This window comes from Gobius niger (assembly GCF_951799975.1).
Source record: "Gobius niger genome assembly, chromosome: 23".
Taxonomy (NCBI): Eukaryota; Metazoa; Chordata; class Actinopteri; order Gobiiformes; family Gobiidae; genus Gobius; species Gobius niger.
In genome coordinates this window covers 639,447-700,394 of record NC_136874.1, presented here as the reverse complement: position 1 = coordinate 700,394, position 60,948 = coordinate 639,447, and the positions used below count along the sequence as shown (strand labels likewise).

At 44.8% G+C, this 60,948-nt stretch overlaps 1 protein-coding gene and 1 pseudogene across 2 annotated transcripts; both read left to right on the top strand.

The window, feature by feature from the left end:
• Positions 1 to 205: 205 nt before the first annotated feature.
• LOC306981869 (inosine-uridine preferring nucleoside hydrolase-like) lies at positions 206 to 19,293 on the top strand. The gene is made up of 8 exons (XM_079581595.1): positions 206 to 250; positions 2,444 to 2,627; positions 4,684 to 4,863; positions 5,699 to 5,810; positions 17,117 to 17,253; positions 17,338 to 17,415; positions 18,323 to 18,442; positions 18,510 to 19,293. The coding sequence occupies exons 2-8, from the start codon at positions 2,445 to 2,447 to the stop codon at positions 18,660 to 18,662; spliced, it is 963 nt and encodes a 320-aa protein (XP_079437721.1). The 5' UTR covers positions 206 to 250; position 2,444; the 3' UTR covers positions 18,663 to 19,293.
• A 1,916-nt stretch (positions 19,294 to 21,209) lies between these two features.
• Positions 21,210 to 57,477, top strand: LOC306982109 (rho guanine nucleotide exchange factor 7-like; annotated as a pseudogene). Its single transcript, XR_013794314.1, has 21 exons — positions 21,210 to 21,376; positions 24,537 to 24,620; positions 34,053 to 34,131; positions 35,450 to 35,571; positions 36,657 to 36,858; positions 38,541 to 38,632; positions 44,931 to 45,025; positions 47,540 to 47,635; positions 47,703 to 47,825; positions 51,268 to 51,466; positions 51,595 to 51,735; positions 53,116 to 53,202; positions 53,261 to 53,339; positions 53,763 to 53,893; positions 54,746 to 54,992; positions 55,066 to 55,156; positions 55,244 to 55,333; positions 56,232 to 56,381; positions 56,833 to 56,929; positions 57,199 to 57,253; positions 57,355 to 57,477. The product of XR_013794314.1 is annotated as a rho guanine nucleotide exchange factor 7-like (transcript).
• Positions 57,478 to 60,948: the final 3,471 nt, after the last annotated feature.

Genomic DNA, 60,948 nt, shown 5'->3' with positions numbered 1-60,948 from the left:
CTGCAGGCGTGTTAGAAGAACCTTCAGCTGCTCTGACTCGTCCACAGCAGCAGATCATGTTTGGATTTTCGCTGATAAACGGGTCCAAACCCAGACTTTTGACTCTGACACGTCTGACCTGTGTGAGGCTCGGACACGCCTCCTTTGTGACTCCGCCTCTTCCTTCTCTGTCTCTGAAGGCGGGAGGTTTACCCGAGACTCCAGTCCCTGAGAAACCAGGACGGGAGCGGTTCATCTGCAGCAGAGACAGGTACAGAGTCTCCCTTACACGGTGTGGCTTTAAGGGACGTTACACGGTGTGGCTTTAAGGGACGTTACACGGTGTGGCTTTAAGGGATTTACTGACGTTACACGGTGTGGCTTTAAGGGACGTTACACGGTGTGGCTTTAAGGGACGTTACACGGTGTGGCTTTAAGGGATTTACTGACGTTACACGGTGTGGCTTTAAGGGACGTTACACGGTGTGGCTTTAAGGGATTTACTGACGTTACACGGTGTGGCTTTAAGGGACGTTACACGGTGTGGCTTTAAGGGATTTACTGACGTTACACGGTGTGGCTTTAAGGGACGTTACACGGTGTGGCTTTAAGGGACGTTACACGGTGTGGCTTTAAGGGATTTACTGACGTTACACGGTGTGGCTTTAAGGGACGTTACACGGTGTGGCTTTAAGGGATTTACTGACGTTACACGGTGTGGCTTTAAGGGACGTTACACGGTGTGGCTTTAAGGGACGTTACACGGTGTGGCTTTAAGGGATTTACTGACGTTACACGGTGTGGCTTTAAGGGATTTACTGACGTTACACGGTGTGGCTTTAAGGGATTTACGGATGAGAAGTCTTTAAAGTGTTTGATAAACGGTTTGCTGTTGGGGCGACTCTGGCGTCCCGGGGCCAGAGCGGCTCCTGGTCCAGACGATGGAGCCGCTTCCGGAGCCAGAGAACATTGAGTCTCGGACTGAAAGACCTCGGGGCAGACGTGTGTTTGGGGCGAGGCCGACTCTGAAATTACAGAACCTGTTTGTGCTTTGGCTGAGAGAAAGAAGGGGAGGAGGGAGAGGGGGAGAGGGGAGGGAGGGAGGGGAGAGAGAGGGAGGGAGAGGGGAGAGTGAGAGGGGAGGACAGAAGTATGGAGGGAGTGGAGGGAGGGGAGGGAGTGAGAGAGAGAGAGAGAGAGAGAGAAGGGGAGGAGGGGAGAGAGAGAGGGGAGGAGAGAGAGAGGGGAGGAGAGAGAGAGGGGAGAGAGGGAGAGGGGAGGAGAGAGAGAGGGGAGGAGAGAGAGAGGGGAGAGAGGGAGAGGGGAGGACAGAAGTGTGGAGGGAGTGGAGGGAGACACCAGCCCCGTCCGTTTGGGACTGATTAAAGCCTGTCCTCAAACGCCTCAGCGCCGCCTCCTGCTGGTTTGTTTCCATCTTGTTGCTTTGGAAACTCTTTATTTAAATGTGATCATGTGATCATGTGATCATGTGATCATGTGATCATGTGATCAGGACTTACTGTTGTTAAACTGGATAAAGAGTCGTAGAGGAATAAAGGCTCCGTGTGGTGTTACAGGTGGAGTCCCACAGGGGTCAGTGCTGGGTCCGAAAGTGTTTTATAAAGGATTTGTGTGAAGTTTCAGATAAACTTATTAGCAGATGTTAGTATGTTCTAAAGCACAGGCGTGTTGTATGTTCTAAAGCACAGGCGTGTTGTATGTTCTAAAGCACAGGCGTGTTGTATGTTCTAAAGCACAGGCGTGTTGTATGTTCTAAAGCACAGGCGTGTTGTGTTTTCAGCTCACGCAGTTTGTTTCTGTATTTCAACTTTTTGTTTTTTTGTTTTTTATTTTTTTACCTGAACTTTGTTTGATGCAAACACGTCAAAATAAAGACGATCTGTCCAATTAAAGCCGTGACTCAGTAAATCATATTTAAACTCTTCAGTCCCGCCTTCACCGAGTGTGACGCCTCATTTGAAAGCTAAGACCGTTGTGTTTTTGCTGCTGTTTTGTCTCTGCTGATGCTTCTGTCCGAGCCGGAGGCGTGGTTACTCCTCTCGTTGTCGTGTTGACCTGACGTTCCTCTCGTTGCCGTGGTGACCTGACGCTCCTCTCGTTGCCGTGGTGACCTGACGCTCCTCTCGTTGCCGTGGTGACCTGACGCTCCTCTCGTTGCCGTGGTGACCTGACGCTCCTCTCGTTGCCGTGGTGACCTGACGCTCCTCTCGTTGCCGTGTTGACCTGACGCTCCTCTCGTTGCCGTGGTGACCTGACGCTCCTCTCGTTGCCGTGGTGACCTGACGCTCCTCTCGTTGCCGTGGTGACCTGACGCTCCTCTCGTTGCCGTGTTGACCTGACGCTCCTCTCGTTGCCGTGTTGACCTGACGCTCCTCCCCCTCTGGTCTCTTGTGTCTGTTTAAATGTGATCATGTGATCATGTGATCTGGTCTCTGGTCTCCAGGATGGCGCTGAAGAAGCTGTGGCTGGACCTGGACACGGGCGTGGACGACGCGCAGGCGCTGATGCTGGCGCTGGCCGACCCCGGCGTGCACATCCTGGGCATCAGCTGTGTGCACGGGAACACGCCTCTGCAGAACGTGCTCCAGAACACGCTAAGGGTGCTCCGAGTCTGCGGCCGCACAGACGTGAGTGTCGGCAGGGGCTCCTTAGCGTGTTTATATAGCGTGTTTATTCTCCTTATCGTGTTTATTCTCTTTAGCATGTTTATTCTCTTTAGCATGTTTATTCTCTTAAGCGTGTTTATTTTCTTTAGCGTGTTTATTCTCTTTAGCGTGTTTATTCTCTTAAGCATGTTTATTTTCTTTAGCGTGTTTATTCTCTTTAGCGTGTTTATTCTCTTTAGCATGTTTATTCTCTTTAGCGTGTTTATTCTCTTTAGCATGTTTATTCTCTTTAGCGTGTTTATTCTCTTTAGCATGTTTATTCTCTTTAGCGTGTTTATTCTCTTTAGCATGTTTATTCTCTTTAGCATGTTTATTCTCTTTAGCGTGTTTATTCTCTTTAGCATGTTTATTCTCTTTAGCGTGTTTATTCTCTTTAGCATGTTTATTCTCTTTAGCGTGTTTATTCTCTTTAGCATGTTTATTTAGCGTGTTTATTCTCTTTAGCGTGTTTATTCTCTTTAGCATGTTTATTTAGCGTGTTTATTCTCTTTAGCGTGTTTATTCTCTTTAGCATGTTTATTTAGCGTGTTTATTCTCTTTAGCGTGTTTATTCTCTTTAGCGTGTTTATTCTCTTTAGCATGTTTATTCTCTTTAGCGTGTTTATTCTCTTTAGCATGTTTATTCTCTTTAGCGTGTTTATTCTCTTTAGCATGTTTATTCTCTTTAGCATGTTTATTCTCTTTAGCGTGTTTATTCTCTTTAGCATGTTTATTCTCTTTAGCGTGTTTATTCTCTTTAGCATGTTTATTCTCTTTAGCGTGTTTATTCTCTTTAGCATGTTTATTTAGCGTGTTTATTCTCTTTAGCGTGTTTATTCTCTTTAGCATGTTTATTTAGCGTGTTTATTCTCTTTAGCGTGTTTATTCTCTTTAGCATGTTTATTTAGCGTGTTTATTCTCTTTAGCGTGTTTATTCTCTTTAGCATGTTTATTCTCTTTAGCGTGTTTATTCTCTTTAGCATGTTTATTTAGCGTGTTTATTCTCTTTAGCGTGTTTATTCTCTTTAGCATGTTTATTTAGCGTGTTTATTCTCTTTAGCGTGTTTATTCTCTTTAGCATGTTTATTTAGCGTGTTTATTCTCTTTAGCGTGTTTATTCTCTTTAGCATGTTTATTTAGCGTGTTTATTCTCTTTAGCGTGTTTATTCTCTTTAGCATGTTTATTCTCTTTAGCGTGTTTATTCTCTTTAGCGTGTTTATTCTCTTTAGCATGTTTATTCTCTTTAGCGTGTTTATTCTCTTTAGCATGTTTATTTAGCGTGTTTATTCTCTTTAGCGTGTTCATTCTCTTTAGCATGTTTATTATTACACACACAGGACAATAGTCTTCTTGCATATTGAAAGTTCCTTTTCTCTTCATACATGTAAAGCTCTGGTCTGACGGTTCTTCACGTCTGTAGGGACTTTGTTAAAGTTCTAAATCAGGAAAACTCTCACATGTGATTGTTCTCATGGCTGTTCAATATAAAGGGCGTAATACAGTCTGTTTGTTGAGACTCCGCCCCCTAGTGGACACGTTTAGCAGATACAAGGCTCAGTCATATCAGGCTGTGGTTGTTTCCGTCACGTGCATATGAATGACCTTGGACACGCCCATAACGACCCCCCCCTAAGTGAACCGGTCTGGTCTAGGCTGTGGAACGGGGCCTGTAGGGTCCACCTCAGTGTGAGCAGCTCCTCTACACTAACCCCCCCCCTTCATCACCGTGGCAACATGCGCCTGTAGGAAAACAGAGGCCCAGGACACTCAGATGAACTCAGATCAGGAACATCATGTATGGCACCTTTAAGTCCTCAGGCAGTAAAAGCCTCTCCTTTAAGCCTTCCAGAGCGTGTTTTCGGGCGCACATACGTGACATGTGTGAGCGTGTCCTGTTCTCTGCAGTAATTACACGTTTCAGTCACAGCGAAGAGGAAACTCATAAACCTGAGCCTCGGCTGGAGCAGGTTTTAAAGCCACACTCTGAAGGACACGCCCCCCTCATAACTCTGAACTCACCGGCTCCTCCCTCCTCAGATCCCCGTGTACAAGGGCTGCCAGCGCCCCCTGCTGTCCCCGAAGCAGCACGCCAGCGACTACCACGGGAAGGACGGGCTGGGGGACGTCCCGGACCCCGACCCCCCCAGCCTGGACCTGCTGCAGAAGAAGAAGGCGGTGCCGGCCATGATCAAGGCCATTAAGGACAACCCGGGACAGGTGACTGTGCCTGAGCAGACTTTAATGTGCCTTTAATGTGCCTTTAATGTCCTCCAGGTCGGCTTTACCCCAATGTAACACAATGAAAAAGCAACAAAACCCGACACACTGTTTCTATAACTTTTGTAGGTCTTAGCTTTCAACTGAGGAGCTTTTAGATTTGGGTAAAGCTGAACTGGAGAAAAGTAAAAAAAAACGTTTGAAAAAGTGTGAACATTTTTAGAAAAGTATTTAATAAAAAAAAAATGGGGAACATTTTTTGAAAAATCTTGGAATTTTTTTAGCGAAATGTTGACTTTTTTTTTATTTAGAAAAAAAATATTATTGTTTTTCAATTATTTGAAAATGATTTAATACAAAAAAAATGACAAAATGTAATGAAAACTCAGTGAAAAAAGCCACAGAAGAGAAACAAAAACTGTGACAAATGTGTCAAACTCCACAAAGTAACAACAACAAAAAAGGTTAAATGTTGATGCAAAGTTAAGAAGAAGAGCTGCTTCCATCAGTGTTGTAGGTCTTAGCTTTCAAATGCAGTGTTAGTCTGGCCTAACAGCGTTAAACTCCAGTCGAGAAGCTTTTAGATTCGGGTAAAGTTGAACTGGAGAAAGTCAGGAGGTTAAATCAACATAAAAACTACACTTTCAGCTGTTTTTGTCCGTTTTATATTGTGATGCAGATGTTCCTCAGTTTAATGTTTGCAGATGTTTGTGATGCAGATGTTCCTCCTCAGTGTAATGTTTTTGATGTTTGTGATGCAGATGTTCCTCAGTTTGCAGATGTGTAGATTTGTTGAGCTTTAAAGTGTAACGTTGTCATTTTGTGTATTTTCCAGGTGACCCTCGTTGCCACGGCGCCGCTCACGAACCTGGCTGTGGCCGTTCAGCTCGACCCGACCCTCCCCGAGAAACTCAAGGCTCTGTTCCTGATGGGGGGGAACGTCAACTGTGAGTGTGAGGGGGGCGAGGGCGAGGCCGAGGGGGGGTCTGGAGCTACAGCATCATATACAAACTGCTGCTACAATGTCGAGACATGAGGAAATAAATGTGAAAACATGGGGAGAAATATGGTGAGAGAAAGTTTAGAAAATTCAGTAAAAAATTAGAAACATTTGTGGAAGAATCGAAAAACAATTTGAGGGAGAAATTTGAGAATCTGAAGAAAAATGTAGGGGAAAAATGAGAAAAAATAAATAAATATAGAAAAATTAGGGGGAGAAATGAGAAAAACTTGGGAAAGCATGAGGAAAAAAATGTGGAAAATTTGTTTTTTTAGGTAAAAAAAAAAAAAAAAGCCTAAATGTTTTTTCTGCCAGAGAAAGAAATGGAGGAAAATGAAGTGAAAATAGAGCCAAACCTGTGTCATATTTCTGATCATCACTTCATCATTATCATCAAGGAAGTCCCCACAATATGGAGATGGTGTGTGTGTGTGTGTGTGTGTGTGTGTGTGTGTGTGTGTGTGTGTGTGTGTGTGTGTGTGTGTGTGTGTGTGTGTGTGTGTGTGTGTGTGTGTGTGTGTGTGTGTGTGTGTGTGTGTGTGTGTGTGTGTGTGTGTGTGTGTGTGTGTGTGTGTGTGTGTGTGTGTGTGTGTGTGTGTGTGTGTGTGTGTGTGTGTGTGTGTGTGTGTGTGTGTGTGTGTGTGTGTGTGTGTGTGTGTGTGTGTGTGTTCTTGTAAAGCATCACATGTGGGGACGTCCGCCTGTATACACACCAGCCATGTGGGGACCTAAAACCTTATGAGGACCTCATTTGAGGTCCCCAGAGGCACAATGCTTTTAAACGGCTAGAAATGGCCTCAAGATGGGCCCCATGTACTTTTCCTGAGAAGTCCCCAGAATGTCCAAAACCTGAATTAGTGTGAGTGTATGCGACCCTAGTGGACACACTGAGGTACTGCAGTCCCCATATGACACCATGTTCTGGTTCTGTGTATCACAGGTCCCCACAAAACAGCGCCCCCACAAGGTGGCTGTTGGTACTGCATCAGTCCTCATATGACACCATGTTCTGGTAGTGTGTATCATCAAGTCCCCACAAAACACCACCACCATGTGTTTGCTGTTGCACTGCACTTATTACAACTTCAACCTTTGTAACCTTTTACATTATAAATGCATGAAAATATTAGTTGTTTTCTTAATGTAAAATGCAATTAAAAAAAAGCAAATAAGCAGGATATGAGAAATATTTAGGGCTTGACGGTAACTGGTTTTCTTAAGCTACTAGCTACCATTGCTAAAACTAAAATGGATAAATTTTATTGGTAAATGGTCTCAACTTATATTGAGCTTTTCCACCTACATACTGTAGGCACACAGCAAGGAACCATTCACTCTCTCATTCATACAACAGTGTACGCAGACACTTGAGGCATGGAGGGTGAAGTGTCTGGCCCAAGGACACAAGGTCAGTACGCAAATTTGAACCCCCGACCTTCTGATCATGATTGACCCGCTCTACCAACTGTGCCACAGTCACCACCATTATCGTTTAATGATTATTATTTCAACTTAATTCAATATAAGCGTAATGTTAACATGATTTGTTAACACAGACAAGCCAAAAGAAAATCCTAAAAAATAAAATAAATGTTCTCTTCAGCCTTCAGCCCTATCTGCAGAGGGACTTTTATCTGCCCTGAGTCTATCTATAGCCTGTCCTAGGAGCGATCACTGTTATTGTTTGCCTCCACGATTTTCACCAGATGAAGGTAGAAAAGTGCCATAAATGTGATTTTATGTAGGCTTCACATGAACAGGATTTCACCAGTCTAGAGCTGTGGGCTGTGTGGAACATGCTGTAGGTGTCTCCAGAGCAGTAGCCTACCTAAGTGTTGGAAGTGAATATCCAACATCCAACGTGAAACCAACTTCAATGTGCACCACATCATTTGCCTCCCATGAACTTTCATAGCGGCCTCTCTCTTTTTATCTTCACTACAAGAGCGTTTATTAACAGCGCTGGCTGCTTTGAATCAAGTCTAAATCAGTCATTAAATCTATGTCATTAACCATTGCGTGAATATTTGTAAAGCACTTTGAGTTATTTTGCATGAATGGTTCTCATCAAATACAGTTGATTGACTGACAAATAGAATTTTAAATTGGCTTGTCTGAGTGTTGGGGAGGGACTTGTGTCCTGCTTCTGCTCCTCCCTCTCACCTCTTTGTATGCAGGTGCTCCACCCTCCCCCATGGCTACTGGGTGTGGCTTCTCAGCTGTCCCCTAAGATTGGCTGCATCTGGCCTGGTGGCTCAGCTCAGTCCCAGCCTGGTCTCCAGCCACATTTTTGTAGTAAAACTTTGTAATAAAATTGGTATTTAACCGCCCTTCTGGTTGCTTTCCTCATTAAGCCGGTCGGGACAATTTGTGAAAAAGGAGCTATATTAAAGCTGTTAATATTGTTGTTTTGTTTACAATAGTGACGTTTAAAGAACAATTAAGACTGAGAGGTCCATTTAAACGAACTAGAAAACAAACATCTAGTAATGCACCGATAGTATCAGGTATCCAGGACCTAAGAAACAAATGACAAATTAAGCCTTGGAAAAAATGATTAATAATAATGAAAATTATATTCAATAAAAAAAAAGAATAAAATAGCATATGTAAGATTCTCATATAACTAAATCTACGTTTCTCAGGTAAATGGGTAACTACTAACTAGTCTGCTATGATATAGTCTATAAACCATCTATACACAAGAATGTTTGAGAAAAATGCATGGTACTCGTTTTGGTATTCGGTGTTGGCAAGTAGGCTACTCAAGTCAAAGTACTCATAACAGTTTTAGAAAAAAGTAGTATCGGTGCATCCCTATCAACAATAACAACAGACTGGTGGTGATGCTCCATCATGACACAAACTGGGATTAACAGGTCCTCATAATGTCCATCTCTAAACTGTCTCATTATACAAGATGGTGGCTTGACTACATCATGATACACAAACCAGGATTAACGGGTCCTCATAATGTTCATCTCTAAACTGTCTCATTATACAAAATGGTGGCTTGACTACATCGTGATACACAAACCTGGGTTAACAGGTCCTCATAATGTCCATCTCTAAACTGTCTCATTATACAAAATGGTGGCTTGACTACATCATGATACACAAACCAGGATTAACGGGTCCTCATAATGTTCATCTCTAAACTGTCTCATTATACAAAATGGTGGCTTGACTACATCGTGATACACAAACCTGGGTTAACAGGTCCTCATAATGTCCATCTCTAAACTGTCTCATTATACAAAATGGTGGCTTGACTACATCATGATACACAAACCTGGGTTAACAGGTACTCATAATGTCCATCTCTAAACTGTCTCATTATACAAAATGGTGGCTTGACTACATCATGATACACAAACCAGGATTAACGGGTCTTCATAATGTCCATCTCTAAACTGTCTCATTATACAAAATGGTGGCTTGACTACGTCGTGATACACAAACCTGGGTTAACAGGTCCTCATAATGTTCATCTCTAAACTGTCTCATTATACAAAATGGTGGCTTGACTACATCGTGATACACAAACCTGGGTTAACAGGTCCTCATAATGTCCATCTCTAAACTGTCTCATTATACAAAATGGTGGCTTGACTACGTCGTGATACACAAACCAGGGTTAACAGGTCCTCATAATGTTCATCTCTAAACTGTCTCATTATACAAAATGGTGGCTTGACTACATCGTGATACACAAACCTGGGTTAACAGGTCCTCATAATGTCCATCTCTAAACTGTCTCATTATACAAAATGGTGGCTTGACTACGTCGTGATACACAAACCAGGGTTAACAGGTACTCATAATGTCCATCTCTAAACTGTCCCATTATACAAAATGGTGGCTTGACTACATCGTGACACACAGGTATCAGCTATGTGCTAACTACCGACCATTGCGCAATATTTTACAAGAAAGAAAACATTCAATACTACATTGAAAAACTTTTCAGTTTATAAAGTTTTAGACAAATCTTCAATTGAACATTTTTTATTCTGTGTCCAAAAGTTGGAGCATAGCTGATTAGCAGACATCATGCTTTAAAACTCTTAATATTTAATTCTTCTTTTGAAATCAATGCTAAAAATAAATTGGATATTAAGGCTTTAAGTAGCCTGTGGACACAGGCACAATTTTCACTGTAGGCATATGTGAAAATGCCATTCCTCCTTCGTCTAATTTATTTAACCCTTTGTCTTTTGATATTCTTTAAAAAATTAGCATTGGTTTGTTTTGGTTTGCAAAATCCCTGGCCGCCATTTTGTATTGCGGGGGAGGAGCTAGTGGTGCCACTACCCGTGCTCTGCATCTCTCTGCATCTGCGTCCACGACAGATGTCACGTAGCCTACAGTCAACAAACTGGTAAGTCTTTTTTGGAGAGTTAACTATGTTAGACATGACAAATTAGTTTGCAATGTTCATGTTCTAAGATATGTGCTCAAAAACGTTTCAAAAACAGTGCTAAGTACTGTGGCAATGTGCTAGCTTTTCTGTTCATTTCTACCACAATACATAAAGAGACAGACTTATTTTTTGCTCAACTGTCTACTTGAAGGAAGGTATATGAGGCTCTTTTTTTAGATTAGATTGTTGAAAAGTTTAGTGGATATTAGCTTGATTAGCTAGCTGCATGGTGGTTAGCTATCATGCTAGTTGTACATTAGCAAAACCAGACTCACGTGGCCTCACTTTTCTTTAACAAGGAATACATTATACAGTTAAAACGTTGGTGTAAAGTAATTAGACATTTATCTTGAGCTCCACAATACTGGTGGGCATTTTTTTTGCATTGGGTCGTCCATAACTTTTCTGTCTGACCCAGTCTTAGCTTTGAGAATAACCATAACATTGAACATGTTTAGCATTGTGGTAAGAAGCTGCTGTAGCACCATGTGCTGTGGGAAGTGGAGCTGAGACTGCCACATTAAACATAAATAACTCATATAACAATGGGACAATAGACTATGTCTGAGATCTCAGGACGTTAAGCAAAGATTGTTCACAGCTACCATAGTTAACTCAACTTTATTTTTTCAGCAACAATGAATGAGTCGAAGGATAAAGAGGGACATGGGAAATCTGAGGTGAGATGTTTTTTCTTCTTCTTGTGAACCACTGTACTGTATAGAAAAGGCTTTATTTATTCATTCATTTTTTAATGCATGTATAAAAGGAATACCACTACATGGCCATAATGTTTTATCCAACGATTTAACCTTAAGTCTCATGCTGTTCATAGGGCAGATACATGTAAACACAGCGAGTGATTTTTTGTTTTGTTTTGTAGTCACAAGTAAGATATTTTTGTTGTCTGCAGACATTGAGAAATCACCACGATGCCTGTGTGACCCGACAAGAAGAGTGGCTCACAAAGAAAACACACAAGAACTTTGAAATTACATCACTACCTCAAGTTGTAAGTCTGTGCATACAATATTGTTTAAGGCAAGACACTGCAGGGTAATGGGCTATATGCACAGTGACCCCACGTGATTTCCGCCTGGACAGTCAGCCAGACGCTGTCCTTCCTGTCCGAATTAGCAGGTCCCACAGAAATGAAGCAATAGCTTAAGATTTGGTAAAGGACAGCGAGTAAAAGTTCAGATGTGACTGGAGCAGGTTAGAAAATATTACATGAGACGTAACGACTTCACTGGAGGAAACTCCGTGTTCATAACGTGGATGTTTTTGTCGTGAGGCTAACGCGGCTAACACAAAATAAAAAATAAAACTAGCGAGGCGTTTGGAACGAGCCTGCGCAAAAAAGAATCGTCCTGTTAGTTTAAATTATATTTACTTGTTTACATGTTATATTATCATTTTTTAACACTAGCCTTTAGCTCTAAGATAAAAGCTCCGCCCTTACGACAGCTGGCGTTCCCTTTGGGACAGATTCACAGTGAACATGATGTTTGTAACACGTTGCTGTGACTCCATCAGTAACTCGTTGTCCTTAACCAGATCCTGAGCTTCTCTACGTTTGTGTGAGAACCTGCTAATTGTGAACGTAAACGATCAGCGACAAGAAGTCCAGCGTCTGGCTGACTGTCCAGGAAGACGTCACGTGGGGAAACTGTGCATATAGCCTATAAGGAAAAAAATAACGCCCCATAGTTAACCGGATATTTTAATAAAGAGTTTTCTACAGCAATATAAACAAATATCTCTGTCCACATGACAGATTATGCGCAAAACAGATTACTCTATCCCACGAAAGTTATATATTTTCCCAACACTTTTTTTTATATAGCAAATAAAGTTTGACTTTGACTTTTTATTTTGCTGAGGTGTAGCTCAGCCACTCAACTCATGGAGAAACTTTAGCAAGGTCAACCCGTCAAAAAAAGGTCTCTCTGTCTAATGAATAAGTTCTGAGAAAAAAGAAATAAAGAAATCTGCAGCCGCAGTGCATGTGACGTCGCGCAGCTCGGAGAAAGTAGTGGCTTCTGTCCAAATCGCCAACAGAATGAGTGGACTATACCGTCTACTATATAATGCAGGCCTATATAGTGAATGAGGGGTTAGGGACTAGGGTGGACATTCGGACACAAGCCAGGTCTGGTCTCCTGTCCAGACCTGTTCACGTCCAGGTCTAGTTGCGTCCAGGTTGTGTCCTGTTAAATGACTGCATGCCCAAATCCATAATTGAGTCTTGTCTTTTTCAGTCAAACCCCAGAAAGGATGACATGTCCACATCTGAAGGCAGCCAAGATGAGTATGTCCCAGATCACACAAAGAGCAGCACAGACAGTGAAGACGACGATTCATCTGCCCACCAGAAGCAACCACATAGAAAGAATCTGGATCAAATAAATATAGATCCACAAGGTAAGATAAGTTTCACAATGTCATGTACTGTTACTTCCTGTTATCTATTAAGTGTCCTGGTAACCATTTCATTTTTGTTTTTAGAGGGGGTCATGGAAGACACAGAAGCATCAGATGATGAAACTGATCCAATCTCAGCCCCAGATTTGTCATCTTCAAAATCTCCAGGTATTTGAACAAGTAACACTTGACACATGTGGGGGAGAGGGAGAGGAGGCGAAGGACACAAAGGGAGGAGACCAAGGACAAGAAAACAAGCCAATTATTTCCTGTATTTTGCTTAGATTAATCTCATTATGTCCACAGGAACCAGGAAGAGGGGAGAGCCTGCACTCCAAAACTTTCAACCAGGAAGTGAAGATCATATCCCTGTGTTTTCTTCGAAGTCTCCAGGTATTTTAAACAATCAATGAAGGAAAGAGTTTGGCTGTTTGATTCGGGAAGAATGGATTCAGGACAGAAGAGAGAGTGTGACCGGGGAGAGGAGACGGGTGAGAGAGATAAAGGACAGACATAGGGGAGAGAGGAGGAGACTGATGAGAGAAATACAGGACAGACGGAGGGGAGAGAGGAGGAGACTGAGGAGAGAGATGCAGGACAGGTGGAGGGGAGAGAGGAGGAGACTGAGGAGAGAGATGCAGGACAGGCGGAGGGGAGAGAGGAGGAGACTGAGGAGAGAGATGCAGGACAGGCGGAGGGGAGAGAGGAGGAGACTGAGGAGAGAGATGCAGGACAGGCGGAGGGGAGAGAGGCAAACGGATGAGAGGGAGGAGGGGAGTGAGAGGAGTAGAAATGGGAGAGGAAGGGGGAGAGAAGACGAAGGAGAAACGGATACAAGACAGGGATGGAGGAGTAAAGAGAGGGAGACTGGAGCGAGCAACACAAGAGCAACAGAAGTGGAAGGATTGGTACTGGTCAGAAATGTCTGATAGTGTTGCAGAATGAAGTGATGATACATTTTATGGGAGAAACATCCAGGAACTTATGCTAAGTCCCCGGCCCCTCTATTATTCTGTGGGTCTTCAAACACGTGTTGACGTTGGCATTAGTTACTGTGTGAACCATGTATATATTGCTCTCACAATTCATACATTTAATTTAAAAGGGACAGAAATAAAGCTGAAGCTGTAATTACAAAAAAAAAAAAAAAAAAAACATAAAAAAAAACAATTTCATGTTGGTGAGTGAAATCAATGATTTCTTTATGCCCATAGAACCAAGGAAAAGAGAATTTTTAGCTATATACTAGTTTAGTTTACTAATAACTTGTCTTGAACACTCAGGACAGACGGGAGGAAAGGGACTGCAGACACGGACGCCAACAGAAGAAATGTCTACTTCCACTGGTAAAGCTCATTCCAACTACTTGCAATACAATTGGTTATTGTCTGTAAAGTCATAGTAAGTCATGTCTATGTCTTTGTTGTCGTCTTGTTATATTTTACTTTTTTTTTTTTTCTGCATGCCCTTATGGCCTTGTAGATTTAAAGTTTGTATAGCTTATTTTTACCTGAATTCTATGTTTGTTGCACGATTGTACTGAGAAACATTGCTAGTTTGTGAACCTGTTCTCAAACAATGGCAATAAAAAGTGTTCTGATTCTAGTTTTTGCATATCTTCCAGGATCTAAAGGAAAAAAGAGACCGTGGACAGTGCAGGAAGTGAATGCAGTAGAAGAAACCCTCATGGACAACATTCAGTCTGGAAAGGTCCCTGGTAAGGCGCAGTGCATCCAATGTATTGAAGAGTCTGCTGGGGCACTTCAAACAAGGAAATGGGAGGGTGTCAAATTTTACGTCAAAAACCGGATTGAGGCTGGGAGACGACAAAGTTGTAAAAGAAAGTAATAAGTAAGTAAGTAAGTGCTTATGACACATTAGGTACGATGACAGAAACCGTTTTTGTAAGAGTTGGCTAAAGAAAACGTTGTCCTGTTGTATATATATTTTTTGGCTTTTATTGATCCTTAAAGGAACAGGCCACCGTGTTTCCATACTGAGATATGTTCTTACCTTAGCTTTGACGAGTTCTTTAGGACCTGTCTGGTCTTCCCCCGTGGCTTCAGTCACGTAAACACAGCACAGACGGCGTTAGCATTTAGCCTCTCCCTCTCTCCTCTATAGCTCCAAAACTGGTCAAGATAGAAGCTACCAAGCTCTTCCACGTTTTCCCTATTTAAATATGGTTACGTGAAGTGTTACACTAAGTATAATTACACACAATTAAACAATGTGGATTTTCTAAGCGGATAAAAGGGGGGACTATATTGTAAGGCGTAATAATACCAGGAGTAATTTGGCATCCGCACAGTAAAGTGAAGATTACTGTGCATTAAAGTGAAGATATTACTGCGCGGATTTCGAACTACTCCTGGTATTATTACGCCTTACAATATAGTTCCCATTTTTATCCGCTTAGAAAATCCACATTGTTTAATGTTGTGTAATTATACTTTGTAGTGGAACACTTCACGTAACCATATTTAAATAGGGAAAACGTGGAAGAGCTTGGTAGCTTCTATCTTGACCTGTTTTGGAGCTATAGAGGAGAGAGGGAGAGGCTAAATGCTAACGCCGTCTGCGCTGTGTTTTTTCGTGACTGAAGATCAGACAGGTCCTAAAGAACTCGTCACAGCTCAGGTAAGAAACATATCTCAGTATGTACAAACAGTTGCCTATTCCTTTAAAGGAACAGGCAACTGTTTTTTCAGTCTGAGATATGTTCTTGCCTGAGCCTGATTGTGATTTGATGTGTGAAACCATAGACATTAGCATTTAGCCTCTCCTCCTCTCCTCTATGTGGCCAAATGGGGGTGAAGTTAGAAGCGACCAAGCTCCTCCACGTTCCCCCTATATGGTTATGTGAGATCCAAGTATAGTTACACAAAATTAAACATGTCAATTTTCTAAGTGGATGAAAAGGGGAACTATATTGTAAGGCGTAATAACACTTAAGAAGCACTTTGGCGTCTTACTGCGCAGATGTCGAGGTGCAACTACTCATGTAACTGTATTTAAATATGGGAAACGTGGAAGAGCTTGGTGGCTTCTAACTTAACCCCATTTAGCCCCATAGAGGAGTGGAGATGAGGCTAAATGCTAACAACATCTTTGGTCTTTTTGACTGAGTGCACGCACAAAGACCAGACAGGTGCACATTAACTCGTCTAAGCTCAGGTAAGAACATATGTCAGTATGGAAAACCGGTGGCCTGTTCCTTTAAATACAGGAAGTAACAGCTAGAGGTAGAGTTTTCATACTGTTGTGCAATCGTAAAGTTATGCAAGAGTCTAAAGTAGAGACCTGTACAGGAATGGATTTTGTGGATTATGTTTTGGTCTGACCGCCCGTTCCCGCCTAAGGCTTTATGAATCCTGACCGATCCTACAAAATTAGTGTCGAGTCCTGCAAGTCTCGTGAGAATTCCCGCCCGTTGCAGGTCTCTAGTCAAGAATTCTATTAAACTTTCCCTCCAACTTACTCGTGTTGAAGAACATGCATGATAACTGGCAAACCGTTGGGCGACAGACCCATGTTCACTTTTTTGTAAATAAATATTTCATTGTTAATGAACATTTGTTGGGTATAAATTTTTTTGTTTTAAACCTCCTCCTTTTTCCTGTTAACCTATCTACCAACATTCAAAAATAACAAAAAATACAAGAAATACCATTTTCCCCACTATTGCCATCTGGTGGTTGTTTCAGGTACTACATAATAGACAGGTCCCCAAAAGTCACCAATTACCGGACAAAAAATAAAAAAGAAAACTTAGGAGATTTTGGTTCAAAATTTGCATCTGGAGCCCAAGGCTCAAGAAAAAATTTTGAGAGTGGTTTTGGTGGCTCTATTCCCTTAAAAAAAATGGGGTCCCCATATGGAGCAGTTTGCCTTGAGGTCCCCATTTGTACTGATTTACAAGTATGTGTGTGTGTGTGTGTGTGTGTGTGTGTGTGTGTGTGTGTGTGTGTGTGTGTGTGTGTGTGTGTGTGTGTGTGTGTGTGTGTGTGTGTTCTTGTAATTACGACTTTGTGAGGACCAGTTTGAGTTTTTAACCAACAAAGTGGACATTTCGGGTGCTCCTCACTTCTTTGAAGGACTGAGGGTCAAGATGTGGTTTTAGGATTAGGGTCTGTCTGAGTGTCTTCACTGAGATAGAAGTACAAGTGTCTGTGTGTGTGTGTCTCCAGCCCGCGGGAACACGACGGTCTGTCTGTCTGACGGCCTGTCTGTCTGTCTGTCTGTCTGACTGTCTGTCTGTCTGTCTGTGTGTGTGTGTCTGTCTGTCGGTCTGACTGTCTGTCTGTCTGTCTGTGTGTGTGTGTCTCCAGCCCGCGGGAACACGACGGTCTGTCTGTCTGACGGTCTGTCTGACTGTCTGTCTGTCTGTCTGCGTGTGTCTCCAGCCCGCGGGAACACGACGGTCTGCGGGGAGTTTAACTTCGTGGCCGACACGGAGGCGGCGTTCGTGGTCCTGGAGCGTTACACCTGCCCCACGTTCATCGCCGCCTGGGAGTTCAGCTGCAGATCCAGCCTGCCCTGGGTAAGAAGCTGTGTGTGATTCAGCATCTGTGTCAGCGTCTAAGCCCCGCCCCCTGTCCCCCCCCCCCCCCCCGTCCCTCCCCAGTCCTTCTGCGATCAGTGGCTGTCCCAGGACACGGTGAAGGCCCGGTTCATGAAGCAGATCACGGCGTTTTCCCGAGGCGTGAGTCCGCCCTCCTCTTTCACACGCTAACAACACGCTAACGACACGCTAACGACACGCTAACATCACGCTAACATCACGCTAACATCACGCTAACATCACGCTAACATCACGCTAACATCACGCTAACATCACGCTAACATCACGCTAACATCACGCTAACAACACGCTAACAACACGCTAACATCACGCTAACAACACGCTAACATCACGCTAACATCACGCTAACATCACGCTAACATCACGCTAACAACACGCTAACAACACGCTAACAACACGCTAACATCACGCTAACATCACGCTAACATCACGCTAACATCACGCTAACATCACGCTAACATCACGCTAACAACACGCTAACATCACGCTAACGACACGCTAACGACACGCTAACGACACGCTAACGACACGCTAACGACACGCTAACGACACGCTAACGTACACGCTAACGTACACGCTAACGACACGCTAACGACACGCTAACGACACGCTAACGACACGCTAACATCACGCTAACATCACGCTAACATCACGCTAACATCACGCTAACAACACGCTAACAACACGCTAACAACACGCTAACATCACGCTAACATCACGCTAACATCACGCTAACAACACGCTAACAACACGCTAACATCACGCTAACATCACGCTAACGACACGCTAACGACACGCTAACGACACGCTAACGTACACGCTAACGTACACGCTAACGTACACGCTAACGTACACGCTAACGTACACGCTAACGGCACGCTAACGGCACGCTAACGGCACGCTAACGGCACGCTAACGGCACGCTAACGTACACGCTAACGTACAGGCTAACGTACACGCTAACGTACACGCTAACGAACACGCTAACGACACGCTAACAACACGCTAACGTACACGCTGTTCCCAGACGGCGCAGTCCGAGGACTACCTGAGCACCCAGAGCACGGCCGGTCACGGGTTCAACTCCTGCGACTGCTACGCCATGGCGGCCGCGCTGGACGAGTCGCTGATGCTGGAGAACGAGGAGGTGAGGAGGAGGTGAAGTTAATATAACCTCTGAGTGTCTGGCCCGTCTTCTGCTCCTCGTCCTGCAGGTGGCGGTGTCCGTGGAGCTGGAGGGCGCTCACACGCGCGGCATGATGGTGGTCGACTACATGGAGCAGCTGAAGAAGCAGCACAAGGTCTTCCTCATGAAGACCTTTGACCTGGACAAGTTCAAGGGGATGCTCATGAGGTCGCTGCAGTAGAAGACCCACACACACACACACACACACACACACACAACACACACACACAACAAACAAACACACAACAAACCCACAAACAAACACGCAAACACACACACAACATGAAGACCTTTGACCTGGACAAGTTCAAGGGGATGCTCATGAGGTCGCTGCAGTAGAAGACCCGCACACAACAAACAAACACACAACACACACACACAACACACAAACACACAACAAACACACAAACAAACACGCAAACACACACACAACATGAAGACCTTTGACCTGGACAAGTTCAAGGGGATGCTCATGAGGTCGCTGCAGTAGAAGACCCGCAAACACACACACAACACACACACAAAACACACAATAAACAAACACACGCAAACACACACACAACATGAAGACCTTTGACCTGGACAAGTTCAAGGGGATGCTCATGAGGTCGCTGCAGTAGAAGACCCACAAACACAACAAACAAACACACAACAGACACTGTAGAAACACAACAAACACACACAAAAAGTGGTGTCGTTGCTACAGTGATTAAATGGTGCAGTACCACGTCTGTCCAGCAGGCGTCGCTACAGCGTCTCTTGCATGTGAACAAATCCAGTGTGTTTGAAAGATGAATAAAACACTTCCTGCTCCTCTTCATCCTGAGTCTATCATAAGTATATATGTTTGTCCCAAAGCCTCATGCCTCTGTCTGAGCAGCAGGGGGCGCTGTGCAGCTGCAGCGTCAGCGCCACTTAACGGTCTCTGGACTGAGACGGGACGGTCCTGTTTGAGGACCACAGGGACCTCAGTGAAGTGACACAAAGGGAGGGACTTTACACAGGAAGTACTGGGACGCCTTCAAAGTAAAAGAGTCTCCTCCTCCTCATGGTGGGTTTGTCTAAAATCTAGTCCAAATAAACGTGAGCTCAGCCTCGGCAGGACGGAAACAACATGAAAACAAAAGACACATCAGCGGGACTAAACCAGGACTAAACCAGGACTAAACCAGGACTAAACCAGGACAAAACCAGGACTAAACCAGGACTAAACCAGGACTAAACCAGGACTAAAGCAGGACTAAAGCAGGACTAAACCAGGACTAAACCTGGACTAAACCAGGAGCTAAACCAGGACTAAACCAGGAGCTAAACCAGGACTAAACCAGGAGCTAAACCAGGACTAAACCTGGACTAAACCAGGGCTAAACCTGGACTAAACCAGGGCTAAACCAGGACTAAACCAGGACTAAACCAGGACTAAACCAGGACTAAAGCAGGACTAAACCAGGACTAAACCAGGACTAAACCAGGACTAAACCAGGGCTAAACCAGGACTAAACCAGGACTAAACCAGGACTAAACCAGGACTAAAGCAGGACTAAACCAGGACTAAACCAGGACTAAACCAGGACTAAACCAGGACTAAACCAGGACTAAACCAGGACTAAACCAGGACTAAACCAGGACTAAACCAGGACTAAACCAGGACTAAACCAGGACTAAACCAGGAATTAACCAGGACTAAACAAGACTAAACAAGACTAAACCAGTTGTAAACACGGTCTTTCATTGAGTTGTCACTGGGACATAATATGTGTCTATTGGTCTGTTGAAATAAAAAAGAATCTCTGTGGGAGGAACCCCAGACCCCCCTTTTAAATGTGCAAGGCAAGTTTATTTGTAGAGCACAATTCATACACAAGGCAATTCAAAGTGCTTCACAGCTGCATAAATATAAGAAAACAAATACAATCAATAAAAACATCAACATAGAATTAATCAATTACAGTAAGACGCGAGAGTGCAGATAAAATACTTTCAGTTATGTGCATGTTTAAGTCTTGTTTAGATTCGCTCTGTCTTGAGCGAGTCAAGACAGACTTGACTCGCCCAGTCTTCTGGCAGTAGCAGAGGTTCTTCCTCCAGGGCCACGGAGCTCCGGTTGGGCTCATTATGTTTAAGTCACTTCTGCATCTTCAAAAAAAAAAACATGTATTTATCCTTGTGTAGAGAGAGACGTTATATGGGGGCCCTGGAATTTGTTTAGCCCTGGGGCCCATTTGACTTAACTCCGGCCCTGACAGTGGAACACATGACTCTAAATATTTGGTGTGGTAATCGCAGTTGGTCAAAAACACTCTGACACTACAGTCTCCGAAAGCGCCGCCGTCCCTCCACCATCCTTCAGACTCTTACTTTGAAACCCCTGACAGGAAGCCCCCCCTACACTCCGCTGCTTTGCCCTCGGCGCAGCTGTAAAACAGTTGTTCCGCTGCTGTCAACATCCTTTACGCACGGCGCGCACACGGGGCCGCGTCACTCTCTCCTCTCCCGCAGACGCTTCAACTTCTCCTTCCAGCCGATCTCTGACGTTTTCCTCCGTTTCCATCACGTTCTGCTCGCTTTTCCTGCGTCTCCTTCACGTGCACGTCTCCATCGTTACGCGCGAGGGTCCAGCCCGGTGTGGCGGCTCGCGCTCATGTTTTGGGACCGTGACTCTGAACGGGCTCGTGCTTCGGTCGCTGCGCAGTAACGCGTCCCCGTGTTGTCGGATGTGTTTGGGGGGAGATGAACTCCGCGGAGCAGACCGTGACCTGGCTCATTTCCCTGGGCGTCCTGGACTCGCCCAAGAAGCGAGTGTCCGACCCCGAGGCGTTCCTCCAGGCGTCCGTCCGGGATGGAGCGGTGCTGTGCCGGCTGCTGGAGCGGCTGCGCCCCGGGAGCGTGGACAAGGTGAGTCTCCTCCGGTCCGGGTTAAAGGGACAGGCCCGAGTGCGGTCCGTGGCGCTCAGAGATGGCACTCAAATCTGGCTTTAATTTAGTCATGTTATTATAAATGACCCGTTTAACCTCTTAACCCCCGCTTTAACCGAGCACAGTCCAGCTTTACCCAAATCTAAAAGCTTCTTGACTGGAGAGCTTACACCCTCCAGGCCAGAGTAAAGCCTCATTTGAAAGCTAAGACCTGCAAAACTCATCTCAGGTATTTCCTTGCATTGTCGACGAGTTTGTTGCAATTTGTCGTATTTTTGTCGTATTTTTGTCGTATTTTTGTCACATTTTTGTCGTATTTTTGTAGTATTTTTGTAATATTTTTGTAATATTTTTGTTGCATTTTTGTCGCATTTTTGTCGTATTTTTGTAATATTTTTGTCGTATTTTTGTCGTATTTTTGTCGTATTTTTGTCGTATTTTTGTCGTATTTTTGTCGTATTTTTGTCGTATTTTTGCCGTATTTTTGTCGAATTTTTGTCGTATTTTTGACGTATTTTTGACGTATTTTTGACGTATTTTTGTCGTATTTTTGTCGTATTTTTGTCGTATTTTTGTCGTATTTTTGTCGTATTTGTGTCGTATTTTTGTCGTATTTTTGCCGTATTTTTGTCGTATTTTTGTCGTATTTTTGTCGTATTTTTGTCGTATTTGTGTCGTATTTTTGCCGTATTTTTGTCGTATTTTTGATGTATTTTTGACGTATTTTTGACGTATTTTTGACGTATTTTTGACGTATTTTTGTCGTATTTTTTCGTATTTTTTTCGTATTTTTTTCACATTTTTGTCGTATTTTTGTCGTATTTTTGACGTATTTTTGTCGTATTTTTGTCGTATTTTTGTCGTATTTTTGCCGTATTTTTGTCGTATTTTTGACGTATTTTTGCCGTATTTTTGTCGTATTTTTGACGTATTTTTGTCGTATTTTTGTCGTATTTTTGTCGTATTTTTGTCTTATTTTTGTCATGTTTTTGTCGTATTTTTGTAATATTTTTGTCGTATTTTTGTCCTGTTTTGTAGCTGCTGTTTCTAAAGTTTGCCTTTGTCATAACTGTGTTAATGATTTGAATAAACATTTGCATTTCCTTCTGTCTCATTTCTGGATAATATTTAACATTTTCTACTTTTCAAAGTAAAAGCTCGTGATGACGAGATCTGACAGACTGATAGTTTTGTGTCTATTGTCTCTTTATTAAATGACACGTTCAGCATTATCTAAAGCTAATGCATTTTGGCTGAAAAGTAAAGTGTCTGACACCGTTTTAGTTCTTGTATTATGATGCTGTAGTGAAGCTTTAAACAGTGTCGACTAGACTGGGTTGAATGAGGATGTTTTGTGGTCAGACTCAGAGAGGAGAGAGGAGGGGGTCAGTAGAAGGAGAGAGGAGGTCAGTGTAAGGAGAGAGGAGGTCAGTGTAAGGAGAGAGGAGGTCAGTATAAGGAGAGAGGAGGTCAGTGTAAGGAGAGAGGAGGGGGTCAGTATAAGGAGAGAGGAGGTCAGTATAAGGAGAGAGGAGGTCAGTATAAGGAGAGAGGCGGGGGTCAGTATAAGGAGAGAGGAGGTCAGTATAAGGAGAGAGGAGGTCAGTATAAGGAGAGAGGAGGTCAGTATAAGGAGAGAGGAGGTCAGTATAAGGAGAGAGGCGGGGGTCAGTATAAGGAGAGAGGAGGGGGTCAGTATAAGGAGAGAGGAGGGTCAGTATAAGGAGAGAGGAGGGTCAGTATAAGGAGAGAGGAGGGTCAGTATAAGGAGAGAGGAGGGTCAGTATAAGGAGAGAGGCGGGGGTCAGTATAAGGAGAGAGGAGGTCAGTATAAGGAGAGAGGAGGTCAGTATAAGGAGAGAGGAGGTCAGTATAAGGAGAGAGGAGGTCAGTATAAGGAGAGAGGCGGGGGTCAGTATAAGGAGAGAGGAGGGGGTCAGTATAAGGAGAGAGGAGGGTCAGTATAAGGAGAGAGGAGGGTCAGTATAAGGAGAGAGGAGGGTCAGTATAAGGAGAGAGGAGGTCAGTATAAGGAGAGAGGAGGTCAGTATAAGGAGAGAGGAGGGTCAGTATAAGGAGAGAGGCGGGGGTCAGTATAAGGAGAGAGGAGGGGGTCAGTATAAGGAGAGAGGAGGGTCAGTATAAGGAGAGAGGAGGGTCAGTATAAGGAGAGAGGAGGTCAGTATAAGGAGAGAGGAGGTCAGTATAAGGAGAGAGGAGGGGGTCAGTATAAGGAGAGAGGAGGGTCAGTATAAGGAGAGAGGAGGAGGTCAGTATAAGGAGAGAGGAGGGGGTCAGTATAAGGAGAGAGGAGGGTCAGTATAAGGAGAGAGGAGGTCAGTGTAATGTCCTTTCTTGCTTCAGGACTGCTTTCCATCAGAGCGAGACCAGGATCACACACACGTTACATAAAAAGTCTCTTTTACATAAGTTCTTCCCTCAGTGACGGCTTTTTTATTCATATCTGAGCTGCACATTAAAGAAACGTTCTGTGGGGATTCCTTTGTGTAACTTTGCCTCCAGCCTTTGTCCTCCACATCGACGTCTCCTCACAGTTTCTACAATCCATAAACAATAACCGTGCACAGTCCAAACGCTTTATACCAACAATAACTCCAGTGATTTACAGGAAAGTCAATTAATAGTGCAAACAAATGTCTTGAATTTTCCTCCCAGCTGGTGTTAGATCAAAATGTCTCTAAAAATGTCTGAAAAAGCTTCACTTATGCCATAAATTCAGAGAAAATGTTAAATATATGGCGTAAAACACATTTAACTGCACTTTTCTGTTCATATAACACGTTTTTTTTATTTTTAAAGTGATGATATTTACTTTATCCTTTGCTAAATGTTTGTGAATCTTTGGAAATGCTGCTTGAACCTGAAAAACTATGAATTTCGCCCAGAATAAATACAAATCTTTGTTTTGAGGACACGACCTGGAGCGCGCTCTTATTGTGAAAGTGCGGACCGGAAGCGTTAGCATTAGCTCCCGTTAGCTTGACGATAAGTGGCAGGTGTATCCACAATAACCCGGGGTTTTTAACACTTGTTTATTGTTTATCCTCCTCCTCCTCCTCTTCCTCACTCTGAGTCTGACCTCTGAGTCTGACCTCTGACCTCTGACCTCTGTCCGCAGTTTTTCTCGGAGCCGCGCACGGAGGCGGAGGGACAGAGGAACGTGGCCGAGTTCGTGAGGGGCTGCGGGGGCTTCGGTGTGGAGGTGAGTCCGCTGGTTCCTAACATTGACCTCGCGTGTTGTTCAGAGAAAAGCTCCTGTAGAAAAGGATAAAACCTTCTGGACATTTTATACTTCTGTTTTCTGCGAGTTTTCTTGAACACATCGCGTCCTGTTATTGCTGGACAGGGGCGGGTCTGAGTGTTATGGTCAAAGGGCAAATACCACATGAAACACATCGATGTTTCTGATTATTTTTCTGATTTGTAATGACACTCACGCTCTGTTTACTAAAATACCTGTTCAGAACCAACAACATGTGAAGAAATGTGGGAAAAAGACTTTGGAAAAGAAATTGGGAAAATAAGAATAAATCGGGGATAAATAAATGTGGTAAAATATGTATTTAAACAAAAATTAGGGCAAAATTTTGTAAAACAATTTGGGAAAAGTTGGGAAATCATTGGGAATTAAGAAATAGGGCAAAAATGGGGGACTTTTTTTATTTTAATTTTAATTTTTAATTGAAACCACCAAGTCATTCCCATGTCAGAGATCGACCGATATGTTTTTTTTTCTTCGGCCGATATTTTCGACCAGTATTTACAGTATTTCCAGTAGTAGTATTTACAGTATTACCAGTAGTAGTATTTACAGTATTACCAGTAGTAGTATTTACAGTATTACCAGTAGTAGTAGTAGTACCAGTATTTCTGGATGATTTCTCCAAATGTCGGATCTATAATCCTGTAAAAACAAACACTTGGCTGATTTTATTTGATACTTTAGGTGATTCAATCATAGTTTCTGTCCCGGCTTCCATTAGTTTGCGTTAGCTTTAGCATGCTGTTGCTAGCTTTAGCATGCTGTTGCTAGCTTTAGCATGCTGTTGCTAGCTTTAGCATGCTGTTGCTAGCCGCAGCTCGAGCTTCTGTGCTTCATATTCACTGAGGTTCAGTGAAACTGGTGTTTAAAGGGGGGGTATCATTAAAAACATGGCTGAAGTGTTGCCTTGGCACATTCACGTATTTCTGAGTAATCTGTAAAAACTCTGATGGCGGCCATTTTAGGGATAGGTTTGCCTGAGTCCTCCTAGGAACGCCCCCACCTCCTGGAGACGCCTCCGAGCTTTGGTCACCAGCCGAGTAACCAACCACTGCTCCTCAGCAGAACCCCCTCCCCACTGATGCCACAGACAGCGTGTGGAGGGGGCGTGTCTAAAGGCTCAGAGGTTCTTAAAGAGACAGAGGCCTATTTCAAGACATTCACTACAGCCATTTTGAGAGAGACATTTTATACAAGGCAGTTATTCTAATTTACTGCATTTACAGACCAACAGAAGGTTTGTCATCATTGTAGTGTGATATAGACTGGTGCTATGGGACTGAAAAAAGCAGAACACCCCCTCTTTAAAGCAGAACACCCCCTCTTTAAAGCAGAACACCCCCTCTTTAAAGCAGAACACCCCCTCTTTAAAGCAGAACACCCCCTCTTTAAAGCAGAACACCCCCTCTTTAAAGCAGAACACCCCCTCTTTAAAGCAGAACACGCCCTCTTTAAAGCAGAACACCCCCTCTTTAAAGCAGAACACCCCCTCTTTAAAGCAGAACACGCCCTCTTTAAAGCAGAACACCCCCTCTTTAAAGCAGAACACGCCCTCTTTAAAGCAGAACACGCCCTCTTTAAAGCAGAACACCCCCTCTATAAAGCAGAACACCCCCTCTTTAAAGCAGAACACCCCCTCTTTAAAGCAGAACACGCCCTCTTTAAAGCAGAACACGCCCTCTTTAAAGCAGAACACCCCCTCTATAAAGCAGAACACGCCCTCTTTAAAGCAGAACACCCCCTCTTTAAAGCAGAACACGCCCTCTTTAAAGCAGAACACGCCCTCTTTAAAGCAGAACACGCCCTCTTTAAAGCAGAACACCCCCTCTTTAAAGCAGAACACCCCCTCTTTAAAGCAGAACACGCCCTCTTTAAAGCAGAACACGCCCTCTTTAAAGCAGAACACCTCCTCTTTAAAGCAGAACACCCCCTCTTTAGAGCAGAACACCCCCTCTTTAGAGCAGAACACCCCCTCTTTAGAGCAGAACACCCCCTCTTTAACAGACTTGTATCTAACCAGTTTTCATGGTGATGTTTCTCCTGAGCCCGAGCGACTGAAGCAGAAACAGGACGTCTCCATCACTGTCGCTCCTGGATATCGGCTTTTATCCGATACTGTCAAATCCCCAATTATCGGCCTGATATATCGGTTTATTTCTTGGATGCCGGTTGTAACTTGTTTCAGGAGGTTTGTTCTGATCTGTAGATTAGCTTCTGCTGCGTCTGAAGCTGGTTTTACTTTGATTATTAGATTTTCTCTTTCCTCCGTCTCGCTCGTCTGTTCAGCACAGCCCTGGAGAAGATCAGAGGCCGTTTACTCTGGTCTTCAGTCTCAACACAAATATATAATATATATAATATATAATATAATATATATAATATATATAAGAAACATAAACAAGACTGACAGACTTAACTGGTTTGGTTTATGTTTCACTTCAGTCGCTTCGTTAAACATTCATGCTCCATAAACGAGGCCAAACCACAGTCATATTCTCCTCCCCCCTCCCTCCCCCCCTCCCCTCCCTCCCCCCTCCCTCCCTCTCCTCCCTCCCTCCCTCCCCCTCCCCCCTCCCTCATTGATTGGGTGAATGATTTCCTGCCCGCAGACAGACCGTCCTCTGTTGTGTAAAGTCCATAACGACGCCACACTTTTTCCACACAGTAAATCAATAAAGTCTGAGCTCGACGCATTATTTCACATCACAGCGGCTTTAACCCAACCGGCCCGAACGCTGGATTCATCCGCCATTAATACTGCACAAGTTATTTATAAACACGAGTCAGACGCCGGCGTTTTTCAGGACGGAAATCCAATATGGCGGCTGACATTGAACAAAATTTTTTGAAAAGAACAGAAAAAAAGTCGAAAAATTATACATATTTTTAATTGATACGTTTTAAAAAGTTTCACAATTTTTGGAACATAAAAAAAGAAAAAAAAGAAAAGAAAAATTGTAAAAGTTTAAAAAAAACATTGGAACAGTTTGGAAAAGTTTTGAACAGTTTTCAAATATTTTCCAAAATGTTCAAAATCTGTAAAAAGTTTTGGAAAAAAAAAGTGAAAAATGAAAAAAAACAAAACAAAACAAAGAAAAGCAGTGAAAAAGTTTTGAAAAGTAAAAAAAAAAAGTTGGCAATTTTTTTTAAACATTTCAGATATTTAAAAAAAAAATTAATCCGTTTGGAAAAGTTTTGAACATTTTTGTTTTTGTAAATGTTGGATTTTATGGAACATTTTTTGTACATGTTGTAAAATGTCGTCCATGTCTGTGTCTCCCTGGTCTTTCCCTGGTCTTCTTCATCCACACACACTGACATGTTTGGTATCCACGTGTAGCAGGAAAGGCCGTGGTCGTTTCCTGTGGGAGACGGCGGCGGTTAAAGCCCCCCCCCCCGCGGTTAAAGCCCCCCCTGTGAGATGGTTTTGTTCCAGCTCTTCTCACGTGTTCACAAACTGACCTGGATCGAACCCAGATCTTCCAGACTCTCATTTCCAAATGCAGCGTTTGGACGTGGACCAAAGCGCCGTGATGGTGGCCGTGTGGGCGGAGCTTCAGGGGGATGAGGTAATGCTCGCTGTAAAAAGGCTTTTCCAATCAGCCCGATGAGGAGACGCGAGCGAGGACTGAACCTCAGAGCGAGGAGGAGCGAGGCGTTCAGGAGGAGCGAGGAGGAGCGAGGCGTTCAGGAGGCCTGGGGTTTCACAGCGTCCTCCTCGTGAGAGCAGGTAGGACGTTTGCGCCTCGTTACTTTAGAGATAGATCTCGTTCGTGACCACCATGAAAAGCTCAGAATCCTGTTCTGGTAACTATGGTAACGAGGCTCGACTGAGGCTGGACGTATCCACATGAAACAAAAACTGTCACCAAGTCATTTTATTCTGTAATTTCCCCTCATTATTTACACATTTTTTCATATTTTTTCTTCATTTATTTCCAACTATTATAAAAAATTTTTTGCAAATTTTGTCAGAATTTCCCCCCACATTTTTTTCTTGAATTTAAATATTTTTTCCACTTTTTCCCCTCATTTTTTTTCAGATTTTTCCCCAATTTTTTCTTAATTCTTCTGATATTTTCCTCCACATTTTTCCCTGTTATTCCCCTGATTTCCCTCATTTTTCCCACATTCTTTTCCTCAAGTTTTTCTAATTTTTCCACTTTTCATCCACATTTTTTTCATATTTTAGATTAGTTTTTTCTATATTCATTTCTCTTTTTTTTTCCCTCCAAAATTTCTTAATTTTGTCCTTATTTTCCTCCACATTCTTTCCCCCATTATTCCCAACATTTTCCTCATTTTCCCACAGTTTTTTCTACATTATTTTTCTTCTACATTTTTCCCTCGTTGTCCTGAAACTCTTCACATTTTCCCCACTTTATTTTCACATTTTCCCCCCAGTTTTTCTGCCTTTCTTTCCAAAACGTTCCTAAATGGTCGATGTTTAAAATCTCTGTAACCGTTGGATCTTTCCACATGAAACAAAAACTGTCCTAAAGTCCCGCGTCTGCTCTGAGGTCACATGATCAGGGGGGGACGTTCCTCTCCTGTGTGTTCTGAGTGAGTGATGTTTAGCCCCGCCTCCTGAGCTCCTGTGTGTTCTGAGTGAGTGATGTTTAGCCCCGCCTCCTGAGCTCCTGTGTGTTCTGGTTGGGTGGTGTTTAGCTCCGCCTCCTGAGCTCCTGTGTGTTCTGAGTGAGTGGTGTTTAGCCCCGCCTCCTGATCTCCTGTGTGTTCTGGGTGAGTGGTGTTTAGCCCCGCCTCCTGAGCTCCTGTGTGTTCTGGGTGAGTGTTTAGCCCCGCCTCCTGAGCTCCTGTGTGTTCTGGTTGTGGTGTTTAGCCCCGCCTCCTGATCTCCTGTGTGTTCTGAGTGAGTGTTTAGCTCCGCCTCCTGAGCTCCTGCTTGTTTCTCCTCCTTGGCTTCCCTCCAGCTCTGGCTCCGACCTTCAGCGCTTCAGCTCTCGCTCCGTCTGCCGCAGAGCATCGTTCTGCATTTCAGATCAGCCTCTCCTGATTTAATCGTCAGCACACGAGGCCTGAAAACTCCAGGAGCTTTACGGTTTGGGTAAAGCTGAGCTGGAGAAGCAGCTCTTTAACATCTCCACACAGAGAGGAGGACGGAGGAGCTGCGGCTGCGTGGGTGAAGAAACATCTAAAAATACAACAGAGAAGCTGAGAGATCTTTAAATATGTAGAAGTAAGAGAAGCAGAACAGAAGCCATGAAATCCTTCAGCTCATCCTGGAGCAAACATACACTAAATACAAAGTACTTCAGAGTACTTCAGCGATGCTTCAGCGATACTTCAGCGATACTTCAGCGATACTTCAGTGATACTTCAGCGATACTTCAGCGATACTTCAGCGATACTTCAGCGATACTTCAGCGATACTTCAGCGATACTTCAGAGATACTTCAGTGATACTTCAGCGATACTTCAGCGATACTTCAGCGATACTTCAGCGATACTTCAGTGATACTTCAGCGATACTTCAGGGATACTTCAGAGATACTTCAGAGATACTTCAGTGATACTTCAGCGATACTTCAGCGATACTTCAGCGATACTTCAGCGATACTTCAGCGATACTTCAGCGATACTTCAGCGATACTTCAGCGATACTTCAGTGATACTTCAGCGATACTTCAGCGATACTTCAGCGATACTTCAGCGATACTTCAGCGATACTTCAGCGATGCTTCAGCGATACTTCAGCGATGCTTCAGTGATACTTCGGTGATACTTCGGCGATACTTCGGCGATACTTCAGTGATACTTCAGCGATACTTCAGCGATACTTCAGCGATGCTTCAGCGATGCTTCAGCGATACTTCAGTGATGCTTCAGCGATACTTCGGCGATACTTCAGTGATACTTCAGAGATACTTCAGCGATACTTCGGCGATACTTCGGCGATACTTCGGCGATACTTCGGCGATACTTCAGTGATACTTCAGCGATACTTCAGCGATACTTCAGCGATGCTTCAGCGATGCTTCAGCGATACTTCAGCGATGCTTCGGCGATACTTCGGCGATACTTCAGTGATACTTCAGAGATACTTCGGCGATACTTCGGCGATACTTCGGCGATACTTCGGCGATACTTCGGCGATACTTCAGCGATACTTCAGCGATACTTCAGCGATACTTCAGCGATACTTCAGCGATACTTCAGTGATACTTCAGTGATACTTCAGTGATACTTCAGCGATGCTTCAGCGATACTTCAGTGATACTTCAGTGATACTTCAGTGATACTTCAGTGATACTTCAGTGATACTTCAGCGATACTTCAGCGATGCTTCAGCGATGCTTCAGCGATACTTCAGCGATGCTTCGGCGATACTTCGGCGATACTTCAGTGATACTTCAGAGATACTTCGGCGATACTTCGGCGATACTTCGGCGATACTTCGGCGATACTTCGGCGATACTTCAGCGATACTTCAGCGATACTTCAGCGATACTTCAGCGATACTTCAGTGATACTTCAGTGATACTTCAGTGATACTTCAGAGATACTTCAGCGATACTTCAGCGATACTTCAGCGATACTTCAGCGATACTTCAGCGATACTTCAGCGATACTTCAGAGATACTTCAGCGATACTTCAGCGATACTTCAGCGATACTTCAGCGATACTTCAGCGATACTTCAGCGATACTTCAGCGATACTTCAGCGATACTTCAGCGATACTTCAGAGATACTTCAGAGATACTTCAGCGATACTTCAGCGATACTTCAGCGATACTTCAGCGATACTTCAGCGATACTTCAGCGATACTTCAGCGATACTTCAGCGATACTTCAGCGATACTTCAGCGATACTTCAGCGATACTTCAGCGATACTTCAGCGATACTTCAGAGATACTTCAGCGATACTTCAGCGATACTTCGGCGATACTTCGGCGATACTTCGGCGATACTTCGGCGATACTTCGGCGATACTTCGGCGATACTTCGGCGATACTTCGGCGATACTTCGGCGATACTTCGGCGATACTTCGGCGATACTTCGGCGATACTTCGGCGATACTTCAGCGATACTTCAGCGATACTTCAGCGATACTTCAGCGATACTTCAGCGATACTTCAGCGATGCTTCAGCGATGCTTCAGCGATACTTCAGCGATACTTCAGCGATACTTCAGCCATACTTCGGCGATACTTCGGCGATGCTTCGGCGATACTTCGGCGATACTTCAGCGATACTTCAGCGATACTTCAGCGATACTTCAGCGATACTTCAGCGATACTTCAGCGATACTTCAGCCATACTTCAGCCATACTTCGGCGATACTTCGGCGATACTTCGGCGATACTTCGGCGATACTTCGGTCGATACTTCGGCGATACTTCGGCGATACTTCGGCGATACTTCGGCGATACTTCGGCGATACTTCGGCGATACTTCAGCGATACTTCAGCGATACTTCAGCGATTCTTCAGCGATACTTCAGCGATACTTCAGCGATACTTCAGCGATACTTCAGTGATGCTTCAGCGATGCTTCAGCGATACTTCAGCGATACTTCAGCGATACTTCAGCGATACTTCAGCCATACTTCAGCGATACTTCAGTGATGCTTCAGCGATGCTTCAGCGATACTTCAGTGATACTTCAGCGATACTTCAGCGATACTTCAGTGATACTTCAGTGATACTTCAGCGATACTTCAGTGATACTTCAGCGATGCTTCAGCGATGCTTCAGTGATACTGACGCCTGTACTCAAATATCTGTCATTTATAAACCAGGACGATGATGTGTGGAAGATCTGCATATTTACAACATCAGGTTCATCTGCAAGAAATGGGGGAAAAATGTGGAAGAAATTGATGGAAAATATGAGGGAAAAAAATGTGAAAATATAATTTCTTTGAGCTGAAATAACCAAGTCCTTGAATCCTGTCCCTGAACCAACAGCAAAACTTAGTCCCTAAAGATATATCATAATTCGGTTCCTGCTCTAGTATCTAGTACTAGTATCTAGTACTTGTACTTAGTCCGGCCTGATTTATCCAGGTTTGAACTCGGGCTGAACGATGTGGACGTTTCAGATCTCGATCCGATGTGACTCTGGGTGAAAACGAAGCATTTTTCAGAAAAATAAAATGATACAAAAGAGGCCGTTTTATTTATTGTTTTTATCTTATATCGATGACGATCTTTCAGCCCGAGTGTGAAAAACAGGGAGGAATCAGACATTTGACACATTCTTTCACTTAGAACTAGTTTATTGTAAAACTCCACAGATCTAAATTCCCACGTTTAAACCAGTGTCTGCGCTCACTGGTGAGTGAATGAGAGCATGAATGGGTGAGTGGATCCTTCCTCTAAAGCGCTTTGAGAGCCTAATGTAGGTGCAAAAGCGCTTTATAAGTTGAGACCATTTACATTTAAACCTGGCTCTGCTCATTACTGAAACCTCCTGTTCCTGTGGGTGGTCCTCAGCTGAAGGTTCCTCCAGGTTTTATTAGTCATGATGTGAAGCTGATACTGTGATACCAGGATGAGTCTCGTGCTTCTGTCTCAGCAGCTGCAGACACAGAGATTAGAGACGGGCTCAGACGGGGCCTAATCCCTCTTAAATCAGTCTGCCCCAGGGTCTGCCCCAGGGTCTGCCCCAGGGTCTGCCCCAGGGTCTGCCCCAGGGTCTGCCCCAGGGTCTGCCCCAGGGTCTGCCCCAGGGTCTGCCCCAGTGTCTGCCCCAGGGTCTGCCCCAGTGTCTGCCCCAGGGTCTGCCCCAGGGTCTGTCCCAGTGTCTGCCCAGGGTCTGTCCCAGGGTCTGCCCCAGGGTCTGCCCCAGGGTCTGCCCCAGTGTCTGCCCCAGGGTCTGTCCCAGGGTCTGTCCCAGTGTCTGCCCAGGGTCTGCCCCAGGGTCTGCCCCAGGGTCTGCCCCAGGGTCTGCCCCGACTGCGCTCCAGACTGATATAATCAACTATTAAACAAACTCACAGCTACAATAATGCACTTTACATATTTAACCCACAGAACCAGCTCCTCTAACCCTGACCACGCCCACAGCTCCTCTAACCCTGACCACGCCCACAGCTCCTCTAACCCTGACCACGCCCACAGCTCCTCTAACCCTGACCCTGACCACGCCCACAGCTCCGCCTCTTTCCTCTCCCTGAAGGTCAGATGTTAAAGTTTAGTCCTTTGTCTCACATGTATTGTTTATTTCTGCTGCTCCTCCCACAAAGGAAACGCCCATATTTGGCTCACAGCGTCATCTCGGTCACAGCCTTTCCTGCTACACGTGGATACCGAACATCTTTGTGAAGGAATGAGCGAAGTTGGCGTCACTTCCTGGATAGATCTGAGCCTGGTCTGTTTTCTGACAGTCTTTGTTTTGTTGCAGCCGTTCGAGCCCAGTGACCTCCTGCAGAACTTCCCCAGAGTCCTCAGCTGTTTGGTGGCGCTGAACAAGGCCACAGAAGGTACCACACTGACCACACTGACCACACTGACCACACTGACCACACTGACCACACGTACCACATGAAAGCGCCCACTCTCTGGAGCGCCGCCTCAGAACAGACTGTCCTGGACACGAGGCCGGCGCTGCTGCCAAACACGAGCCGCTCGGGAACACGAAGATCTGGTTTGGTCCTGGTTCAAGGAGGAGAAAACACGACCAGCAGAAAGAAACACAAATCCTCATATTTAACTGTTCACTCATTTAGACCTGGTTTACTTTGATGCTTCTCACTGGTTCTGAGGTAAATGTAGCTTGAAATAATAAAACTGCCAATGGGAAAAGTGCAATAATCACAAACCCACTGGAAACGATTCTGAAATAAATATATGTAAACACGTCAAAACAAGGGAAATAATCCAGCTCAAGTTTGAAATATTAGGCTCGATCTGAGACGTTTGACTCATGGAGATCAGTTCATCTTTGGAACGTTTGGATAAAGGATCTGGGAACCTCTCTGGAGGATCCGGTAAAGATGTGAGATGGTTTAATGAGAATGTTGTACATGACGTTAGACTCCACACTTTACTCGATGGATTTTGTAAAGTAACTAAAAACTACTACGATTAATATTTTTTCAGGCAGAAATTCATTGCAGCAATTGATTGTGAAAAAAGGCCTTTCAAATCAGAGCCGTGGGAAGATGTTTTAGTGAGGGGGCGCTGAGGGACAAAATGTACCCCCAAAATAATCTGTGCATAAATCCTATTTATTAACCTCTTAACTCCCGCCTGAACCGAGAGCATTTTCTCCAGTTCAGCTTTACCCAAATCCTGCAGGCCAGTGTAACGCCTCATTTGAAAGACCTACAAAACTAAACTGATCTTTTTCCTCACGTCAGATTTTTTTTTCATCACTTTTTTTGTCGGGCAGTCGTCTCATTTTTGTCAAATTATTCCCATTTTTTTTTGTCAAATTCTTATCACTTTTTCGTCAATTTTTTGTCCATTTGTGTCATTTTTTCTAAACTTTTGTCACATTTTCATCCTTGTTTTCGTCTCAGTTTTGTTGCTATTTTCACATCTTTTTTTCCAGAAGCTTTTGGATTGGGGTAAAGCTGGAGAACATGTGCTCGGTTCAGGTGGGAGTTAAGGGGTTGATATTGCCTGCACCCTGGGTTTCCACAGCCTTGTTTCAAATGCTGTTCAGTCCTTCTTTTCTTCCTTGATTCTTTCCTTCCTCTCAGATCAAGTACAGATGTCCTTATTTTCATGTCTCTTCATCATGTTTTGGTTTGTAACGCTGAGACTGTTTTCGTTTAACGCTGAGACTGTTTTCAGATCCGGACCCGCCTGACGAAGTGTGTGTCCCTCGATCGTCCGCTCTGAGGATCAAGTCTTTCGATTCGATCAACACTCAGACGAGGTCGTCCAAACTCCTGCAGCCGCTTTACCGCAGCCTGGTGAGTCCACACGCTAACACCAGGAGGCTAGCACCTCTGCTACAGGAGGCTAACCACGCTAACACCAGGGGGCTAACACCTCTGCCACAGGAGGCTAACCACGCTAACACCAGGAGGCTAGCACCTCTGCTACAGGAGGCTAATGCTACAGGAGGGGAATGCTACAGGAGGCTAATACTATGGGAGGCTAATGCTACAGGAGGATAATGCTACAGGAGGTTAATGCTATGGGAAGCTAATGCTACGTGAGGCTAATGCTACAGGAAGCTAATGCTACAGGAGGGGAATGCTACAGGAGGCTAATGCTAAAGGAGGCTAATGCTACAGGAGGGGAATGCTACAGGAGGCTAATGCTAAAGGAGGCTAATGCTACAGGAAGCTAATGCTACAGGAAGCTAATGCTATGGGAGGATAATGCTACGTGAGGCTAATGCCACCGGAGGCTAATGCTACAGGAGGCTAATCCTACGTGAGGCTAATGCTACAGGAGGCTAATGCTACGTGAGGCTAATGCCACCGGAGGCTAATGCTACGTGAGGCTAATGCTACAGGAGGCTAATGCCACAGGAGGCTAATGCTACAGGAGGGGAATGCCACTGGAGGCTAATGCTACGTGAGGCTAATGCTACGTGAGGCTAATGCTACAGGAGGCTAATGCCACAGGAGGCTAATGCTACAGGAGGGGAATGCTACGTGAGGCTAATGCTACGTGAGGCTAATGCTACGTGAGGCTAACCGCTCTGCCACGGGAGGCTAGTGCTACGTGAGGCTAATGCTTCGTGAGGCTAATGCTTCGTGAGGCTAATGCCACAGGAGGCTAATGCTACGTGAGGCTAACCGCTCTGCCACGGGAGGCTAGTGCTACGTGAGGCTAATGCTTCGTGAGGCTAATGCTTCGTGAGGCTAATGCTACAGGAGGCTAATGCTACAGGAAGCTAATGCTACGTGAGGCTAATGCTACGTGAGGCTAATGCTACGTGAGGCTAATGCTACAGGAGGCTAATGCCACAGGAGGCTAATGCTACGTGAGGCTAATGCTACAGGAGGCTAATGCTACGTGAGGCTAACCGCTCTGCTTCTCTCAGGACATGTCGGAGGGCGGGGGGAGTGGCCAGGTGCTGGTCAAGGCGCGCTTCCCGTTCGAACAGACCAATGAGGACGAGCTGTCGTTCCTGAAGGGTGATGTCATCAGCGTGAGCCGGCAGGAGGAGGGCGGCTGGTGGGAGGGGTCTCTGAACGGGAAGACCGGCTGGTTCCCGAGCAACTACGTCCGCGAACTCAAGTCCGGTGAGTTTCACCATGTTTTTCAGGAAGTCAATCCAAGATGGCGGCGCTCGCTGGACTTTCCCACGCTCTTCATTCACACAGACGGACATGTTTGTGTCCTGTGTGGGAGACAGTCTGGAAGATTGTAGAAGAGTGGTACAAATTTAAAAGGAAAGAAAACTTTTTTAAGCTGTTAGTAAATATTTTTAAAAGTTTTGAAAAAAAAAAATCGAAAAATTGTAGATCTTTTTTTATTGATAAGAAAAAAAAGTGCAAAATATAAATTGGGAAAATTTCAGAAAAAAAACGAAAAAAAAACATTGGAACAATTTGGTAAAGTTTTGAACAGTTTTAAAATATATTCCGAAATGTAAAAAAAAATGATTAAGTTTTGTAAAAAAAAAAAAAGGTGAAAAAAAAGAAAGGAAACAAATCTGATTTTTTTAGATGAAAAAAAATAATAATAATAAAATCCCCAAATTTTAGTTTTTTTAAAGTTTGTTTTTGATAACTTCTCAAAAGTTTCAAAAAATATGTTTGAAAAAAGGGAACATTTCAGAAAAGTAAAAAAAAAAAAAGAACTGGAACAGTTTGGAAAAGTTTTGAACATTTTTGTTTTGGAAAAAGTTGGATATTATGGAACATTTTTTTTTTTTAAATTTGGAACATTTTGAGAAGGTTTGGAAAATGTCCTCCAACATGTCTGTGTGTCCCTGGACTTTCCCACGCTCTTCATTCACACAGACATGTTTGTATCCTGTGTGGGAGACAGTTTGGAAAGGTTTGGAAAATTGTAGAAGAGTGGTGAAAAATGTAAAAGGAAAGAAAAAAAAATGTTACTTTTATTAAATATTTTTAAAAGTTTTGAAAAAAAAATTGAAAAGAAAAATAATGCAGAAATAAATTAATGAATGAATTGGGAAAATTTCAGAAAAAAATGAAAAAACATTGAAACAGTTTTAAAATATTTTCCGAAATGTAAAAAAAATAAGTTTTGTAAAAAAAAAAAAAGAAAAGAAAAAAATAATCCCCAAATTGAAGTTTTTTTAAAATGTGTTTTTGATAAAAGTTCCCACGCTTCTTCATTCACACATACTGACATGTTTGGTATCCACGTGTAGCACGAAAGGCTGTGATCCAAATAAGGTCATTTCCTGTGTGGGAGACTCAGCGGCTAAAGAGGAACATACACAGGTGCATGTGCAGAGAAGGGACTAAACTTTAATCTGCGCTTTAGACTCAGCCACATGAAGAAGGTTTTTTCACCAGGATTTTTCCAGATCTGATTCCTGACAGATTCACTGAGTTTTTAATCCCTCCAAACAAGGAGAACAGCAGATTTCATCCCCAAAACCGACTTTCCTGAGAAACCAGACCAGACCCGGTCCCTCCGTCCCTCTGTCCGTCTGTAGAGCCTTTGTTTGTGGAGAGTCTGGACCAGGAAGGAAGAGCTGCGTAAACAAAGGCCGGACGTTCCAGACTCCACTTCCTGAAACCGAAGCTCCTCCTGAGTCACACAGAAACACAGAGGAACACTCAGAATCACTTTATATATATTTACACCCTGCAGAAACACTCAGAAATACTTTATTATATATTTAAATACCAGAAACTTCCATGTGACACGTGTTTCTTTGTTCCCGTTTGCTTTTAATGAAAATAAAAGTGCAGTAATTGAACTCCTCTTTGTTCTGTTATTTCAGAAAAGCCGTTGGAGAAACAGAAAGGCGGAACTTTGAAGAGTCCTCCCAAAGGCTTCGACAACACCATCATCAGCAAGACCTACTACAACGTGGTGAGGTTTAGACCAAGACCTACTACAACGTGGTGAGGTTTAGACCAGGACCTACTACAACGTGGTGAGGTTTAGACCAGGACCTACTACAACGTGGTGAGGTTTAGACCAGGACCTACTACAACGTGGTGAGGTTTAGTCCAGGACCTACTACAACGTGGTGAGGTTTAGTCCAGGACCTACTACAACGTGGTGAGGTTTAGACCAAGACCTACTACAACGTGGTGAGGTTTAGACCAGGACCTACTACAACGTGGTGAGACCAGGTTTAGACCAGGACCTTCTACAATGTGGTGAGGTTTAGTCCAGGACCTTCTACAACGTGGTGAGGTTTAGACCAGGACCTTCTACAACGTGGTGAGGTTTAGTCCAGGACCTACTACAACGTGGTGAGACCAGGTTTAGACCAGGACCTACTACAACGTGGTGAGGTTTAGACCAGGACCTACTACAACGTGGTGAGGTTTAGTCCAGGACCTACTACAACGTGGTGAGGTTTAGTCCAGGACCTACTACAACGTGGTGAGACCAGGTTTAGACCAGGACCTACTACAACGTGATGAGGTTTAGACCAGGACCTACTACAACGTGGTGAGGTTTAGTCCAGGACCTACTACAACGTGGTGAGGTTTAGACCAGGACCTACTACAACGCGGTGAGGTTTAGACCAGGACCTTCTACAACGTGGTGAGGTTTAGACCAGGACCTACTACAACGTGGTGAGGTTTAGTCCAGGACCTACTACAACGTGGTGAGGTTTAGTCCAGGACCTACTACAACGTGGTGAGGTTTAGACCAGGACCTACTACAACGTGGTGAGGTTTAGACCAGGACCTACTACAACGTGATGAGGTTTAGACCAGGACCTTCTACAATGTGGTGAGGTTTAGTCCAGGACCTACTACAATGTGGTGAGGTTTAGACCAGGACCTTCTACAACGTGGTGAGGTTTAGACCAGGACCTACTACAACGTGGTGAGGTTTAGACCAGGACCTTCTACAACGTGATGAGGTTTAGTCCAGGACCTACTACAATGTGGTGAGGTTTAGACCAGGACCTACTACAACGTGGTGAGGTTTAGTCCAGGACCTACTACAACGTGGTGAGACCAGGTTTAGACCAGGACCTACTACAACGTGGTGAGACCAGGTTTAGTCCAGGACCTACTACAACGTGGTGAGACCAGGTTTAGACCAGGACCTACTACAACGTGGTGAGACCAGGTTTAGACCAGGACCTACTACAACGTGGTGAGACCAGGTTTAGACCAGGACCTACTACAACGTGGTGAGACCAGGTTTAGACCAGGACCTACTACAACGTGGTGAGACCAGGTTTAGACCAGGACCTTCTACAACGTGGTGAGGTTTAGACCAGGACCTACTACAACGTGGTGAGACCAGGTTTAGACCAGGACCTTCTACAACGTGGTGAGGTTTAGACCAAGACCTACTACAACGTGGTGAGGTTTAGTCCAGGACCTACTACAACGTGGTGAGACCAGGTTTAGTCCAGGACCTACTACAACGTGGTGAGACCAGGTTTAGACCAGGACCTACTACAACGTGGTGAGACCAGGTTTAGACCAGGACCTTCTACAACATGGTGAGGTTTAGACCAGGACCTACTACAACGTGGTGAGACCAGGTTTAGTCCAGGACCTACTACAACGTGGTGAGACCAGGTTTAGACCAGGACCTACTACAACGTGGTGAGACCAGGTTTAGACCAGGACCTACTACAACGTGATGAGGTTTAGACCAGGACCTACTACAACGTGGTGAGGTTTAGTCCAGGACCTACTACAACGTGGTGAGGTTTAGACCAGGACCTTCTACAACGTGGTGAGGTTTAGACCAGGACCTACTACAACGTGGTGAGGTTTAGTCCAGGACCTACTACAACGTGGTGAGGTTTAGTCCAGGACCTACTACAACGTGGTGAGGTTTAGACCAGGACCTACTACAACGTGGTGAGGTTTAGACCAGGACCTACTACAACGTGATGAGGTTTAGACCAGGACCTTCTACAATGTGGTGAGGTTTAGTCCAGGACCTACTACAATGTGGTGAGGTTTAGACCAGGACCTTCTACAACGTGGTGAGGTTTAGACCAGGACCTACTACAACGTGGTGAGGTTTAGACCAGGACCTTCTACAACGTGATGAGGTTTAGTCCAGGACCTACTACAACGTGGTGAGGTTTAGTCCAGGACCTACTACAACGTGGTGAGGTTTAGACCAGGACCTACTACAACGTGGTGAGACCAGGTTTAGACCAGGACCTACTACAACGTGGTGAGACCAGGTTTAGTCCAGGACCTACTACAACGTGGTGAGACCAGGTTTAGACCAGGACCTACTACAACGTGGTGAGACCAGGTTTAGACCAGGACCTACTACAACGTGGTGAGACCAGGTTTAGACCAGGACCTACTACAACGTGGTGAGACCAGGTTTAGACCAGGACCTACTACAACGTGGTGAGACCAGGTTTAGACCAGGACCTACTACAACGTGGTGAGACCAGGTTTAGACCAGGACCTTCTACAACGTGGTGAGGTTTAGACCAGGACCTACTACAACGTGGTGAGACCAGGTTTAGACCAGGACCTTCTACAACGTGGTGAGGTTTAGACCAAGACCTACTACAACGTGGTGAGGTTTAGTCCAGGACCTACTACAACGTGGTGAGACCAGGTTTAGTCCAGGACCTACTACAACGTGGTGAGACCAGGTTTAGACCAGGACCTACTACAACGTGGTGAGACCAGGTTTAGACCAGGACCTTCTACAACATGGTGAGGTTTAGACCAGGACCTACTACAACGTGGTGAGACCAGGTTTAGTCCAGGACCTACTACAACGTGGTGAGACCAGGTTTAGACCAGGACCTACTACAACGTGGTGAGACCAGGTTTAGACCAGGACCTACTACAACGTGGTGAGGTTTAGACCAGGACCTTCTACAACGTGGTGAGACCAGGTTTAGACCAGGACCTTCTACAACGTGGTGAGGTTTAGACCAGGACCTACTACAACGTGGTGAGGTTTAGTCCAGGACCTACTACAACGTGGTGAGGTTTAGTCCAGGACCTACTACAACGTGGTGAGGTTTAGACCAGGACCTACTACAACGTGGTGAGGTTTAGACCAGGACCTTCTACAACGTGGTGAGGTTTAGACCAGGACCTTCTACAACGTGGTGAGGTTTAGTCCAGGACCTACTACAACGTGGTGAGGTTTAGACCAGGACCTACTACAACGTGGTGAGGTTTAGACCAGGACCTTCTACAACGTGATGAGGTTTAGACCAGGACCTTCTACAACATGGTGAGGTTTAGACCAGGACCTTCTACAACATGGTGAGGTTTAGACCAGGACCTTCTACAACATGGTGAGGTTTAGACCAGGACCTACTACAACATGGTGAGGTTTAGACCAGGACCTTCTACAACATGGTGAGGTTTAGACCAGGACCTTCTACAACGTGGTGAGGTTTAGACCAGGACCTACTACAACGTGGTGAGGTTTAGACCAGGACCTACTACAACGTGGTGAGACCAGGTTTAGACCAGGACCTACTACAACGTGGTGAGACCAGGTTTAGTCCAGGACCTACTACAACGTGGTGAGGTTTAGACCAGGACCTTCTACAACGTGGTGAGGTTTAGTCCAGGACCTTCTACAACATGGTGAGGTTTAGACCAGGACCTTCTACAACATGGTGAGGTTTAGACCAGGACCTTCTACAACATGGTGAGGTTTAGACCAGGACCTACTACAACGTGGTGAGACCAGGTTTAGTCCAGGACCTACTACAACGTGGTGAGGTTTAGACCAGGACCTACAACAACGTGGTGAGACCCGGGTGCATCAGAGTTCCTGTGGCCTGAGGGCGGGGCTTAGAAAAGAGGTCGACTGAGGCGCGGCTCTAACAAGCGCTCGCCCCCCCCCCCCCTCGCTGTCCTCATCTTCACATCACGCGTGACCTCGTCTTCTTCATGGAGTATGTGCGTTACAGCCTACGGTCTGCAGCCTTTTGTAAAGCCCCGCCCACATTTACTCTCACTGTCCTGGTTCTGATGGAGCTCCAGACCTGTCCTCCTCAGTGAACCCTCCTCAGATCTGTCCTTCTCAGTGAACCCTCCTCAGACCTGTCCTTCTCAGTGAACCCTCCTCAGACCTGTCCTTCTCAGTGAACCCTCCTCAGACCTGTCCTTCTCAGTAAACCCTCCTCAGATCTGTCCTTCTCAGTGAACCCTCCTCAGATCTGTCCTTCTCAGTGAACCCTCCTCAGATCTGTTCTTCTCAGTGAACCCTCCTCAGATCTGTCCTTCTCAGTAAACCCTCCTCAGACCTGTCCTTCTCAGTGAACCCTCCTCAGATCTGTCCTTCTCAGTGAACCCTCCTCAGACCTGTCCTTCTCAGTGAACCCTCCTCAGATCTGTCCTTCTCAGTGAACCCTCCTCAGACCTGTCCTTCTCAGTGAACCCTCCTCAGATCTGTCCTTCTCAGTGAACCCTCCTCAGATCTGTTCTTCTCAGTGAACCCTCCTCAGATCTGTCCTTCTCAGTGAACCCTCCTCAGATCTGTCCTTCTCAGTGAACCCTCCTCAGACCTGTCCTTCTCAGTGAACCCTCCTCAGATCTGTCCTTCTCAGTGAACCCTCCTCAGATCTGTCCTTCTCAGTGAACCCTCCTCAGATCTGTCCTTCTCAGTAAACCCTCCTCAGACCTGTCCTTCTCAGTGAACCCTCCTCAGATCTGTCCTTCTCAGTGAACCCTCCTCAGATCTGTTCTCAGTAAACCCTCCTCAGATCTGTTCTCAGTAAACCCTCCTCAGATCTGTTCTTCTCAGTAAACCCTCCTCAGATCTGTCCTTCTCAGTAAACCCTCCTCAGATCTGTCCTTCTCAGTGAACCCTCCTCAGATCTGCTCTCAGTAAACCCTCCTCAGATCTGTCCTTCTCAGTGAACCCTCCTCCCTGAGCTGATGTTCTCCCTGGTGCCGTGTTTGGAGTTCACTGTCAGAGCGTGTCGGGCGTAATGTAGGTTATATTTTCCATCTCACTGCTTTCTGGGGCATCGTCGCTCTGAACCCCCCCGGCCCCCCCCCTCTCTCTGTCAGGCGTTACATTAACCAGGCCTGCTCTCCTCCTGCTCTCCTCCTGCTCTCCTCCTGCTCTCCTCCTCCTCCTGCTCTCCTCCTGCTCTCCTCCTCCTCCTCCTCCTCCTCCTCCTCCTCCTGCTCTCCTCCTCCTCCTCCTCCTCCTCCTCCTGCTCTCCTCCTCCTCCTCCTCCTGCTCTCCTCCTCCTCCTCCTCCTCCTCCTCCTGCTCTCCTCCTCCTCCTCCTGCTCTCCTCCTCCTCCTCCTCCTCCTCCTCCTCCTCCTCCTCCTCCTGCTCTCCTCCTCCTCCTCCTCCTCCTCCTCCTCCTCCTCCTCCTGCTCTCCTCCTCCTCCTCCTCCTCCTCCTCCTCCTCCTCCTCCTCCTCCTGCTCTCCTCCTCCTCCTCCTCCTCCTCCTCCTCCTCCTCCTCCTGCTCTCCTCCTCCTCCTCCTCCTCCTCCTCCTCCTCCTCCTCCTCCTGCTCTCCTCCTCCTCCTCCTCCTCCTCCTCCTCCTCCTCCTCCTCCTCCTCCTCCTCCTCCTCCTCCTCCTCCTCCTGCTCTCCTCCTCCTCCTCCTCCTCCTCCTCCTCCTCCTCCTCCTCCTCCTCCTCCTCCTCCTCCTCCTCCTCCTCCTGCTCTCCTCCTCCTCCTCCTCCTCCTCCTCCTCCTCCTCCTCCTCCTCCTCCTCCTGCAGACTCTGAGCTGAATAATGGACGGCTCCTGATGTTTCTGCTAATGCACCTTACATAACCCCCCCCAGGACGTTTGCTCTGTCCCCCCCCCCCCCGCTCTCAGACAGTGTTTTAGAGGCTCCTCCTCCGTCAGAGGCCGCTGTTACTGTACTGCATTATAATACTCATAATAATGCTGTACTTTGTAGTACTGCATTATAATACTCATCATAATGCAGTACTTTGTAGTACTGCATTATAATACTCATAATAATGCTGTACTTTGTAGTACTGCATTATAATACTCATCATAATGCAGTACTTTGTAGTACTGCATTATAATACTCATCATAATGCAGTACTTTGTTGTACTGCATTATAATACTCATCATAATGCAGTACTTTGTTGTACTGCATTATAATACTCATCATAATGCAGTACTCTGTAGTACTTCCAGAGGCCGTCTCCTGTAGTGAGTAATAGTAATACTTATGCAGTACTTTGTTGTACTTCCCTCAGGTCCTTCAGAACATCCTGGAGGCGGAGTCTGAGTACTCCAGAGAACTGCAGAGTCTGCTGGGGACGTACCTGCGATCCCTGCACTCCACCGACAGGTACTGGTACTGCAAATACTACTGCAGATACTACTGCAAATACTACTACAGATACTACCACCGACAGGTACAAGTACTGCAAATACTACTGCAAATACTACTACAGATACTACCACCGACAGGTACTGGTACTGCAAATACTACTGCAAATACTACTGCAAATACTACTACAGATACTACCACCGACAGGTACTGGTACTGCAAATACTACTGCAAATACTACTACAGATACTACCACCGACAGGTACTGGTACTGCAAATACTACTGCAAATACTACTACAGATACTACCACCGACAGGTACTGGTACTGCAAATACTACTGCAAATACTACTGCAAATACTACTGCAAATACTACTACAGATACTACCACTGACAGGTACAAGTACTGCAAATACTACTGCAAATACTACTGCAAATACTACTGCAAATACTACTACAGATACTACCACCGACAGGTACTGGTACTGCAAATACTACTGCAAATACTACTGCAAATACTACTGCAAATACTACTACAGATACTACCACTGACAGGTACAAGTACTGCAAATACTACTGCAAATACTACTGCAAATACTACTGCAAATACTACTACAGATACTACCACCGACAGGTACTGGTACTGCAAATACTACTGCAAATACTACTGCAAATACTACTGCAAATACTACTGCAAATACTACTGCAAATACTACTGCAAATACTACTACAGATACTACCACTGACAGGTACAAGTACTGCAAATACTACTGCAAATACTACTGCAAATACTACTGCAAATACTACTACAGATACTACCACCGACAGGTACTGGTACTGCAAATACTACTGCAAATACTACTGCAAATACTACTGCAAATACTACTACAGATACTACTGCAGATACTACTACAGATACTACCACTGACAGGTACTGGTACTGCAAATACTACTGCAAATACTACTGAAAATACTACCTCCGACAGGTACTGGTGCTTCAAATACTGCAAATACTACCACTGACAGGTACTGGTACTACAAATACTACTGCAAATACTACTGCAAATACTACTACAAATACTACTGCAAATACTACTGAAAATACTACCACTGACAGGTACTGGTACTACAAATACTACTGCAAATACTACTGCAAATACTACTACAAATACTACTGCAAATACTACTGCAAATACTACCACCGACAGGTACAAGTACTGCAAATACTACTGCAAATACTACCACCGACAGGTACAAGTACTGCAAATACTACTGCAAATACTACCACCGACAGGTACAAGTACTGCAAATACTACTGCAAATACTACCACCGACAGGTACAAGTACTGCAAATACTACTACAAATACTACTGCAAATACTACTGCAAATACTACCACCGACAGGTACTGGTGCTTCAAATACTACTGCAAATACTACTGCAAATACTACTGCAAATACTACCACCGACAGGTACTGGTGCTTCAAATACTACAACTTCCTCAGGATTCAGTTATATCATTATGCAGTTTTTGCTACACTACAGTACTACAGTACTGCAGTAGTTTCCAGAGTTCCCCGATCAGATTAGGTTTTGTTGAAAGTCGGCTGGTTTAATTCTAGGATAGGTTTGACTGTTTTTTCCCTGGGGGGCCAGAGGAACCAGAGGAACCAGAGGAACCAGAGGAACCAGAGGAACCAGAGGAACGACCTTCTGTCTCATTTAGTTCCAAGGTTTTGTGCTGAGAGAGAAGACTCTGGACTTTGGGGCAGTTTTCGTTTTGTGTCGTTACAGAGATCTGAACCGGCCAGCGTTTTTACATACTGAGATATGTTCTTACCTGACCTTAGACGAGTTCATATATCCCCGTCTGGTCTCTGTCCGTGCGCTCTGTCAGGCAGACGGAGCACATACGCAGGAGTGAGCGGGGAAGTCTTTAGGAGTTACTGCTCCTGTATCATTACGCCTCACAATATAGTTCCCCTTTTTATCTGCTTATAAAATCCACATGTTACATTTCTGTGTAAATATACTTTGCATGAAAACACTTCACGTAACTTTATTTAAATAGGGAACACGTGGAAGAGCTTGGTAGCTTCTATCGTGAGCTTTTTTGGAGCTATGTGACATGTGGGAGAGGCTGCGTATGTGTGAGCGCACGGACAAAGACCAGACGGGGATATATTAACTCCACTAAGGTTAGGTAAGAACATATCTCAGTATGGAAAAACGCTGGCCTATTCCTTTAAACCGTCCCGTTGCCGTGGTTACTGCAGTGGGATTCTCCGCTTTGGAAACACTGTCAGATGAAGGAGACGATTTGCATAAAGCAGAGTCTGCAGATCCCCGGACCTCTGCCCTGACCCTCCTGACCCTCCTGGGCCTCCTGTCATGGCCTCGTCCTCCTGGTCCTCCTGTCATGGCCTGGTCCTCCTGGTCCTCCTGTCATGGCCTCGTCCTCCTGGTCCTCCTGTCATGGCCTCGTCCTCCTGGTCCTCTGAGGAGTTTGTGTCATCCTGTCCTTCTGTTTCCAGACTCAGCAGCTCCGACATCAGCCACGTCCAGGGGAACCTGGAGGAGATCTCCACCTTTCAGCAGATGTTGGTGCAGAGCCTGGACGAGCACACCAAGTATGTCCTCTGCCCAGATCTGTGAAGGTTCCTCTGCAGCTTCACAACATCTGCTCTGTTTCCTCAGGCTCCCGGAGAACCAGCAGAGGGTCGGAGGCTTCTTCCTGAACCTCATGCCCCAGATGAAGCTCATCTACACGGACTACTGCTCCAACCACCCGCATGCCGTCAGCGTGCTCACGCAGCTCAGGTAACATCTGCTCTGGTTTACTCCATCTGTGTAGGAACCTGAGAGATGGAGGAGCTCACATTTAGCCTGTTCTACTTTATCTGTGTAAGAACCTGAGAGATGGAGACGCTCACATTTAGTCTGTTTTACTTTATCTGTGTAAGAACCTGAGAGATGGAGACGCTCACATTTAGTCTGTTTTACTTTATCTGTGTAAGAACCTGAGAGATGGAGGAGCTCACATTTAGTCTGTTTTACTTTATCTGTGTAAGAACCTGAGAGATGGAGGAGCTCACATTTAGTCTGTTTTACTTTATCTGTGTAAGAACCTGAGAGATGGAGACGCTCACATTTAGTCTGTTTTACTTTATCTGTGTAAGAACCTGAGAGATGGAGACGCTCACATTTAGTCTGTTTTACTTTATCTGTGTAAGAACCTGAGAGATGGAGACGCTCACATTTAGTCTGTTTTACTTTATCTGTGTAAGAACCTGAGAGATGGAGACGCTCACATTTAGTCTGTTTTACTTTATCTGTGTAAGAACCTGAGAGATGGAGACGCTCACATTTAGTCTGTTTTACTTTATCTGTGTAAGAACCTGAGAGATGGAGGAGCTCACATTTAGTCTGTTTTACTTTATCTGTGTAAGAACCTAAGAGATGGAGGAGCTCACATTTAGTCTGTTTTACTTTATCTGTGTAAGAACCTGAGAGATGGAGACGCTCACATTTAGTCTGTTCTACTTTATCTGTGTAAGAACCTGAGAGATGGAGACGCTCACATTTAGTCTGTTTTACTTTATCTGTGTAAGAACCTGAGAGATGGAGACGCTCACATTTAGTCTGTTTTACTTTATCTGTGTAAGAACCTGAGAGATGGAGACGCTCACATTTAGTCTGTTTTACTTTATCTGTGTAAGAACCTGAGAGATGGAGACGCTCACATTTAGTCTGTTTTACTTTATCTGTGTAAGAACCTGAGAGATGGAGACGCTCACATTTAGTCTGTTTTACTTTATCTGTGTAAGAACCTGAGAGATGGAGGAGCTCACATTTAGTCTGTTTTACTTTATCTGTGTAAGAACCTAAGAGATGGAGGAGCTCACATTTAGTCTGTTTTACTTTATCTGTGTAAGAACCTGAGAGATGGAGACGCTCACATTTAGTCTGTTCTACTTTATCTGTGTAAGAACCTGAGAGATGGAGACGCTCACATTTAGTCTGTTCTACTTTATCTGTGTAAGAACCTGAGAGATGGAGACGCTCACATTTAGCCTGTTCTACTTTATCTGTGTAAGAACCTGAGAGATGGAGACGCTCACATTTAGCCTGTTCTACTCCATCTGTGTAAGAACCTGAGAGATGGAGACTCACTGATGACTGAGGTTTCTGTTACGATAGATTTATTATATTATTATAGATTTATCTCCAATGTGAAGAAGAGAAAATGTAGAAAAAAGGGGGAAGAAAAGATGAAAAATTCAGGGGAAATGGGGGTAAAAAAAAGGGGGAAAGTTGTTTAAATAAATTGGGAATTATAAAGAAGAAAAAAGGAGAAAAAATAAGAAAAAAAGAGGAGAAAAAAATGCAAAATCTGGAAGAAAAAAATGTTTTAAAATTGTTAAAAAAAATAAAAAAAATGTAGGTTCTGTTTCTGACATTTATTCTGACGTTTATTTTCAGGCAGTATTTCTATAATCTACATGATTATCTACATACACACAGTCCAAGGGCTTTGTCGGCTCATTATACGGTTGATTTGGGCTTTTTTTTTGTAAATTAAAAGTAGGTTTTGTATTCATGAATTTAAATAGAGACAAAAATGTGGGAAAATCCTAACCTGGCTAACGTCAGGCTGCTGTGTGCGCTCGAATCATTTGGAACTGCACAGCAGCCTGGGGACCAGGGCCCAGATTTTCTGGTGGATTTGGGAACCAATCACAGAGCGAGGAGGGACGGCAAGACGATGACCCGCTATTCGATATACGGAAGCTTGTCGTTTATTTACGGATTAAAAAGAAAAAGTTTATTTACGGATCCAACATGACGCAGCGACACGATGGTATTTTTCGATCAAGCTTTAGACCTTGTTCTAAATAATTTAGCTCAAAAGTTTACAGCGGGTACGTCATAGGTCGTCTCATACGATGATACGATTGGCCTCGTGCAGACGCATCATAGACTTTTTTTTTCGTATCGCCCAATAAACGAGTATGGACGATCGTAAACCACACCTCTCCTACGAGAAAATGAATTGGTGTCCCCAGACTAAATATCACTGTGATTTTAGTCTGGTGTTAGCCAGGCTAGGAAAATGTCACAATATGGATTAAAAAAAATGGAGAAAAAAATGGGGGAAATATAGATGTAAAAAAATAAACCTAAAAAAAAAAGTGTTTTTCTGCCCTTTGATCCGTCCAGGACCCTGATCCTGTGACATGTTTCTGATGTAAAAACCTCTTCTCAGTGAGGAGCTCTTGTGTCTCAGTGAGGAGCTCTTGTGTCTCAGTGAGGAGCTCTTGTGTCTCAGTGAGGAGCTCTTGTGTCTCAGTGAGGAGCTCTTGTGTCTCAGTGAGGAGCTCTTGTGTCTCAGACTGACTCTTGTGTCTCAGTCTGACTCTTGTGTCTCAGTGAGGAGCTCTTGTGTCTCAGTGAGGAGCTCTTGTGTCTCAGTGAGGAGCTCTTGTGTCTCAGTGAGGAGCTCTTGTGTCTCAGTGAGGAGCTCTTGTGTCTCAGTGAGGAGCTCTTGTGAAGGTCTCAGTCTGACTCTTGTGTCTCAGTGAGGAGCTCTTGTGTCTCAGTGAGGAGCTCTTGTGTCTCAGTGAGGAGCTCTTGTGTCTCAGTGAGGAGCTCTTGTGTCTCAGTGAGGAGCTCTTGTGTCTCAGTGAGGAGCTCTTGTGTCTCAGTGAGGAGCTCTTGTGAAGGTCTCAGTCTGACTCTTGTGTCTCAGTGAGGAGCTCTTGTGAAGGTCTCAGTCTGACTCTTGTGTCTCAGTGAGGAGCTCTTGTGTCTCAGTGTGACTCTTGTGTCTCAGTGAGGAGCTCTTGTGTCTCAGTCTGACTCTTGTGTCTCAGTGAGGAGCTCTTGTGTCTCAGTGAGGAGCTCTTGTGTCTCAGTGAGGAGCTCTTGTGAAGTTCTCAGTCTGGCTCTTGTGTCTCAGTGAGGAGCTCTTGTGTCTCAGTGAGGAGCTCTTGTGTCTCAGTGAGGAGCTCTTGTGAAGGTCTCAGTCTGACTCTTGTGTCTCAGTGAGGAGCTCTTGTGTCTCAGTGAGGAGCTCTTGTGTCTCAGTGAGGAGCTCTTGTGTCTCAGTGAGGAGCTCTTGTGAAGGTCTCAGTCTGACTCTTGTGTCTCAGTGAGGAGCTCTTGTGTCTCAGTGAGGAGCTCTTGTGAAGGTCTCAGACTGACTCTTGTGTCTCAGTGAGGAGCTCTTGTGGAAGTTCTCAGTCTGACTCTTGTGTCTCAGTGAGGAGCTGGGCGTCTACATGGAGTCCAAAGGAGCGTCCAGTCCCGGGATCCTCACGCTGACCACCAGCCTCAGTAAACCCTTCACCCGCCTGGAGCGTTACCCCACCCTCCTGAAGGAGCTGGACCGCCACATGGAGGAGCTGCACCCGGACCGGGCGGAGCTGCAGGCGGCCATGAGCGCCTTCAAGAGCCTGGCGGTGAGTGGAGGGGGAGGAGCCAGAGGGGGAGGAGCCGGAGGAGGAGGAGGAGCCGGAGGGGGAGGAGCCGGAGGGGGAGGAGCCGGAGGAGCCGCCGCCTCCTTAACGCCCTCTGTGTGTCGTCACAGGCCGAGTGTCAGGACGTGAGGAAGAGGAAGGAGCTGGAGCTGCAGATCCTCAACGAGCCAATCAGGAACTGGGAAGGCGATGACATCAGCACGCTGGGCCCGGTGCTGCACATGTCCACGGCGTCGGTGCACAACGGGCAGGTCAGAGGGTCAGAGGGACTGAGGGACTGAGGGTCACAGGGCCAGAGGGTCAGAGGGCCAGAGGGTCAGAGGGTCACAGGCAGGGCTGGACTGGCAGAAAAAATCGTCCCGGGACTTTTGGGTCAAGACCGGCCCTCTGAAAAAAAAACAGTCATATTCAATAGTGGAGGTGATGAGCAAAACAATAACATTGGCTTGAACTAAAACAGTATAAGCAACAAATCGAGGACAATAGTTTTATTTTGTTTCTGCTGAGTTCAAGCTCACGCCTCAGAGACTCAACACTTTAATCTTGTCATTTATAACTTGAAGGAACTTTTGTAAAACGTCTAAACAATCCTAAAATGTGAGTTCCGTTAATGAAGTTCCTCTCGCGACTGTGACACAAATAAACAGAGGTGAGGAGTGAGAACAGAAATCCCAAAAAGACCAAACATTGTAAATCCTTTCAATGGAAACTAGAAGATTTACAAACTGCACTGACGACGAGTCACCTGACAACTCCCAGCATGCACTTCTTTGCAAACATTTGTCTAAAATTTATAAAAACAGAGGTCTGAGGTTCTGTGGGTCCTGGAGGGAGTTACAATAAACTGTTTCCTCTTATATTCACAGTGTGAGGGGCATGAGTGTGATGTCCCAGAGCTCATTATACAAGATTATCTGAACCAGGACTCAAGAAAGGCGTCACTTCCCTCTAGTGGAGGAATTGTGTAATTGCATCTATGTAAAGATAGATAATGGAATGACTTTTCCTGCTAATTATGTAAGTAAGTCAGTAATCTTTATTTCTATAGCACCTTTCACAGACAGAGGCCACAAAGTGCTTCACAACAACACAGTGAAAGCAGAAACTACAAACAATATAACAAGGGCTCAAAACAACACAGAAATCACAGCAGCCCAGAAGAAGCTAAAGCTTGAACAAAGAAATGTGTCTTAAGGCTTTGAAAGAATCAACAGGGCCGGTGTTAAGGTATAACGGGCCTTGTCTCGATCTGACCGGCCCAACCGGCCCAGAAGTACGTCGGCCCATCAGGAACACTCCCAAATCTGATGGCCAGTCCAGCCCTGATCACAGGGTATCAGAGTCAGAGGGTCTGAGGGTCTGAGGGTCAGCTGGTCACAGGGTCTGAGGGTCAGCTGGTCAGAGGGTCAGAGGGTCAGAGTCTGTAGAAGCTCCCTGGTCTCCCACAGACGGTCTAACCCCGTGTGGTCCCTCAGGACTGGAGCGAGCGGTACCTGGTTCCTGATCACAGGGTATCAGAGGGTCTGAGGGTCAGCTGGTCAGAGGCTCAGAGGGTCTGAGGGTCAGAGGCTCAGAGTCTGTAGAAGCTCCCCGGGCTCCCACAGAAGGTCTAACCCCGTGTGGTCCCTCAGGACTGGAGCGAGCGGTACCTGGTGCTCTTCCCTCACACGCTGCTCCTGCTGTCGGCCAGTCTGCGCATGAGCGGCTTCATCTACCAGGTACTAACGCAGACACCTCAGGTATTAAAGCAGACCTAACGAGTGTCGTCTGTCCCAGGGCCGGCTGCCTCTGTCCGGGATGCTCATCTCCAGGATGGAAGACAGCGAGGACACCAGGAACGCCTTCGAGATCACAGGTCTGTCACACACGCCTCAGAGCAGGTTCTCTCAGATTCACTCATGTTTCTGTCTAAATGACTTTTATTTATCCAAAAGTCTTTAAAGATCTCACAGATCTGTCGTCTTTGTGCCCGTAAATAAATACTCTGTGGACATAAAATGGATTCCAGCTTTAAGATAGTTTGGAAATAATGACTTTGCTCCATAAGTTTATCTAAATGTGATATGATCCAAAAGCTTCAGCTGGAAGTTTCTGTCAGTTTTTGCTCCAAATTGTTTTAAACATCCACATCACTGTCTGTTCCCTGTGTTCAGGCCTTAAAGGGACCATACGGAGTTTAAATGAGCTCACACCTGTTCACCACATTAACGTAGAGGCTGCAGTTACACGTGTGACCTGAGGGGGCAGCAGTGAGTCTGATGTTTCTCTCTCTCCTCAGGCGCTCAGGGCGAGCGGGTGCAGGTGGCCTGTTCTTCTCAGAAGCTGCTCCAGGATTGGCTGGACCTCCTGACCACCCACACCCACGGCCCGCCCCAAAGCCTCATGGGAAAACCCCAGAGCTACACAACAGTGAGAGGCTTTTACAGAGAAATGTGGGAACATGAGGAAGAAAAGGAAAGAAACGAATCAAATAAATCATAAACAAGGAAAAAATGTGACAAAAATCATAAAGAATTTTGAAAAGAGGAATTTTTTTTAATAAAATCTGAAATAAATTCTGGAAAAAATGGAAGAAAAATCTGGGAAGAAATTTTTTTTTTTTTTTTTCCTCTTTTTATGAAAATGTGATTAAAATATGAGTAAAAAAATTGATGAAAATATGAACAAAAAATGACGAAAAGGTTAAAAAAATTTGACAAAAAAGTAAACAAAAAAGACAAAAAAGACACAAATGAAAAAAAAAAAAAAAAAAAAAATGACAAAAATTTGATGGAAAAGGTTTTTTTTTTTTGACAAAACAGTGACAAAAAATATGAAAAAAAGTGACGAAAAATGAACAAAACTGGGGGGAAAAGTGATGAAAATATGACAAAATGCATTAAAAATGAACTTAGATGAGTTTTGTCGGTCTTAGCTTTCAAATGAGGCGCTACTACAATAGGAGTCTAGATTTGGGTCCAGCTGATCTGGAGAAAATGCACTCGGTTTAAAGAAAGTCTCTCTGTGTCTCCCACACAATCTGGGAAGAATCTTGAAAAATACATGAAATTCATTGGGAAAAAAGGAAATATATTGGGGGAAAATTTGTGGGAAAAATGGGGGAAGAAAATCTGGTGGAATGTGGAAAAAAATGAAACGGGGAAACTTGAAAACATTTGGGAAAAATTGGGGAAAAGTGAAATCTAAATGTGATTATAAAGCATTAACCCCGGTCTCCCCCCTCTCCCCCGTGTCTCCCCCGTGTCTCCCCCCTCTCCACAGCTGCCCTCGCTCCCGGCCACTCCGTCCCGACACTCGGACCTGCGCCCGGGGGGGCCCTCGGGGGGGCCCTCGGGGAACGGGCTGGGCGGGTACCACACCCTGCCCCAGGCCTTCTCCTTCAGCCTGACCTCCGGGGGGGGCGTGTGGGGGCCCCTGGAGCCGCCGCAGACGCCCAAACCCTGGAGCCTGAGCTGCCTGAGGCCCGCCCCCCCCCCTCCGGCCCTCCGCCGCGCTCAGCGTCAAGGAGGTGGGAGGAGTTTCGTGGGTCTTAGCTTTCAAATGTGTCTCTGCAGGAGCTTCAGATCTGCTTCTGTTTCCAGGATCTGAGTAAAAGTCCCAAAAACATGAAGAAGCTTCTGCCCAAGAGGAAGCCGGAGAGGAAGGCGTCAGAGGAGGACGTGACCCGGAGGAGTGAGAGCCTTACAGATGTTCCCCAGATGTTTGTGTGAGGAGGAGGTCCTGAAACATGTGTAACATCTGTAACATGTGTGTGTGAAGGTACGGCGGCGCTGGAGGAGGACGCCCAGATCCTCAAGGTCATCGAGGCCTATTGTACCAGCGCCAAGACCCGGCAGACGCTCAACTCCAGTGAGTACCCGGAGTACCACAGTACTCTGATATATACACCAACTCCAGTGAGTACAAGTACAAGTACTCTGATATACTGTATACATCAACTCCAGTGAGTACCCGGAGTACCACAGTACAAGTACATCAGAGTACAAGTACAAATACATCAGAGTATACATACAGGAGGAGTGATAAATACTGTATATATATATATATATATCTGCTGTTAAAGCACATTTGTAACAATGACTTGACTCCAGTGTCATGTGGGGGGAAAAAAAAACACAACAGATTTTAAAACAGGTTAAACATTTGTTTGGAAAAAGAGGATACAGTATTTATACAGTATTTATATAGTATTTATACAGTATTTATACAGTATTTATATACAGTATTTATACAGTATTTAATAAAAACATGTATAATATATAAACATAGTTATAGGAAATGGTAAAGGAAAAAAGGGTAAATTTGTATAACACTTATAATTTTTTTACGTAAAAAATGGCAAATAAATTGGGAAATAATGTGGAAAAAAGGCGAATAAATGGACCAAAAAAAATATATATATAATAATACAAATATTTATATATATGTATATATATATATATAAATAGAAGTAAAAACTAAAAAACTCTTGCTAACGTTTCTTGCTAACGTTTCATGCTAACGTTTCTTGCTAACACTTGTCTGCTGTCTTTGTCTGTTAACCTTTGACCTCTGGTTTCTTCTCGTTCCCCCCTGTGCTCCTCGTTTCTCCTCGTTTCTCCTCGTTTCTCCTCGTTTCTCCTCGTTTCTCCTCGTTTCTCCTCGTTTCTCCTGGTTTCTCCTGGTTTCTCCTCGTTTCTCCTCGTTTCTCCTCGCTCCCCCACGTTCTCCTCGCTCCCCGCGTTCTCCTCCTCAACGCGCCTCGCAGCCTGGCAGGGCACTGACCTCATGCATAACCACGTTCTCGCCGACTCCAGCGCCAACGCTAACCTGCCCGGCAACGCCACCGACCAATCAGAGGACTCGGATTACGACAGCGTGTGGACCATGCACAGTTACCGCACGGGATCCTTCTCTCGTAAGAACCGGACGATCGAGAGACGGGGCAGATGTTACAGATGTTTCAGACCTTTAGATGTTCCAGACGTTTAGATGTTTCAGATGTTTAGATGTTTCAGACCTTTAGATGTTTCAGATGTTTAGACGTTTCAGACGCTGCAGGTGGAAACATCTCAGTCCTTAGTTTATCTCAGTCAGAGCAAAAACAGCCCAAACTTTTTACGCTGTTTATTCCCTCAGATTTATGTCCCTGATCTACAGCTTCAGATTAAGATCTCTGATTCTCCTGCAGCGTCTCAGGACTAAACCTGGACTAAACCTGGACTAAACCTGGACTAAACCAGGACTAAACCTGGACTAAACCTGGACTAAACCAGGACTAAACCTGGACTAACTGTTTCTGCAGAAGTTTGAGAAGGTCCTGTCCCAGAGCCTGACCCTGACTCTGACCCAGATGTTTCCTCCTCCAGGCTCGAGCAGGAGAGACGTCCACATGTTGTTCCCTGAGGAGGAGAAGATCATCGTGGAGGAGACGAGGAGCAACGGCCAGACGGTGATGGAGGAGAGGTGTGTGGGGAGGCGGGTCAGGGGCGGGTCAGAGGTCAGGGGCGGGTCAGAGGCGGGTCAGAGGTCAGGGGTGGGTCAGGGGTCAGAGGAGGGTCAGGGGTCAGAGGTCAGAGGAGGGTCTGAGGAGGGTCAGGGGTCAGAGGAGGGTCAGAGGAGGGTCAGAGGAGGGTCAGAGGTCAGAGGAGGGTCAGAGGTCAGGGGCGGGTCAGAGGTCAGAGGTCAGAGTTCTCTCAGAGGGATCATTGTGACGGGTCTGTGTCTTGGCGCAGGAGTCTGGTGGACACCGTGTACAGCCTGAAGGACGAGGTGCAGGAGCTCAAACAGGTGAGGAGTTCAGACACGTTCCTCTGCTGTTCCAGAACCTTCAGTGAAGAACGGCGTGAGTGAAGCAGCCTTTGAAGATCTGAGCGTTTGTTTCTCTGCAGGATAACAAGCGGATGAAGCGCAGCCTGGAGGAGGAGCAGAGGGCGAGGAAGGAGCTGGAGCGAGTGGTGAGGAGAGTGTTGAAGAACATGGACGACCCCACGTGGGACGAGACCAACCTGTGAAGAACCCGTGAAGAAGAACCTGTGGAGAAGAACCTGTGAAGAAGAACCTGTGGAGAAGAACCTGTGAAGAAGAACCTGTGGAGAAGAACCTGTGAAGAAGAACCTGTGAAGAAGAACCTGTGAAGAAGAACCTGTGAAGAAGAACCTGTGGAGAAGAACCTGTGAAGAAGAACCTGTGAAGAAGAACCTGTGGAGAAGAACCTGTGAAGAAGAACCTGTGGAGAAGAACCTGTGAAGAAGAACCTGTGAAGAAGAACCTGTGGAGAAGAACCTGTGAAGAAGAACCTGTGGAGAAGAACCTGTGAAGAAGAACCTGTGAAGAAGAACCCGTGAAGAAGAACCTGTGGAGAAGAACCTGTGAAGAAGAACCTGTGAAGAAGAACCCGTGAAGAAGAACCTGTGGAGAAGAACCTGTGAAGAAGAACCTGTGAAGAAGAACCTGTGAAGAAGAACCTGTGAAGAAGAACCTGTGAAGAAGAACCTGTGAAGAAGAACCTGTGGAGAAGAACCTGTGGAGAAGAACCTGTGGAGAAGAACCTGTGGAGAAGAACCTGTGAAGAACCTGTGGAGAAGAACCTGTGAAGAACCTGTGGAGAAGAACCCGTGAAGAAGAACCCGTGAAGAAGAACCTGTGGAGAAGAACCTGTGGAGAAGAACCTGTGGAGAAGAACCTGTGAAGAACCTGTGGAGAAGAACCTGTGAAGAACCTGTGGAGAAGAACCCGTGAAGAAGAACCCGTGAAGAAGAACCTGTGAAGAAGAACCTGTGGAGAAGAACCTTTGGAGAAGCTGAAGATCAGAGACTCTGGGTTTGACTGAAGCCATATTTAAAACGTGTTTGTGAAGTAGTGCCCCTCGATAACACAGTAACACAGTATCACAGTAACACAGTACTGCAGTAACACAGTACTGCGTTACGGTGATACTGTGTTACTGCAGTACTGCAGTACTGCGTTACTGCAGTACTGCAGTACTGCAGTAACACAGTACTGCGTTACGGTGATACTGTGTTACTGCAGTACTGCAGTACTGCGTTACTGCAGTACTGCGTTACTGCAGTATCTTTGCCTTTTCCAACATCAGAAGATGAACCTGCTGGAGGACGAGTTTATCTCCAGTGTTGAGAACGTGGAGCAAATGTGGAAAGAAGCGGAAACACTGGGGAAATGTGGGAAAAATTTGAAATATAAGAAATAAACTGGGGAAAAATTGGGGGAAAATTGGAAATAAATTGAGGAAAAAATTTGAAAAAATAAGAAATAAATGGGGAAAAAATGGGGGAAAAATGCTAAAAAATAGGAAATTAATTGGGGGAAAATATGGGGGAGAAAAAGTGCAAAAACTGTGGAAAAATGGCAAAAAATAGCAAATAAATTTGGGGAAAAAATTGGAAAAAATTGGGAAAAATAGGAAATAAAATGGGGAAAAAATGGGGGAAAATGCTAAAAACAGGGAGTAAATTGGGAAAATGAAAATGTGAGCTAAAATGCTTGTCTCTAACCCAGTGGTTTTCCTCCCAGACCGAACACTGTCCTCCTGAATCCGAGCTCGTTTCTGATCGAGGCCAAACCTTCGGGACGAGTTTGTACTTGTGATATTTAACCGTGATGTCGTGACCAAAACTGAAATGTACTTTAAGTTTACTTTGAACCAAGTATTTGCACTCGTAAAACCTGCAATAAGGAAAAGTCCAGCCACGAAACCAGCTTCGTTTTAACTTCAGTTTGAGCAGCAGATTCTGACCAGACGCACTTTTTACTTTCAGACCAAAGCAATACCATCACCGTGAGCTTTTTATGTGAGTCATTTTCTATTGTTTTTTACTCTTTATTTTAGTTTTTAAAGGAAGGTTTTTGATTTTTTTATATGAATGTAATGTACGTGTTTGTCTATTTAACCGAACCACTGTGTGTGACGTGACCATCACTGTCTTTATTTATTTACAACGTGTCAAAGAATAAAGTCTGGAATATTTAAAGCCTTGTTCAGTCTTTGTCGTATCACGTTCAGACACTAGAGGGCAGAGCTTTTGCTTCACACACAGAAACAGGCACAAAATATTCTGATCCGGAAAGCTAGGACTGGTTGTTTAAGTTTCAGCACCGCGGACAGCTCCTCTCGTCCATTGAAATGCACGCGTTTCAGCACCGCGGACAGCTCCCGGGTTTCACGCTCTTTTCTCTCGCCTTTTCCATCACTTTTACAGTCAACACAGGGCAGGTGCAGCTTCCGTTTGGCCGACAGAGGGCGCCACGTGCACGCGCTTTAACGCTCCTCCCGCGGCCTCGTGTTTAATCCAACCAGAGCCACGGAGATCAGGGAAAACTCGGCAAATGAACGATGTTTCAGACGGAGAACGATTTGAAACGCAGCAAAATAAATCTGTCAGTGTTTTATATCGGCTAATCTATATGTTTCTAATGTGGAGACTCATTAAAACGTGTGGTTGAAGTGATGGGAGCTCATAAACCAGCCACGAAACTGATGGAATAAATATATTTAAACATGAAGAAGAGGAGATTGTAAAAGCACAGATTCAAACGCTCGAAATTGTTGCTTTTTATGGAATGTTTCTGGTGGATTTTGTTCAGAACCTTTAAAGTAAAGACTCGACTTTATTCACTCCATAAGTTCAAGAAAATTCTCCTTCTCATTATACCTTTAAACCATGTTTATGTTTAAGGCTCGGTTTAACCTCTTAACTCCCGCCTGAACCCAGAGCATTTTCTCCAGGTCAGCTTTACCCAAATCCTGTAGGCCAGTGTAACGCCTCATTTGAAAGCTAAGACCTACAAAACTCATCTGAATGGATCTTTTTCCTCACGTCATCACTTTTTTTTTCCATCTTTTTTGGGGGGGGTTTCAACTCATTTTGTCACATTTTTTGTCATTTTTTTTCACTTTTTTTTTTCCACATTTTTGTATTTTTGTGTTTGTCACATTTTTTTCAGTTTTTTTATTTATTTTTTTGACATTTTTTGTTGTTTTTTGTCACATTTTAGTCATTTTTTGTCACTTTTTTTATTTTTTGTGTAATTGTTTTGACATTTTTTTGTCATTTTTTGTCCAATTTTTTGTCTTTTTTGTCAATGTTTTCGTCTCAGTTTTGTTGCTTTTTCGCACCTTTTTTCCAGAAGCTTTTGGATTGGGGTAAAGCCAAACTGGAGAAAATGTGCTCGGTTCAGGCGGGAGTTAAGGGGTTAAACAGGACCTTAAAACATCAGCTCTGAACAAGAAATACAACGAAATATAAACTAAAATGATAAAGTGTTACATGAACAGATGATCAGATCAAACTTCATTCATTGATATAATAAATATCATGAGGCACAAATAACGTTTCTTTTCCTCCTGGTTTTATTAAGATGTCGTTTCCTCTTTATCCACTTATAAAACCCACATGTTTAGTTTAGTGTGATTCTACTTCCTGGTGGACGCTTCATATTTAAACAGGGGAAACATGTGAAGCTGC

Bases quoted from the DNA above. Each gene is read 5' to 3' on its own strand.
- LOC306981869 (XM_079581595.1), top strand. From the start codon at position 2,445: ATGGCGCTGAAGAAGCTGTGGCTGGACCTGGACACGGGCGTGGACGAC. The intron at 2,628-4,683 runs GTGAGTGTCGGC...CTCCCTCCTCAG, and splicing joins GAGTCTGCGGCCGCACAGAC to ATCCCCGTGTACAAGGGCTG. The intron at 4,864-5,698 runs GTGACTGTGCCT...TGTATTTTCCAG, and splicing joins TTAAGGACAACCCGGGACAG to GTGACCCTCGTTGCCACGGC.